This window comes from Nycticebus coucang, chromosome 3, assembly GCF_027406575.1.
Source record: "Nycticebus coucang isolate mNycCou1 chromosome 3, mNycCou1.pri, whole genome shotgun sequence".
Lineage (NCBI taxonomy): Eukaryota > Metazoa > Chordata > Mammalia > Primates > Lorisidae > Nycticebus > Nycticebus coucang.
The window spans coordinates 63,827,638-63,884,396 of NC_069782.1; the positions used below are offsets into that span (position 1 = coordinate 63,827,638).

Below are 56,759 nucleotides of genomic sequence, written 5' to 3' on the forward strand. Positions count from 1 at the left end.
AGACTCTGTCTCTACAAAAAAAAAAAAAAAGCTTTTTCTGCATCAATTGAGAGAATCATATGGTCTTTGTTTCTTAATTTGTTTATGTGCTGAATTATATTTATAGATTTACATATATTGAACCAGCCTTGAGACCCTGGGATAAAATCCACTTGGTCATGGTGTATAATTTGTTTGATGTGTTGCTGGATTCTGTTTGTTCTATTCTGGATATTTTATATAAGTGGAATCATACACTCTGTGGCCCTCTGTGTCTGGCATCTTTCACTGGGCATGATGGTTTGCAGGTTCATGATGAGTGCTTCTTTCCTGTTTGTTGTCAAATGCTCTTCCACTGAAGGCCACATTTTTTTTCTTTTCTTTTAGACAGAGCCTCAAGCTGTCACCTGGGTAGAGTGCTGTAGTGTCTCAGCTCGCAGCAACCTCCAACTCCTGGGCTCAAGCAATTCTCTTGCCTCAGCCTCCCGAGTAGCTGAGACTACAGGCGCCTGCCACAACACCCAGCTATTTTTGGTTGGAGTTGTCATTTTTTTTTTTTTTGCAGGCCCGGGCTGGATTCGAACCCACCAGCTCTGGTGTATATGGCTGGTCCCTTAGCCACTTGAGCTACAGGCGCCGAGCCTAACACATTTTCCTTATCCATCCGTCAGCTAATGAACATCATTGGGTTGAGTTTAGTTGAGAGTGATGGAGGACTGGTGTGAGGTGAGTTAGGTCAGGTGGGATTGGGTGGGTAGAGGTTGCCAGTTGGGGTGAGTTTCCTTCCAAAAACCCAGGGTTTGCTTGCCCTATTATTCCCATCACAGAGCCCTCTAAGGCCAGCTGTGTACTTGTCCTGGGTTTCCTCATTCATTCAATGTTGCTTAGGGTCTCAACCCTATGAAGAGTGTTGCTGCTCACAGGTTGATTGATTAGTTCATTCGTTCATTCACTCACTCATTCATTCAATTTTCTTGAATTCCAGGCACTGTTTGTAGATGCTGGGGATAGAAAAAAGATATCGTCTGCCCTCATGGTCTTAGCAATAGGTGCCTCAGATGACACAAGAGCCAGTTCCTAAGACAGATATGACCAGCATCAGATGAAAGACAGAGACCTACACAGTTCACCAGTTTATTCTCAAACTTGAGATGCCAATTTTGTGCTATGGCCTAGGGGTGGGAATGGTTGTGCTGGAATCTCTCTCATCATATCCCAGCCTTCCCCAAGGAGGAAGTGGATTAAATATACAACAGAGAGGATTTTTCCCTTTTAATACAGACCCAGGTATAAATAGAGCAGGCAGCACCATTAGGATCCTGATTTATCCCCACCACCTTGGTCCCCAAACCACCTGGCATGGCAAGATGAGCTTGGAGAAATAGGGGGGCAGGGGAGAGGAATACACAGAGCTGGGCTGAGGCAGTGGAAGGAACACATAGCTCCGTCAAGGGAAGTCCTGTTTCCCTCTGTCATCTGACATTACTCCCTTCACTGTTAACCCACCTGGGAGTAGCAAGGAGTAAAGGGGTCCCAGCCTGGGGCCAGCAGACATCCAGTGCTTAACTCTGGGAAAGGGCAACACCAATGGGTGTGGGGGGCACTGACTGAAGAATAGGGAGGCAAATATTGGGAGAGGGTTATTCATCAGCTACTGCATGGGTGTCCAGGGGTAAGGAGTGACCATTGAAGGGGTGGATAGAGGGGGAAAGAGCCAGACTATAGTATGCCACTTGGAGTGGGGTGGGAGGAGGCTGCACCCTTTGACCAATGGAGCTGAGCCCCCAGCCCCCTGGAAGGAAGAAGAAACACTGTTTGACCTTGATGAGCAGAGTCACATCCTGGCTTCAGAGTCATAGGAAATGATAAATATGGTGGCTTCAAAGCCTCAGCACCAAATGTGCCCCTTCTGGGGGCTTCTTTACTGTCCTCCCACCCCAAAGACTCTCAGCTGCTAAAGCAGATGGGGCCCAGTTCAAACCCAAACTTCTGGTTCGTCTGGCCAAAGTCAGAGGCCGCCACATCCCACAGGGGCAAAAAGCCCACTCGAGCAGAGCTGAATTCCAAGAGGGTCTTTGCCTGTCCCTTCCGGAGCTGACCATGGAGAAGATGGGGATAGTGAGTTGTAGAGGGAGCCGGTTAAGGCCTTGCCTCCCCTCCCCACTCTGGCCAGCCCTTGGTCTGTCCCCTTACCCGGCAGCCATCGTGAGGAACACTGATGGTGGCCGCTGCTGTCTGGTTGAAGGACAGCTCCTCCCCGTTGGTACCAAGGAAGCGGAGGGAGCGGCTGTGGTCACCTGCAGCTTCGTCCAGCCAGGCAGCTGAGTTCTGGCAGGAGTAAGTGAAGCGCTGGCGAGCCATGGCGCTTAGCAATTTCAGGAAGTTCAGCTGCACCACTTTCACTGGGGACCCGTCGGCATCCACGTAGGAGAACTGAGTGTGGGGCAGATCATGGGTAAGAGTGCTCTGTGAGCTCCTGTTCTGTCTGCAGAACCCACCTCCCAGAATCTCCATCCTCTGGCAGACCTACCACCTCTCCCATGTCCCTATCTCTGAGGAGGTCCCACCAACCACCTAAAGATCCAAGGCAGAATTCTTTTTTTTTTTTTTTTTGTAGGGACAGTCTCACTTTATTGCCCTGGTAGAGTGCCTTGGGGTCTCAGCTTACAGCAACCTCCAACTCCTGGGCTTAGGTGATTCTCTTGCCTCAGCCTCCTGAGTAGCTGGGACTACAGGTGCCTGCCACAACACCTGGCTATTTTTTGTTGCAATTTGGCTGGGCTGGGTTTGAACCTGCCACCCTCGGTATATGGGGCCGGCACCCTACCCACTGAGCCACAGGCACCGCCCACAAGGCAGAATTCTAAAAATCATCACCTGGCTGGTTCCATTTGACCTTCCATATTTTAATCGCTTCATCCACCAAATCCCAGATTTTAACATGCTCAGTTCCACCCAGCACTCACAACTCTACTTCTACTCTACAAAGCCGACTACATCTGCTCTGTCCAAGAGCCTTATGGTTTTTGTGCATTTAAAATATGGCCAATTCCACAGAAGGATTATTTTTTACTTTTTTTTTAATTTTTATTGTTTTGAGACAGTCTCAAGCTGTCACCCTGGGTAGAGTGCCATGGGATCATAGCTCACAGCAACTGCCAACACGGGCTCAAGCAATCCTCTTGCCTCAGTTTTTCTACTTTTAGTAGAGACAGGGTCTTGCTTTTGCTCAGGCTGGTCCTGAACTTGTGAGCTCAAGCAATCTACCCACCTCGGCCTCCCAAAGTGTTAGGATTACAGGTGTGAGCCACCGTACCCGGCCTATTTATTTTTTTACTTAAAAAATTCATAACTAATAACTAAGCCTCAATCCTGTTATCAGAAAGCTTATGTCTGCAACAACTTAGGTCTGTGAATCTGCTGTTTTAACTGTTATCTGATGGTTTTATAAAACTAAATGTAAGTCAAGTATTCCCAATAAAATTGAACATCCAAATTGTGATGTGCTATAAATGTGAAATATGTGCCTGATTTTGAAAAACTAATGTGAAAAAATAAATAAAATATCTTCATTCTTTATATTGATATAATTTTTTTTGTTTGTTTTTGGTTTTTTGTACACTATTCTGGTGAGGGGTGCAGTGCACTGAGAGCCCTGACTGCGGCACTATGCAATTTATCCATGGAACAAAAACATTTGTATCCCCTAAATCTATTGAAGTGAGAAAAAGGAAAAACAAAAAAAAATTTTTTTTTTAAATTTACCATTTAAAGTATGGAATTCTGACACATGGGACAACACAGATGAACCTGGAGGACATATGCTAACTAGAATAAGCCAGTCACAAAAGGACAAATAAGGTGTGATTCCATTGATAGGAGGCGCCTCAGAGTCACAGAGACAGAAAGTACAGGGATGTTTGTCAGGGGCCCAGGGAGAGGGACAAGAGTCTAATGGGTTTATAGTTTCAGTCTGGGAAGATGAAACTGTTCTGGAGTTGGATGGTGGCAACGGTTACACAACAATGGGATGCATTTTATGCCATGGAATTTTTTTTTTTTTTTTTTTAGAGACAGAGTCTCACTTTTTTGTCCTCGGTAGAGTGCCATTGCATCACAGTTCACAGCAACCTCCAGCTCTTGGGCTTAGGTGATTCTCTTGCCTCAGCTTCCCGAGTAGCTGGGACTACAGGCACCCACCACAACACCAGGCTATCTTTTTTTTTTCTTTTTTTTTTGTGTGTGTGTTTGGTTTTGTTTGTTTTTTTTATTGTTGGGGATTCATTGAGGGTACAATAAGCCAGAACACCAGGCTATCTTTTTGTTGCAGTTTGGCTAGGGCCAGGTTCGAACCCACTACCCTCAGTATATGGGGCTGGCACCCTACTCACCGAGCCAAAGGCACCGCCCAATATGATAACATTTTTGACATACTGGGTTAAATAAGATGTATTGTGAAAATAGAACTGAGCTGAGATAACTAGCCTGGTAACATCATTTTTGGCTTCCTTCTCTTCTCTGTATCATTTCCATATTCTCCAACTGATGTTTGCTAGAAGCAGCTCCCTGATAAACTACTTGCCATGAATTCTTGTCTTAGGGTCTGCTTTGGAGAAACCCAAACCAAAATGTGCCTTCAGATTATAATATAGCTTTGTTTCCTTGGTTGTTGTCTGCCTCTCCCACTTCATGAACTATGCTTCCAGAACTATGCTTTATGTCCTGCTATGTTCCTAGTACCCTGTTTCCCCAAAAATTAGACAGTGTCTTATTTTAAGGTGTGCTCCCAAAGATGCACTAGGTCTTATTTTCAGGGGACGTCTTATTTTTGGGGAAACAGGGTACTTAGCATGTACATATATTTTACATAGAAATATATTTTACATATATTTTACATAGACAAATTCCAAACTGAACCAAATACCTACCCCCATCTTTGAACATGCTCTTCCTCTCATTCACAGGTCTCAGAGAAGAGTCTCTCTCACCAGATATAAAACCTTCAAGCCAGCAACTTGGGCAGCATCCTCATCTCCTTCCTTCCCTCTAATAAATTAGGATCTCCTATTGACTTCCACTCTTAGATACTGTTCTAAACTCTGCCTTCTCCACCCCTTTAGCATCAGCTCCAGCCCAGATGCCGCCTCATTCTCCTGGACCAATACACCAGTCTCCTTCTGGGTCTCCCAGCTAGTTCACACCCAACACCACCCCCAGAGCCAATTTTCTAACACAGAGATTTGATCTGTGTTCCTCCCTCACTTATATACATTCCATGGCTCCCTACTGCCTACTCTTGGCCTACTCTCTCATCCATCTCCCCAGCCTCACTCCTTCCAGATTTCCTTTCACACTCTAGAGGAAATCAAGTGCCTTCAAATTCTATAGACTCTCTCTGGATTCTGAGCCTTTGCATATGGTGTTCCATCTGCCCATAACACTTGTCCTTATTCTCCCTAGCTTGCTAAACCAATGCATTCTTTAGGGTTCAACTGAACTGTGACCTCTACCAGGAAACCTTCGGGTCCTTTCAGCACTGTCTCTGAGTTTTTCACTATGCCCTGTGCTTCCCCAACCTGTGTATGGCACAGAATGATGGTGCCAAGGTTGATGGTATATGGCACATACACATCTTAGGCTTTCATCGCCCCACCTCCAGCCAAAGATAGCCACAAAGGCAGAGGAGAGTCTGTCCTGTTCATTTGCACCTCAGAATCACTCCCCCTAACTCCTCTAGCTGGTTTCCTCCAATTGTCATACTGCCCTCACCTGGGCCTCTGGTGACTCACCTTCTTCCCTCGCCGGAATGTGCTATACCAGCCACCAGGTTTTTCCTTGGACCAAGAGGCCAGTTTTACCTGGGAAAGAAGGGGAGGGGGGGTCATTGTAACAGACTCCCTTGGTGCTGCCTGCAAGCCTTACCTCCTGATATAGTTTAGACATTTGTCCCCTCCAAATATCATGTTGCAATTTGATCTCCAGTGTTGGAGTTGGGGCCAGCCAAGAGGGAGGCGTTTGCATCATAGGGATGGCTCTCTCATGAATATCTTAGTACCCTCTCTGGAGTGATGACTGATTTCTTAATCTAGTAGTTCATATGAGATTTAAAAGTGTTGGCACCCCCTCCTTTCTCTCTTACTCCCTGTCTCACCACATGACACTCCCACTCCCCTTTCATCTTCTGTCATGAATGGAGACTTTCTGAGGCCCTCATCAGAAGCAGATGCTGGCACCATGCTTCTTGGACAGCCTGCAGAACCATGAACTGAACAAACATCTTCCTTTGTAAAATACCCAGCCACAGGTTTTCTTTACAGCAACGCAAAAGGGACAGAGACGCCTCCTCACACTGAAGGCTGCTGACTGAATATCTCAGGCTACTCTCTGGCTGCAGGGCTGGGCACTGCCTGTGCACTTAGGGGCATGGTTGAGGCAGCCTTCAAACAATGGTTGATGGGAGTTGGTGGATAAATACTGACTGCAGCTCTTTCAGCTCCCAAGTTTCAGGTGTCTATGCTACAGTCTCCCATGGTCCCCAATGAGACTGAGCTGCCTTGCCTCGCCTCTCTCATTTCCCCTCTCCCTTCCTGGTGCTTCCTGGGATCACCCCCTGAATGATCAACTAGTCCTCATATCCTTGTCTCAAGTCTATGTTCAGGGAACCCCAGCCAAGAAAGCACCTCACTCCCTTTCCCAATTTGTCTTTAGTTAGGCCAGTAGAAGGTATGCAAGTGAACAAAGATGAGGCCCTCAGATGTTAGCAACTGTTGATGGATCAAATCCTGCATCCAGCCCCCATATGTGGAGAGTCTGAGCTTGTCTAAATTCCCCTCCACTGGGTATCTGAGCTACCACTAAACCAGAGGTCCAATACAGAGATTTGATCTGGGTTCCTCCCTCACTTGAATATATTCCATGGCTCCCTACTGCTTACTCTTGTTCTACCCTCAACCATCTCTGCAGCCTCCTCTCCTACCAGATTCCCCTTCACACTCTCTAGAGCAAGTGACTTTTTCTTGCTCAAATAACGATAAACATTATTGCACATTTATGCAGGCCCGATCCTCCAGGTAGAAGTATTTGCATAGTACCACACATAGTCAGGGCTTAGTAAATGTTTCCTGATATCTGCATCATACCTCAATTGCACAACCATGTTATAAGGTACTTTCTGTTCTTCTTTTTTTTTTTTTTTTTTTGAGACAGTCTGTCTCTGTTGCCTGGGCTAGAGTGCACTTGCATCATCATAGCATAGCTCACTGCAACCTCAAACTCCTGGGCTCAAGCGATTCTCCTGCCTCCAGACTCCCAAGTAGCTGGGATCACACAGGACAGTGCCACCATGCGTGGTTATTTTTTCTAGTTTTAGTAGAGACAGGGTCTCACTCTTGCTCAGGCTGGTCTCAAACTCCTGGCCTCAAGTGATCTTCCCACCTCAACCTCTCAGAGTGCTAGGATTATAGGCATGCACCACTAGGCCCAGCCCAGATACTTTCTTAAGCTCCACTTTATCAACTGAGGTGACAGATGTGAATTCCAACCTAGGCAGTCCAGGGTTCAGAGTATGTCCGGCTGGCTCACTGCCCTCAACTCCTAAGCCTGGCACTTTGGTGAGGGGAATCTGTTAGACTGAGGTTCCTTGATGAAGAAACCCAAAATTTCTGGGGAGCCAGGCCTCACCTTCTGGCCCCAGACAGAGAGCCCTTGGGGTCTATAAAAGAGGTCAGCAGGCAGTGTAACTGGGTGGTCTATGAACTGGGATTCTGAAACCAGACTGCTTTGTACAATCCATCACCTCTCTGTGCCTCAGTTTCCCCCTTTGGAAGATGATGATGGAACTGCCATCAGCGGGTGGTCAGAACTTAGTAAGTTAATATGACACAGTCTTTGGAATAGGCCTGGCACCCACATGGACTTTGTTTTTATTTTTTTGAGGCAGTCGTCCTGGTTATAGTGCCACAGCATCATAGCTCACAGCAACTGCCAACTCAGGCTCAAGCGATCCTGTTGCCTCAGTTTTTCTGTTTTTAGTAGAGACAGGGTCTCACTTGTTTTTTGCAGTTTTTGGCCGGGGCTGGGTTTGAACCCGCCACCTCCAGCATATAGGGCTGGCACCCTACTCCTTTGAGCCACAGGTGCCACCCGACAGGGTCTTACTTTTGCTTAGGCTGGTCTTGAACTTGTGAGCTCAAGCAATCCACCCACCTCAGCCTCCCAGAGTGCTAGGATTACAGGCATGAGCCACCATGCCCGGCCTCCATGTTCTTGTCACCATTATTGATGTCTTTTTTTTTTTTTTTTGAGATAAGAGCCTCAAGCTGTCGCCCTGGGTAGAGTGCTGTGGCATCACAGCTCACGGCAACCTCCAACTCCTGGGCTCAAGCGATTGTCTTGCCTCAGCCTCCCAAGTAGCTGGGACCCACTACAACACCCGGCTGTTTTTTGGTTGCAGCCGTCATTGTTGTTGGTGGGCCTGGGCTGGATTAGAACCCACCAGCTGAGGTGTATGTGGCTGGTGCCTTAGCCGCTTGAGCTACAGGCGCCAAGCCATTATTGATGTCTTTAGGAGTCCGTCTTTCCGTACAAAGTGAGCTCCATAAAAGCAAAGAAATTGTTTTCTTTTTGATAGAGAGGACTTGGCATATAGTAGACACTCAATAAATGTTGGTTGAAGGTAGGATAAGGTTCCAGACAAGGTCCAGTGTGGGGGAAGTAGGAGGGAGCAGGGGAGGGGATGAGATGGTTTGGGGCACTCACTATCTCAAACTTCTTGTCGGGATAGAGGCATGTTTCTCCTCCTGCTGTGAAGTTGCAGAAAACCCTGAGGGCATCCCTCGCACAGCCCTGGTTGGGGTCAATCCAGTATTCCCCTGCCATAGAGTCAGGCAGGGCAGATGAGGTGGGGGAGAGAGGCTGGATCGGGATGGATGTCCCACCCAGGGGAGGGACTGGAGACCTCACCATCCGGCAGGTGCGGGTGGTTGCGGTGCAGTTCATGGCACATGAGGCCCGGCCGCTCGGCTGTACCTGGAGGGCGTCGCATCTGTTCCAGCTCCAAGCTCAAGGACATGAGCGAGGCCAGCACCTCCTCCAGGCCGTGCTCTGGCACTGGGATGGAGCGCCGGCGCCTGCGCAGCCCATGAGGCTGGGCAGAGGGACCCTGGCGTGGGGGTGGGTCAGGCAAGGTGTAGGGAGCATTGGGAAAGGGGAAAGAGAAACAGATGAAATAGTGGGACAATCACTGAGATGGACAGAGACAAAGAGGAAGAAATGGGGTGGGGAGGGGGACACAGCTAAAGGAGATAAGACCCAAGCTATAGCTGCTACCAACGGAAAGACATCTCCCCTAAACTCCCTCCTAGCCCAGACCCTACCAGGGCTTTCCAGGAACTGCACTTCCCAGCTACATCCCCTGAACACCAGACTCAAAGGGGCCTCCCCAGACATAGTCCCTGCCCTCCCCTCACATCCTGGTGCTCAGGCCCCTCTAGTTGGGGAACTCACCGGGGGTCCTGGGGGACCTGGAGGGCCAGTGTCTCCACGGGGACCAAAGGATCCCTGCAGGAGAAGTCACTTGGGGATATACTCTGTCTATGGAAACCTCTTCCTGCTCTCATGCTCTCGCTCTCTATTTCTCTCTCTCTCTCTCTCACACACACACACACACAGAGCCCTGGGGGAGAGAAATGCAATGCTCAGCACTAAGCATAATATATGAGTTTTCTTTTCATATTTTAATGTCTCTGAAACCAGCATCTTCATGTCTTTGGCAAGTCATCATTTCCTTGGCACAACTGTTTTCTTTCACAGCAGTTTATAAAATAATGGTACATCTTACAATTGATAGCACTTTAGATTTGATGAAATACAACAGTAGGTGTTGAATAAATATTTGTTGAATGCACGATTGGGTGAATGAATAAATGAATAAATGCAGAGGCAATGATGGTTCTGGTGAGGTGTAGGAGTATGAGTTGGGATGAGGAAGCCCAAGGAAACAGTGTGTACTCACCAGAGACCCCTTTGAGCCCTTCTGTCCCAGAGGACCCTGTGGGGTAAAGACAGGGTAGCTGGGGTCCTGGTCTGGCCCGTCATGGTCACCCCATCCCACTACCTGCTTCCATACTCACCGCCACACCTGGGGATCCAGGGGGGCCCAGAGAGCCAATCGGACCAGGGGAACCCTGAGGAAAAACAATTACAATCAGTATTGTTAGGGTGCATCCTTATTACCCTGACACATTCCCCAAACCAGCCCCCAATGCCCTCAAACCCTAAACAAGCCTTATGATTAGCTTAAAGGAAGCGACCCCTAACCCCCAGACACATCTTCCAACATCCAAGTCCCCAGATACAGCCCCCCATTTTTTCCCAGACACACCCCCATCATTCCAGACCCCTGGGTTTCCCAGATCCCACAACCGCATTCTCCAAATGGGCTTCATTCTCTGCATCTCCACCCACCCTCTCCTTTGAACATACTCTTCACACTCAGGGCAGGACACATACTCACAGTGTCTCCCTTGGGTCCAGGGGGCCCCTGCACGCCAGGCAGACCCTGATCCCCTTTCTCACCAGCCTCCCCGGGGGGACCAATGAGACCGATTAATCCAATATGACCCTGGAGGATGAAAGAGGCATATGTAGGCAAGGAAGAGGGAGGATGCTGGGAGATTTTTCTCCAAGAGCCTTGGGGTGGTGAGTTTGGGGGCAGAAGGCACCCCAATCTCCCAGCCTTCCAGGAGGGAAAGGTGGGAGGAGAGTAATGGGATGGCATGTGCTTACCTTTTCCCCCTTGAGGCCAGCATCTCCCTTCAGCCCTGGGAGGCCAGAGGGGCCCTAGGGGGGAGAGCAAGGGTCAGTTGGGGATTTTCAAGTGTGAAATCTCAAGGTCTATGTAGGTGCTTAGGGGATGGCCAAGAAAAATAACCCCTATTTTAAATGGGAATTAGCAGGGATGTGGTCATGAACACAGTGAGAAAACAAGAGGGATGAGGGGAGCTAAGGAGGGGTGAGTAGGAGAATGGCCAGTAATAATGGTCAGTGGTCAAGATTGGTGTGGGAGGTTAGTGTAGGTCCTCAAGATTGGGCAGGTCAGTGTAGTGGTACAAACCATCAGGATGGAGTGCCAGTGTGGTCAGTGTACACCTTCAAGATAGAGGGCCAGTGCGGTCAGTGTAGACCTTCAAGATGGAGGGCCAGTGTGCTCAGTGTAGACCACCAAGATGGAGGGCCAGTGTGCTCAGTGTTGACCACCACGATGGAGGGCCAGTGTGCTCAGTGTAGACCACCCAGATGGAGGACCAGTGTGCTCAGTGTTGACCTTCAAGATGGAGGACCAGTGTGCTCAGTGTAGACCTTCAAGATGGAGGGCCAGTGTGCTCAGTGTTGACCACCAAGATGGAGGGCCAGTGTGCTCAGTGTTGACCACCAAGATGGAGGGCCAGTGTGCTCAGTGTAGACCACCAAGATGGAGGGCCAGTGTGCTCAGTGTTGACCACCACGATGGAGGGCCAGTGTGCTCAGTGTAGACCACCCAGATGGAGGACCAGTGTGCTCAGTGTTGACCTTCAAGATGGAGGACCAGTGTGCTCAGTGTAGACCTTCAAGATGGAGGGCCAGTGTGCTCAGTGTTGACCACCAAGATGGAGGGCCAGTGTGCTCAGTGTTGACCACCAAGATGGAAGGCCAGTGTGCTCAGTGTTGACCACCAAGATGGAGGGCCAGTGTGCTCAGTGTTGACCACCAAGATGGAGGGCCAGTGTGCTCAATGTTGACCACCAAGATGGAGAACCAGTGTGCTCAGTATAGACCTTCAAGATGGAGGGCCAGTGTGTTGATTGTAGACCTTCAAGATGGAAGGCCAGTGTGCTCAGTGTAGCCTATCAAGATGGAAGGCCAGTGTGCTCAGTGTAGACCTTCAAAATGGAGGGCCAGTGTGCTGATTGTAGACCTTCAAGATGGAGGGCCAGTGTGCTCAGTGTAGACCTTCAAGAGGGAAGGCCAGTGTGCTCAGTGTAGACCATCAAGATGGAGGGCCAGTGTGCTCAGTATAGACCTTCAATATGAAGGGCCAGTGTGCTCAGTGTAGACCTTCAAGATGGAGGGCCAGCGTGCTCAGTGTTGACCACCAAGATGAGGGGGCCAGTGTGCTCAGTGTAGACCTTCAAGATGAAGGGCCAATGTGTTCAATGTAGACCTTCAATATGAAGGACCAGTGTGCTCAGTGTAGACCTTCAAGAGGGAGGGCCAGTGTGTTCAGTGCAGACTGTCAAGATAAGGGGGCAAAGTGGTTGGTTAGTAAGGACAGTCCATGTGGACAGTCAGATGGATGGTCTGTGAGGACCCAGCCTGCACCATTAGCACCAATGGTCACTAGATGGTCACTGGATGCCCAAGGTGGCCCTCAGAGCTGAGACTTCAGAGATAAGTCTCTTACCAGGGGGCCAGGAGGACCAATCTGCCCAGGGGGTCCCAGAAGGCCTGGTTCACCCTGAGGATGAAAAAGAACATGGGGTTATCTGTACCCTGCCAGAACTCAGTGTGGATGCCCCACCCAGAACCAGAAGCAACACCTTGGACTGTGATGAGATCACAAATTGTACACCTGTAAGGAGGAGACTGATTCCCCCCACCCCCATCTGCCCAGGCCTAAGCCCTTTCCTCACCCTGACCTCGCCCCAGCCCCTCCCAGCACGGCAGTTGGCCCCACCCTATCCCTGTCACCATCCCTCATCTCTGCCACACCCATAGCTCCACTCACCACAGGACCTGGGATCCCTTGAAGGCCTTCAGGCCCCACGCGTCCAGGGGGTCCATGAGCCCCCACTGGGCCCGTCCTTCCCAGGGGCCCATCAGGACCTGGCTCCCCCTGAATAGGACAAGGACAAGGGAAGACACCAAGAGTCAGAGGGCTCCCTTGTCCTGATCCCACCCCCACCCCCAAAGAACCCATTAGGGATAGGGAAGGAATTGAGGCAACTGCAGTGGTCACAGGTCCATCCCCTCCTGCTGACCTAGGAGTCAGTACAGGGACCCTTCTTGGGGTGGCATGTGGACTCACCTTGGCACCTTTCTCTCCTTCTCTGCCTTCTCGACCCTCACGGCCAGGAGTACCCTGAGGAAGGAAAGACAGTGTGTGTGTGTGTGTGTGTGTGTGTGTTGGGGGAGTCTATGAGGGGATGTGGGCTCAGTGGGACAATGTTGGAGCCAGGGAAGCCAGGAGGTGGCTTGTCACTCACCCGCTTGCCAGGAGGCCCAGGGGCACCAGCTTCCCCAGAAGCTCCAGATGGACCCTATGAGGTAATAGAGCACCAGGAACAGCATTAGCTAAGTTTGATTGCATGTCACTGTCTCAGGACCCCTTTGATCCAATGACAGTCTTCCCCCAGACATCACCCAGCACCAGCCACTTCCCACTGCTCCCTCACCTTTTGGGGGGGGAGCAGAGAGGTGAGCAGGAGCATCTGCAGGGGCCCCGGTACCCCACTAGCCTATTCCTCTGGCCCCCAATTTATCCATCACCAGTCCCCTAATCCCCCCAAAAACACAGTTCCCCTACTCACCAGTGCCCCAACATCACCAGGGTCTCCCTTCTCTCCAGAGGGACCATCTGTACCCTGCATGGGTGGGAAGACAGAGTTGGGATAAGTCAGGAGGATACATGAGATTTCGGGTTGGGCTTGAAGGAAAGTGAGGGCTGTTGGCTCCACAGACCTTGCCCAGGTCTGTTTGTAGGGGTATGGGAAAATGGGGACAGAATTAGGAAACATGCTGGGCTTGGCAGAGGTGGGGCTTCGGGGAGGGTCACACTCACTGAAACTCCAGGATCTCCTGGAGGCCCTAGGTCTCCAGGGAGTCCTGTGGGGCCCTGGAACACAAAATGATCAATAATCATTAATCACTGTGTTCACCTAGTGACCATTCATTCAATACCTCTGAATTATTGAGCAGTCATCCACTGAATTGATCAACTGTGCCTAAGAACAGTCCTGGTTGCAGGGGACACATTATAGAACAAAACACAAAATCCCTGGCCTGGGAAGACAGAATATTCAACCAGGGTTTCATGGGTGCACACTCTGAGCTAAGAATTCTACATGTATCATCTCACTCCCTGCAGCCTCACAGAGAGAACTGATGCTCAGAGCAGGGACACTAAAAACAGTAGGGGTAACGAGATTCAAGTCAAGGCCCCACCAATGCTGAAGTTCCTCACACCTGTCCACCACCCAACACCCAAGCCCTCTCACAATGGCAGAAGGGCCTCCATCCATAACCCAGTGCCTAAGCTCAGATCAATCCCAACTCTGACTCAGCATCAACTTCAATCTTAGCCAAGTGTTAGAACAATTCAGTGTGAAATTAACTTTCACTCCATATAATGACATATAACCACTGTATTCATTCATTCAGCCAGTCAGTCAGTCATGTCCTGAGTTGCTCATGAGGTCTGTAAATTGCAAAATGCTGGCTAGAAACTTGAGAGAGACTCAAGTGTATTCAGTGCCCTCCCACCTCTGCCTCCACCTCCCCCCAGAACTCACCATGTTCCCTTTGGCACCATCCTCCCCGGGAGGGCCTTTCTTGCCTGGGGGTCCAGCAGCCCCAGATGGACCTGTGTCTCCCTTTTCACCAACTTCTCCCTTGGGCCCCTTTTCAGAAATAGAGGTCAGAGTAGCCTGGGCTCTTTGGGGATCAAAGATTAGCATACTTGGATTTAGGCATCAGTGTGCTCTGGGACTTTTCTGGGGTCAGGGGTCAGAATAGCCTAGGTTACCTAAAGGTCAGAAGTGAGAAGGACCTAAGATTTATGAGTGATAGGGAGTCAATGTGGTCCAGGTGCCTACTGGTAACACGCAAAGTTGGTCTAGCCCATGTGCTGCCCTCATGTGAACTAGAAAAGAGGTCCACTCTGCTCAACTCATCTCCAAGTCAGACCTCATGATTTGAATTTGAACCCCCAAACTGCCTCCTGGACCCCACAATCTTGTGCAGTGTGCAACCTGTGGAACTATACATAGAAGCCCTCTCTGAAACCTTCCAGGAGTCTTTATTTCCCATAGGTCCTGAGTGAATGGATAACCTAGGACTGCCCAGGGTTCAAGGGTTCCCTGAGATAGGTGCCAGGGGCTACCGTTCATAGTCACTCACTGGGATTCCTGGAGTTCCAGGAGGTCCTGGGTCTCCAGGTTCCCCTGGCTCACCCTGCAGGAGGCAAAGTGAGAGTGGGGAGAGGTCAGATAGGGAGGGGCTCCCAGAGACAGCCATACCCAAGCAAGAATGTATTTACCTCCCCTACCCTGGGCAGCAACTGCCTTCCCTTTCTCACCTTCTCACCCACAGCACCTGGCTGACCAACTCCTCCTGGCAGCCCTGGAGAGCCCTGGGGAGACATCAAGGGGAGAAGGGTGGGGTTGTGGAAACCCAACAGCCCTTTCTTGGGAAATAGGTGCCCCACCTCTGAGCTATCCTGCCTCCTTCTCAGAGTTCTTACCTCTGATCCACTGGGGCCATGGGGACCCCGAGGACCTGGAGCTCCGGGAGGACCCTGCAGAGGGCCAGAAGGATATCCAGTGATTCCATATCCCCTCAAAGGCTACAGTGACCACAGGCTCCATCCTTCATGCTTAAAAGGACAATGTACCTGTGGACTCCCCACCATAATGCCACATCCCGCCCCTGCCCACATTTCCTTGGGAGTCCATACCATGGACCCGACATCTCCAACCTCACCCTTCTCTCCGGGAGGGCCTGGCAGCCCCTGTGGAACAAAGAAACAAGATTGGGCACAGAGTGAGAGAACCAGAATTGCTACCACCAAATACAGACACCCACCTGCAAGCCAGGGGGACCAATCATCCCCACAAAGCCTCTGACTCCATCATCTCCTTTCTGTCCAAAGAGGCCTGGGAGTCCCCGGCGTCCCTGAGCCCCATCTGCTCCCTGGGGGGAAGGACAGAGGCAGGGGGCCCGGTTGGGGTCCAGGTCAAAGTTTAGAGATAGGGCCACAACTGAGTAAAGGGTTGGAGTCAGAGTTGAGATTAAGTTTGGGGAAGGTCAGGGTTGAATTTGGAGTTGGGGTATGAGTTAAGGGGCAGACAGAGTTTGGGAATTAAGTTAAGAATTGAATGAAAGTTTTAAGATGGGTGTTAAATGATGAGTTAGGTTTGAGGTTGAAGTTCAAGTCATGAGCCGGTTTCAGACAGGGTTGGGATAGGGTTCAAGATTGGGGATGAGGTTGAGATTGAATCAAATTCTGGAGTTGAGTTCATATAGGATGTCAGTGTTTATGGGCAGATAGAAGCTGGGTTTGGGGTTGAGTCAGATTCTGGAGTTGAGCTCATATTTGGTGGCAGCATCAAGAGGCAGACTGAAGTTGGATTTGAAGTTGAGATTGCATTCGAGTGGAAGAAGACAGTGGCCATTCCCAACAGGGATCTGGAAGAGGGTCACAAAGATGGAAGAGCACTCACTGGGGGTCCTGGGGGTCCCACAGGACCCCGTATCCCTGTTGGTCCAGGTGGGCCCTGCAGTAGGGACAGAATAAAAAAATCCTTCAGGCTTAAGATTAGAGGGGGCATGAGAGATGAGAGATGTCAATCACTGGCTCCATGCCCACACCCCTTCTTAGAACAACTCACCCCTTACCAGGAAACAACAGTTTCATCCCCACTCTCCTACCAAATCCTGTCTTCCTAGCACCAATTTATGGGATCAGAGACAGAAGTCTGCCCTATCCCTGGACAACTGAGACCTGTCCCTACGAATCCCCCCAAGACCCAGGGATAGAGGTGGTTCACTGACACTGGGAACTGCAGCTAAAGTTCTTGGTGGTGGGGTGATGCTGCGGACAGAGAGCCTCAGTGCCATGTAGTCACAGGCAGGGGCATGCACATACCACCCAGGAAAGGAGAGGGGAGGGTAGTCCCCTCAGTGTTCTTTTGGGGCCCCAGCTACCATGTTTGCAATGAGGTTCTGTAGCCTTTTTGTTCCAGGTACCTTGAGTAGCTTCTGTTGCATGCAGGTGTTGCCTCAGGAAGGCAGGAAACTCTGTGCCCTCCCCCTATCCACCCATTCTTCACATCCTTGACCTCCTCTGCCCTCCCCTGAAGACCTCTCCTTGCTGGTGCCCCCACTCACCCCATCTCCCTTATCGCCTTTGCTCCCTTTGTGACCGGGGGCTCCCACCTCCCCCTGTAGAGAGAAAACAGGATGAAGGAAGACCAGTTTCCCTTCAACCTCACCCCATCCTCCCCCACACCCTCCCTCTCTGTGAACCACTTACCTTGTCCCCTTCCTCTCCAGAAGGCCCAGCAGGTCCAGAGGGTCCTAGAGGACCCAAGGGCCCTAGGATCCCATCTTTGCCAGTAGGGCCAGGAGGACCACGTTCTCCCTGATTAGGGCAGTAGAAGAGATGTCAGGAGAGAAATGATGTGCAGGTGCCAGGCCCTGAGGGATGGCATGGGCAGCTCACTCACCGGAGACCCTTTCTCGCCTGCAGGGCCGACAGGCCCCTGGCCACCACTCTGGCCAGGAAGTCCAATGCCTCCTGCTGGGCCCACAGGACCCCGCTCACCAGGGGGGCCCTGAAAATAGGGTGAAGTGTCAAGAATGACAACAAGAGTAGTAGCACTCTTTATAGAGGGTTTTTAAGCCACCTGACACTGAGTTAGGTGATAAACAGTTTGGCATCTAATCTGTTCTCTACAGCAGCCCAGAGGCAACCAAGAACACCCTCCTCTGCCCACATCCCACCACGGCTCTCACCTCCCTCAGAATGAAAGCCAAAGTCCTCCTAGAGGCCCATAAGACCCTGCACGAACTGCCCCTGTCACCTCCCTGCCTTCATGTCCTTCCACTGTCTTTCTCACTCCCTCAGCTCTAGCCACACAAAGCTCTTCCCTGCTGTCCCTCAAATGTGTCAGGCATGGTCCTGTCTCAGGGCCTTAGCACATGCTATTTCCCAGACACTCACATGTCTCCTCCCTCACCTACTGCAGGTCTCAGGTCAGATGTTACCTTCTCAGATAGGCCTTCCCAATCAGTCTATTTAAGGTGTTTTTCCCCAGGCTCTGGCTCCCCTGATCTGTCTTGTTTCATGGTAGTCATCACTGGCTAACTCCTTCACCTCTACTAAAATATAAGCTCCAGCAGAAAAGAGGTTTTTCTGGGCTGGTGTCTAGCACACAGGAAAAGTATTTGTTGGATGGATTGCCCAACACTGAGGTTTATGTTAATGTATAAGATGAGGCTTTTCATCACAGCTATTTTAACCGACAAGGAAATTGAGTCTCACCAAGTAATACAACTGCCTAGACAGTGAGTGGCAAAGCTAGGTACCACCCAAGCCTGTTTAACTCCCAAGACAGGTGTCATCATAGCAATGCTAAGCTTCCAAGACACGGTGAGTCCACCCCATGCCCTACCCCCCCAACCCAGATGAGATTGCACTTACATTGGCCCCAGTGGGCCCCGGGAGGCCTTTGTCACCCTTCAAACCAGGAGGTCCCTGTAGGAGGAGACAATTCACTGTCAAGAGACCTGAGGAGCGGGCAGCACCTGTGGCTCAATGAGTAGGGCGCTGGCCCTATATACCAAGGGTGGTTGGTTTGAACCGGCCCCAGCCAAAGTGCAACAAAAAATAGCCGGACATTGTGGTGGGAGCCTGTAGTCCCAGCTACTTGAGAGGCTGAGGCAAGAAAATTGCCTAAGCCCAAGAGCTAGAGATTGCTGTGAGCTGTTATGCCCTAGCACTCTACCAAGGGCGATAAAATAAGACTCAGTCTCTGAAAAAAAAAAAAGAGAGAGAGAGAGAGAGATTTGAGGAGAGACTCATTGCCCATAGCTCAGTGAGTAGGGCACCGGCCATATACACCAAGGCTGGTGGGTCCAGCCGGGCCCAGGCCTGCTAAATAACAATGACAACTGCAAACAAAAATAGCTGGGCGTTGTGGCGGGCACCTGTAGTCCCAGCTACTTGGTAGGCTGAGGCAAGAGAATCACTTAAGCCCAAGAGTTTGAGGTTGCTGTGAGCTGTGATGCCATAGCACTCTAGCAAAGGTGACATAGTGAGACTCTGTCTCAAAAAAAGAGACCTGAGGGGAACCCCCAAACCATGTCTTCCTCTGGGGGGCTCACGATCTCCACCCCTTTCCTGGGACTGGGCCCCGAGCTTCAGGAATCTGTTTTCCATAGGTCCCTATAGCTGCTATTCCAAGATATCGTGCTAATGTCCTCTTTCCTCCTCTGCTTCACAGCCCAGCCAGGCTCGTGCAGGAGGGGCTCCAAAAGATACTCACCAGATCCCCCGGGTGTCCTTGAGGACCAGGGAAGCCCCTGGGTCCAGCTGGCCCTTCCTTCCCAAGGGGTCCTGGTGGGCCCAGTTCCCCCTGTGGAGGAGGAAAGTCAGGCTCCAAGAAGGGGGTGCCTTCCCTCAGTATGTGCAACTCTGGGCCCCCTACCCCATGGGGCTGCTTCTGAGCCCTGAGATGGTATGAGGGCTACTCAACCATGATCTCCTACAGGGTGGGGTCTCACCTTGGCCCCTTCTCTGCCTTCCAGGCCTGGAAGACCTTGTTCACCAGGAGGTCCAGGGGAACCTGGGGGTCCCCTTTCACCCAGGGACCCCACTTCTCCTGTCTTTCCCTGGAGAGGAAGAATAGTCATCTTGAATGGGGGTAGCCTGAGGAAATCTGTCAGAGATCCAGCCTCACCCTCCCAAATACCCTGTAACTAGTTCAAAATGGAGGATAATTGTTGGGTCCACTCTGACCTGAGGACCCAGGATGCCAGCTGGTCCAGGTGGGCCTGTCTGACCTTGGAAGCCCTAAGGAGAAAAATAAAATGGGGTGGGGGTGTCACATAAAGAGAAGAAAGTGAGGATTTAATGAGGTTAGGGGTCAGAGTCAAGGGGTCACTCACCAATTCTCCTCTCTGTCCTGGGTGCCCCGGTCTCCCATCTTTCCCCTGGGGACCCTGGGGATAAGAGTTGGGGGTATAGTTGGAGCCTCCTTTATCCCCAGACCTTCCTCCCACCTCAGTCTCCATCAGGGTGACCTCACTCACAGGGGGGCCCTTTAGCCCAGGGAATCCTGGAGGACCTTGCAGACCAAGGAGGCCCTGAAATGAAATCAGAAGTCATTATCTCAGCCCTCCTGCCTGCCCTCTTCCTGAGCCCCAAATAATGACAAGAGCTAGTGTATATTGAGAGCTTACTGCATGCCAAGCATGGGGTAGGGCACTCTTCAAACAGCAAAGTCATTTCATTCTCTACTGCAGTCCACTGGGGTAGGGACTGAGGATATTCCCATTGTATAGAGCAAAAAACTAAGGCACAGATAGGTTAAGAGATTTTCCCAAGATCACACAGCAGGCAGAGTTGAAACTTGAACCCATGGCTCCTTGACTTCAGAGACTGTGCTCTTTCTACCACATTACTATGTCTCTCCACCTCTTAGACTTATTCTCCACCAGAATCTCACGCACACATGTACACTCTCACACTCACCTTTTCTCCAGGGATCCCAGGGGGCCCATCCTGCCCCACATCACCCTAGGACAGAGTGAATGAGACTCAGGCCCCAGAATAAACTCAACTAGGAAGAATCAGGAGGGAATGGCTGGGCCTGAGGCATGAGGGGGCCGTGACTGCCCACCCATCCCATACCTTGGGGCCTGGTTGGGAAGGATCAGGAGCATGAGGGACTGTGACTGTCCACCCATCCTATACCTTGGGGCCTGGTTGCCCTGTGGCACCTGGTTGTCCCCTCTCTCCACGAGAGCCCTGAACAGAAAAAAGGCAAAGATGAGATTTGAGAGGGTGAGAGAGCCTGGGAGATGAGACCAAACCCTCCAGGGACCCCTCTGCTGTGACTCCCCCTCCAGCCCTACCAGGGACACCCAAACCCTTTCCTTGTCTACCCACAGCCTCTCCACCACCTCTTCTTCCCATCCCTTCCCCATATGGTGCAGCAGGGTGGGGGGCACTCCCCATTTTCTTACTGGTGGTCCTCGCTCTCCTTCCAGCCCTGGCTGCCCCATCTTCCCCTAGAAAAATAAATTGGATAAGGGTAAACAGAAAAGAGTTAGGGTGCAAAGGCATGGCACAAGCACAAAACTGTACTCAGCCACAGGTCCAGAAAGATGTCTGCCACACATTTATTCACAGCCTTTCATTCATATACATATATACAAATACAGCTTATACTCACACACATGCAAAGATCACAGATATCCAATGACACATACAATTGTACCCACAATGTCCAAACACACAAGTATGTGTGCCCACACAGACACACATTTAGCACCACTGTGCAGTCTGCACACCTGACTGCATGCCCTCAAGGCATTTGGCAATCCACACCCTGAGTGTGGCACACAGAGCTCATTGTGCAATATATCCTTGCACACACGTGCACCCACTGAAAACACATGCATGCCTGGATCTACCTGAAGACACAGGCCTGGTGAGCACAGCACTTTACATACACTTATGTGTCTATACACAGTATCTGTTTATACTGTTGTAACACACACACAGCAATACAAATACAACCCATGCATGTCAGTATACATATCCAGCAGGGGTGGGGAGCCTGCAGCTTTCTTTTTTAAACACCAGAGAAGGTGAGAAAGCCTTCATCTTTCTCTGCTGTACCCCTTTTAGTAAAAGGATTTGTCCTGTGAAATTTGGATTCAGTCAAAAGGCTGCACTTAAGGAATTAGAAGGCAGGCGGCGCCTGTGGCTCAAAGGAGTAGGGCACTGGCCCCATATGCCGAAGGTGGTGGGTTCAAACCCAGCCCCATCCAAAAACTGCAAAAAAAAAAACTAAAAGGACTTAGAAGGCCACGGTTTGCCATAAGCCTGGAATTTCCTTTATACACATGTGCATGCTTCTTCCACACATTTATACCCAGTCACACAATGCACATGCTCCTGTTCACCGAGGCACAGACCCACTGGCTACAGCACTCAGACCCTGCCTGGTGTATACAGAGAGGCCTATGAAACATACATGCTCCTGTGACTCACAGGCACATGTGTGGTAATTCCACATGTGATCACCCACATGTATCCTGTACTGAACACAGGAACACACATGCTTCCAGATGTAGACATGGCCACTAGGGTTTGCTCATTGTCACGCACAACCACACGTGCCATAACCGCTTACCAGCTGCATCAAAACTCACCCGCTTCCCTTTCTCTCCTATTGGTCCAAGAGGCCCAGGAAATCCAATAGATCCCTGAATTGAGAGAATTAGAGAAAAGTGATGAGGGTGAAGAGTGGGTGGTAGACAAAGCTGGCCCCTCATCCCATCCTTTGAGGCCTTTCCAAGTCACCAATTCCAGAACCTTCTTTGGTTCCTCCAGCCACAGCCTCCTCCGAGTCATCCCTCTGTCCCCTTCTCTGCCCTCTCCAATTCACTCCAACATACTGATCTCCTCAGTGTTCCTTGGGCACATCAGTAGGTTTCTGCCACAGGGCCTTCGCACTGCCTGCTCCCTTGGCCTACCTCCCCCAAACACAAAGCCACTCCTCACCATTTAGATCTCATTCAGGTGTCACCTCCTCAGAGAGCCCTTCTGCTGCTATCCTGGCCTCCACAAACTTCAAGTCACCCTCTGTGTGTTGTTCTGTTTTGTTTTTCCCTTAGACTATTGAAATGACCTCATTCACTTTCTCACTCATTCGACTGCTTTCCCCAACTAGGACATAGCTCACTCATCCTCTCCCCACTGCCTGGCACATTGTGAATGCTTATTCAATATTAGCTAACTGACTTTAGTCCATGCTAGAGTCAAGTCCATGCTTCCTCCAGCTGGAGGAAGATGTCATAAGTTGAGATATATCCCTCGTACTTCTCACTATGTAGACTGAATACAGATCACAAAAGACACTTGCTCAGGTTACCCAGCCAGTCTGTGGTGGCGGCCAGCACCAAATCCCATTCCAAGCCCTCTCCCTTCCCTTCACCTGTGGGGGCCCCCTGGTCCCTATGTTCTTCAAGAGTCCTGTAATTGGGCACACAAGGACTTGCTAAAATCTTATATTATTCTTGATGAATCAATTTCTTACCAACCACACTGAAAATGCAACTATTTCGATTTTTTTTTTTTTTAATTTTAGACATAAGGTCTTGCTCTGTCACCCGGCTAGAGTATAGTACCATCATCACAGTTCACTACAGCCTCAAATTCCTGGGCCCAAGTAATCCTCCTCCTTCAGCATCCCGAGTAGGTGGGACTACAGAAGCACACCACCATGCCTGGCTAATTTATTTTACTTTACTTTATGTAGATATTGGGTCTGGCTATATTGCCCAGGCTGGTCTAGAACTCCTGGCCTCAACTTGCCAAAGCACTGGGATTATAGGAACAGGCCCCTGCACTCACCCTGTTGTTGTTTGTGATCATCGTGACTGACCTTGACTTAACCAATATGTCATGACTCTTGTAAATTGCACTAATCAATGTCCAACACACTCTGATCGGTCTCAGCTAGGAAGCTTCTCTCTCAAACTACCATTAACTTCTGGCCCTATAGCTTGAGTTCTATACTTAGCTGTGGTATCTTGAGTTTATTCCTAAACCTATTTTATGTCAGTTGCACTTATTATTGGAGATGTGCAACTCAACAAAAACTTACAAGTGATGAGATGTGGAAAAGAAAAGAAAGATTATCAAAACTAAGTTAAATGGGGGTGGTGCCTGTGGCTCAGTGGGTAGGGCGCTAGCCCCATATACCAAGGGTGGCAGGTTCAAACCCAGCCCCAGCCAAACCACAACAAAAAAATAGCCAGGCACTGTGGCGGGCACCTGTAGTCCCAGCTACTTGGGAAGCTGAGGCAAGAGAATCGCCTAAGCCCAGGAGTTGGAGGTTGCTGTGAGCAGTGTGATGCCACGGCAATCTACCAAGGGCGATAAATGTGAGATTCTGTCTCTACGAAAAAAAAAAAAAAGAAACTAAGTTAAATGGAAAAGATTCAACATTAAGAGAAGTCACTAAAACAAAATGCTGTCAAACTAGGTGTAGGCAAGATAACTGTATCAGCTCAAGAGGGTGAAAATATGGAACTCTGGAAGGATTCTGCGCTCAAATTTCTTCCCAAGTGTCTTTAAGTTCCTGCTTTATTTTATATAAACAGAAATCATTGGTGATGTAATATGGGTGTGGTTTAGGCAGAAAGAGGAATCTTACCGGTATTTTCATCCATCAAAACATTGGGAAACAGCCAGGATGCAATGGCTCATGCCTGTAATCCTAGCACTCTGGGAGGCCGAGGCAAGAAGATCATTTGAGCTTAAGAGTTCAAGACCAAACTGGGCAAGAGCAAGAACCCCCTCTGCTAAAAATAGAAAAACTAGCCAGGCATCATGAAGCATGCCTATAGTCCCAGCTACTTGGGAGGCTGAGGCAGGAGGATTACTCAACCCAGGAGTCTGAGGTTGCTGTGAGCTAGGCTGATGCCACAGCACTGTAGCCTGGGCAACAGAGTGAGATTCTGTCTCAAAAAAGAAAAAAAGGCAAACAAATGTATATTTATATAGAAGTACATTTTTGTATAAGTGCTTTTGATTCACACCAAATAAGGATTATAAAGTCTTATCATCATTATCATTCAGCAGCACCATCAACATTATTATAATCAAATTCATAAGGTTGTTATCATTGGTATCTCCATTTTGTACCTAAGAAAAACAGGCTCAAGGGACTTGCCCAAGGTCAAGTAAAAGATGAGTATTTGAGCCTAAGTCTGTCTAATGCCAAGGCCCACATTTTGCAATTTTCAGTGACCTGTGAGGAAGACAGCTCATCCCCCAGACCACAGCTTGGACCCACAGATGTTAGTCTCTGAACACTGCCCCTACTCACACCCAATCCTGTAGCTTCTTACCTTAGGTCCTGGACGTCCTGGGTAACCTGGGAGACCTGGCACCCCGAGCTTGCCCTGCAGAGAGATTATGGGACAAAAGTCAGAAATCGCAAACTGGAAGTGAGAGGGGAAAGAGCATGGTTGGAGCATGGTGAAAGAGGCAAAATGATGTGAGTCAGGGAAATGGGGCTCAAGTCATGGTTCCTGCCTGTGTTTGAGCAGGTCATTCAACCTCAGTTTTCTCATTTACAAAATGGGGGTTAAAATGCCTATTGTGTGCAGTGATTGTGGTGATAAAAATATAAGCCATGTGTATGGAATTGCTCTGTGATGATCAGCTGGGGGATCCAGGAGATAAGAAGAGTGTTAGCAGTCTCCTAAGGTTGGAGATAAAAGGTCAAAGGGCAGAGAGCAGAGGCAAAGAGCCAGGTCATTCACCTTCTCCCCAGCTAAGCCTGAGGGACCCTCTTCACCGGCCAGCCCCTCCTGCCCTTTTAGCCCCTCAAGGCCATCTTCTCCTCGGGGACCTGGGGGACCAGGGTGCCCCTGAAATAGAAATGAGTATCCTTTATATTAGTCCTCTGTCCCTCTAGCTCCCCCAAGCCCTGTCTTAGCCCAAACTCACCTCTCCCTTTCTTCCCTGAGCCCCAAAGACCCACATGACCCTGCATCTGGAGGTCATCTTACCCGATCGCCTTTGAGACCCATATCACCCTTGAAGCCTGGAAAGCCATCCTCTCCCTGATTGGGAAAGACAGAGGTCAGAAGTGAGGGCCTCAGGGAAGGAACACAACCAGAGTCCCATTATTGGAGCTCCCTGTCACCAGTGAATCCCCTCACCTTCTCGCCTTTCTCCCCTTGGAGGCCCCGGTTGCCTGAGGAGCCCTAGAAAATTAAAAAAAAGAAAAAGCCCTTAGGCCCCTTCCCTGCCTAGGAAGGACCCCAAACTTGGTCCCCTGCCCAACAATAGCCAGGAGAGTCCCAGAAGGATACTGGGCCAGAGTAGGGGCAGCCTCAGAGGAAATGAACTTTCCCCAGAACCTTCTCCCTTCCCACTGGCAGCCACCCTAGGTCATCTGTGTGGGAATGTACAGGGAAGGCCAAATTTCCAAGTCATCCATTCCCATCTCCCAGAGAGACACTATGTCCACAGTTCCTTCTGGCAGGAGAAGAAGGATGAACATTCCAGGCCTGGGTCTCATTCTAAAGGCAGAGGAATGTTCCCCATTGTGCTGGCTACAAGGGGACTCTGTGCTTGGCAACAAGGAGACCTCTGTGCGTGGGCTACAGGGAGGCTACTCCACACAAGCCTGGATGCCGCTCACACCAAACTCTGTGAGCTGCACTTGGCTACAGTGTAACTGAGCTTAGCAGATAAGACAAAGCTGTACTTAGATTCAATAGACTATGTATTTGGGCAATAGCATAGCTCTCTCCAGTCACAGAGAATGTCCCTAAATGAACAGCGTAATTGAACTTGGCTACAATGTAACTAAACTCAACTACAGTATAGACTTCAACTATGTAACCATGCCTGGCTACAGTGTAACTCTGAATTTGGACACTGGCAGGACTCTGTGGACCGTGGCAGTTCTAGCTGCCTCTTTGATGATGGTTTGAGCTTGTCTGCAATGCAAAAACACCAAGAGTTGGCTCCTGGCTACCACCAAACTCTGTACTAAGATTGCAGGTAAAATGGTACCTGTGCAACTAGACTCCATTCACATATGGACATGAATTCCAATGTCCCTACACTCAGTCGACATTATACCTCATTTAGCCCTAGTGTGGCTCTCGGTTCATCCCATCTACCCCTTGACTACGATGTGCTGATGGAGACTGCAACACATGCTTACAGTCTCTAACAGGCTTAACTGTTATCAATGAACAGGTGACAACTACACTGTGATACCATCCTTTGGCCATGCAGCATCAAAGTAATACACACACCTCTATACATTGTTGCTCAGATCCAAACCTCACTCCCACTGTGCTGTGCCTGGCTTACTGATTCCTCTCTCCAAACATCCCTGTTTCTGATGGGGATGGGAACAGCGGCTGAGGATTGGGGCAGCTGGAGATGTGGGCTGGGCCAAAGAGACCCTCTTGAAAAGCTCCTTGACTGAAATGACAACAATCCTAAAAGCCTGGCAATTTTTGTCAGAAAATCAACTGCAGACCGTGAATTTCCAGGAGAGAAAGTAATCTATTGTTCAGCACTTCATTCTGCTGTGTGAGGAAAAGCATGCAAGTCTCAATGATGTGACCCTTTTAGACATCATTTATACTCAAGTTCATCAGCATCAGAAAATTTGTAATGGCTTTTTTTTTGGGGGGGGGACAGAGTCTCACTATGTTGCCCTTGGCAGAATGCCGTGGCATCACAACAACCTCAAACTCTTGAGCTTAAGCGATTCTCTTGCCTCAGCCTCCCAAGTAGGGAGCTATTTTTTTTTTTTTTGGTTGCATTTGTCATTGTTGTTTAGCAGACCCGGTCCGGGTTTGAACCTGCCAGCCCTGGTATATGTGGCTGACACCCTAGTCACTGAGCTACAGGCACCAAGTCAAATTTGTGATGTTTTTCAGATGAGTAAAGGATCAGATAAAGATGTTGAACTTTTTGATATGAAACAATTCAGAAGTTCATTTAAGAAAATTCTGCAGGCTCGGCTCCTGTGGCTCAAGCGGCTAAGGCACCAGCCACATACACCTGAGTGGGTCGAACCCAGCCTGGTCCTGCCAAACAACAATGATGGCTGCAACCAAAAAATAGCCAGGCATTGTGGCGGGCGCCTATAGTCCTAGCTACTTGGGAGGTGGAGGCAGGAGAATTGCTTGAGCCCAGGAGTTGGAGGTTGCTGTGAACTGTGATGCCACAGCACTCTACCCAGGGCGACAGCTTGAGGCTCGGTCTCAAAAAAAAGAAAAGAAAAGAAAAGAAAATTCTGCAGAGAGGCTCAGTGCCCATAGCTCAGTATTTAGGGTGCCAGCCACATACACTGCAGCTGGTGGGTTCAAACCCAGCTGGGGTCTGCTAAACAATAATGACAACTACAACAAAAAAATAACTGGGTATGTGGTGGGCATCTGTAGTCCCAGCTACTTAGGAGGCTGAGGCTAGAAAATAGCTTGAGCCCAAGGGTTTGAGGTTGCTGTGAGCTGTGACACCATGGCAGTCTACTGAGGGTGACATAGTGAGACTCTATCTCAAAAAAGAAAGAAGGAAAGGAAGGAAGGAAGGAAGGAAGGAAGGAAGGAAGGAAGGAAGGAAGGAAGGAAGGAAGGAAGGAAGGAAGGAAGGAAGGAAGGAAGGAAGGAAGGAAGGAAGGAAAGGGAAGGGAAGGGAAAATTCTGCAGAGAGCATTAAAAAATGTGAAAGTCACCTTCAGAGACACTGAGGACAATGCAGTCTGGATTCGAATCTCCTGAGGAATGCAGTATTTACAAAGCCAAACCCGTACAGACCCACTTACATGGTGAATTATTCTCAGACTCCTTATGCCTTTGCTTCTTTCTCCACTTTAAGGTGCAATGTACCCCTTCTGGGTCAGGCAACACTGATGATTGCCAGCAAACCATCAGATTGTGAAAATGGACCTGAGAAGTTGATATCTGGACTCTCTTAAGGCTATTTTTTTTTTAAGCAGTATAATCAGAACTTTTTTTTTTTTTTACATCAAGCTGTCACCCTGGGTAGAGTGCCATGGCATCACAGCTCACAGCAACCTCCAACTCTTGGGCTCAAGCGATTCTCCTGCCTCCACCTCCCAAGCATCTGGGACTACAGGCGCCCACCACAGCACCTGGTTTTTTTTGTTTTGTTTTTTTGGTTGCAACTGTCATTGTTGTTTGGCAGCCTGGGCTGGATTTGAACCTGCCAGCTCAGGTATACATGGCTGGTGCCTTAGCTGCTTGAACTACAGGCACCAAGCCTATAATCAGAACTTTGAAACTCACTACTCTGTGACACCTCTACAAGAAAGAAGTCTTGGGCTAGATATAAACATGGATTCAAGGGCCATTCATGAAAACACAGAAGAAAAAGAGAGAGTCTAAAGAATAACCCTACAAACTTTTGGAGACTATCCTCAACCACAACTAGAATTTGCACAATATAAGCTTGAAACGAAGTTCAAAAGTGACTTACATGAAGGCATCTTGGATGAGAGGGAAGAACCCCTCCAGTGCCTAACAAAGTTCTCTAGCCCACATCTTTTGGAAGCACTGAAATCCTTAGCACCAGCTGGGATTGCAAATGTACCACTTTCTCCACTGCTCACTTGCATACCCAATAAGAGAATGAATTACTTTAAAATTAGAGATAAACAAGATGAGATGTATTTTGTAAGCAGAGTAGTTCCTTGACTATACTGCACACACATTTCAGTTCAGTGCTCATTCTATAGCTTCTGTCTATACACTTGCATTTTGGAAGTTAATCCTTGAGGCCAGGCGTCGTGGCTCACACCTGTAAACCTTGAGGTGTTCACTCTTGAGAGGCCAAGGTGGGAGCATTACACTGAGCTCACAGGTTCCAGACCTGCCTGAGCCAGCGCAAGACCCCATCTCTAAAAATAGTCAGGCATTGTGGCAGGCACCTGTACTCCCAGCTACTCAGGAGGCCGAAGCAAGAGAATCACTTGAGCCCAAAAGTCTAACGTTGCTGTGAGCTATGAGGCCACAGTACTCCTCCGAGGGCAACAAAGTGAGATTCTGTCTCAAAAAAAAGTTAATCCTTGGTATTGGAAACTTAGAAATATTCATGTAGTTTAATTCTCGGGACTGACTCTTCCCTCCTCTACAGCATGCCCCCTTGACCTGATATCCTGCTCAGTGTAGGAGTTGTGGGCATTTGAGACGTGACAGGATATAGATACATATGGCTCCACACGTGACTTAGAGTGCCTGCTGCTCTGAAGTCAAGCACACAGAAGGCACAGTGGCTGAGACTGCTGTGTGCCATGTCTACTGTCCTTTTTACCATTCCTGCCTCTCGTTAATCCTGGTGAGGCCTGATTCTAATTGCTGGTTTCCAGATTCCAGATTTTTTATTTTTATTTATTTATTTATTTTTGCAGTTTTGGCCAGGGCCGGCTTGAACCAGACACCCCCAGAATATGGAGCCAGCACCCTACTCCTTGAGCCATAGGCGCTGCTGGTTTTTTTGTTTGTTTATTTGTTTTTTGAGACAGAGCCTCAAGCGGTCACCCTGGGTAAAGTGCTGTGGTATCACAGCTCACAGCAACCTCCAACTTCTGGGCTCAAGCAATTCTCCTGCCTCCACCTGGGACTATAGGTGCCTGCCACAACGCCCAGCTATTTTTTTGGTTGCAGCCAGGATTGTTGTTTGGCGGGCCCAGGCTGGATTCAAACCCACCAGTTCAGGTGTATGTGGCCGGCGCCTTAGCCGCTGGAGCCACAGGAGCAGCCGAGCCTTTTTTTTTTTTTTCCTAAACCTTGGATTACAGAACAAGGCAACAAGAAACTATACCCAAGTCAATACATTTTAAGAGAATGGTGTAAAACTTGTCCATTCAAAGGGTAGAGTGGATCCACTGAACTATTATTGCAGGAGTTGCATATTCAATGATTCATTTATACAAAATAACTTTCTTATAGTAAATATGATACTTTTTATAATCTGTCTTATCATACAGGTTAACAGTCAAACTAACTAATATTATACTGATTTGTAAATAAAGACATTGAAAAACAAATTTTCTGATGGAGCTGGGTCCCTGAAACCACCTACAAGGCCCAAGCATCACCTACCTTCACACCCCGAGGTCCAGGATAGCCCAGAGGGCCTGATGATCCTGGCAGACCCTGAGAGGAAGACAATATCAGTGCCATACTGGCCTTCCCCACCATGTCTCAATGTCCTCATCCCTCTTTTGACTGGGTCCTGACTCCTGGCCCTGCCTGCTGACCCACATCCCCAACCCAGCTTCCCTCCTGATCACTCACCTGGGCACCTTTCTCTCCTGTGGAGCCCTCATGACCTGGGTGACCCTAGAGAAGAAACATCCTAAAGTGTCAGAGACCAAAATTTGCCATTCAAATTCCCAAGCCTTCCCCTTCTCTTTCCTCTATTTCCCAACTCCTGGTTCTCACCGGAGGGCCATCAGCTCCTGGGAGGCCTGGAATTCCTGGGTTTCCAGGGGGACCCTGAAAGTAGGGGAGGAGGGAATAGAGGGTCTCAGATGCCCAGAGCTTCACCAAGAGGATCTCTACTCCAACAGGCAGCCACTTCAATAGATTCTACTGGCCAGGAAATCCCAGACTCTACCCAGACTTCCTGTGTGCCCTGGGCAAGCCCTCCTTCCCTCTCTGAGCCTTAGAAATCTTCCACCTCAGGTGGCGCCTATGGCTCAACGGGTAGGGCGCCAGCCCCATATACCAAGGGTGGCGGGTTCGAACCCGGCCCTGGCCAAACTGCAACAAAAAAATAGCTGGGCGTTGTGGCAGGAGCCTGTTGTCCCAGCTACTTGGGAGGCTGAGGCAAGAGAATCGCCTAAGCCCAGGAGTCAGAGGTTGCTGTGAGCTGTGTGATGCCTCTCCCGAGGGCAATAAAGTGAGACTGTCTCTACAAAAACAAAAAAGAAATCTTCCACCTCTGGGAGGGTTGAGAGAAGGGATGGAAAAACAGTGCAAGAGTTGCATTGGGGTGGGAGCTTCCCAGCCAACATCATTTTCTTTTAAAATGCCTCCCAAAGTGGGCTAGGCAAGCATGTGGTAACCCCTTTATGTCCTGCAAACAATTGACAGGTCCAGAGGTAGATATTTTGGCCCAGCTAAGTCAAGCAGATTCTTTCCTAGAATTTTGGAGGTAAGAGATATAGAAAGTCTGATTAGACGGCTATGGGTAATGCAACTATAAGGTCACGAGAAGCTGGGACCTGAATAATGACTAAGCAGCACAGAATTACAAAGTTGGACAATTAAGTTTGTGAACTCATCCTAGAAAAGGTGTCTTTTTTTTTTTTTTTTTCAGCCTCCTGAGCAGCTGGGACTACAGGTGCCTCTAGAAAAGGTGTCTTGAAGAGTGGACAAGGTGCTGGTGCTGGTGTCGGTGCATAGCTTCCCAAGGGGAGGCCTTTGAAAGTGACTATAGTGATATTCAGCAATGAGGTGTGTAGCACTTTTTCTAGGACTAGTTCAAGAACTTAACTGTCTGACCTTGTATGTTAAAACTGAAATTAAAAAGGGAGACGCAGGGAAGACAAACTAAAATATGTGAAGAAAGGAGTCTGTCTGCCAGGGGAGAGAGAAACAGATATGCAGAGAAACCAAGACAAGACCACAAGTTCCCCAGGGAAGTGGCTTTTCTGGCCCCTAAGTCTACCTTCTGTGACAAGCTTCTGTGGGCTTCTCTGAATACTGACAATTTCCCTTATACAGCAAGCTATCATGGTGGGTTTCTGCTTCTTGCAACCCATTCTTGTCTTCCCCAGTAATGGCACTTTGTGACTCTGGGCTGGTTTAGGTAACATTGCAATTTATCACAGTCCTGGGCTAACAAAAAAAGGATGATTTTCCTGAGAGTTGAAAGGAGACATGAGGAGGTGGTAGTACATGGAGCTGTCACTCACCTTCTCCCCAGGAGGGCCAATGGGTCCCTGGGGGCCGGGGAGTCCCTGGGGACATAAAATGGGGGTGGAGGGCAGGCATGAGAAAGCAGTAGTGAGCACAGAGTTGGGGGGGCTGGGAGTGGTCTCAGATCTTGACTGAAAGGTGCCTTTTACCCATTATAAGGAAAAATAGTTCAAACCTGAGACCCATGATTTCCCTGCTGTCCCAAAGGGCCTGGTTCTCCTGGAGGACCCTGGGGAGAAAGTGGGGTTCAGTGAAGCTGGATGGGATCATGATGTTCAGGTTTCAGTGAAATTAGCCTGGGAGGGTTGTGAGTAGACAGGGATGGGGGATCATGGGGTCAGAGGGTAAGGGGTCAAAGGGTGGGGCACATACCACATTGCCTTTGGCACCTGGAGCACCATCAATTCCAACAACACCCTGGTGGGAGAGAGGATGTGAGACCAGAACAGGTGAACAAGCTCAGAAGCTGAGTCTGATTCATGGAGAGGCACAGGTGGCAACATGAGGCGGCACAGAAATCAGGCAACATAAATGGACATGCACAGGGACAGAAAGGTGAGGGAAAAAGACAGAGAGATGCAGAGAGCCAGCGGCATTCTCACCGGGCGACCTGGGGAGCCAGGGGAGCCTCTGGAGCCAATCAGTCCTCGGGGGCCCTGTGAAGAAAGAGGAGCATTATTCTAGCAGGGCCTCTAAGCAGCCCTGTAGGTTCCAGGCATCTTAGTGGCCTGGGATCCTCCTCTGTACCTGGCAAGGGCTGCAGGGATTCCTGATACTTACCGGCTCCCCAGCCTGTCCAGTGGGTCCTGGAGGTCCCTCTGGTCCCTGTGGGAAAGCATCGTTACCCACAGGGGACCACCTTCCCTCATCTGGGCAGCCAATTCCAGGAGATCTGAGAGTCAGACTGAGACTGCCAGGATCCCACAGCCTGAGTACACAGGACTCCATGCAGGCCGACTCCAGAGCTGCACCTGCAATCCTGGCTCTTACCTCCTAACCCCACAAGAGCCCCCAGATCTGAAGCTGCCTTTAAAAAACCCCAGTCGAGCCACCTAACCGTCCTCTCTGACTCTCATTTGGGCTTCCTTGCCTCCAAACCATGCTCTGACTCTCTTCCAAACTTACCCTCTCACCATCTTCTCCAGGGGGACCAGGTTGCCCCACATGGCCAAAATTACCCTGCAATAAGGAACAGAGGAAATTCAGGGTGGGATGGTGCAAGTGGAAGCCAGCCCCTCCCCAGGAAAGGAGATAGGACATGCAGAGGGAGGGCTCAGACACAGGAATACATACAGGCTGTGGGTCTGAGGACGAGAAAGGGGGCATGAATGGGGGGGAGGAACCTCACACACTCACCTTTTGGCCCTTCTCACCAGGCAGCCCTGGAAGGCCATCAAAGCCTCGATCACCCTGTCCAAAGAGACTCCCTCTGAGCCTTGAACCCTCAATGTTAACAGCTCCCCCACCAAGCCCTAGTCCAGGCCCCATCACCTACCTTCGGACCAGTATCCCCCGGGAGGCCTCGAGCCCCATCTGCTCCAGGGCGGCCCTATGGGGAAAGTGAGCCCAGAAGTCAAGGTTAAACCTTCCCTGTAGCCCTCCCCCAAGTTGGGAACTCAATATAATCAACATTGTCACAATATTACTATAATATTATGATCATTTATTAAGCACCTTCCTCATGCAGAAGCCTTTACTGGGGGCTTCTTTGTGCACCAATTTAACCTTCCAAATATATCCCAAGTTCACCCACTATTGTTTATCCCCAGGACCCTCAGCCTAGTCGAAACTACCTTTATTCCCTAAATTAAGAACCTCATCTTCAGCTCCCATCAATTGCCCTGCTGTGTGTTCCTCATTGTATTTATAACAAGTTACACATCGCTTAGTGATAGGGATGTGTTCTGAGAAATATGTTATCTGGAGATTTTTGGCATTGTGCAAATATCACAGAGTGCTCTTACACGATCCTAAATGGCACAGCCAGCTACATACCAAGGCCGTGTGATACGGCCTCTTGCTTGTAGGCTACAAAGCTGTACAGCATGTTCCTATACTGAATACCATGGGCAGTTGTTACACGATGGCAAACATTTGTGTGTCTAACCTAACCATATCTAAACATAGAAAAGGCAGCCAGGTATAGTGGCACATGCCTGTAGTATCAGCCACTTGGAAGGCCAAGGTAAGAGGATCACTTGAAGCCCAGAGTTCAAGACCAGGCTGGGTAACATAGCCAGATTCTATCTCAAAACAAACAAATAAATAAATAAGCTTAGAAAAGTAAAAATAAAATATAGTATAAGCAGTATACAAGTGACAAACACCTGACTTAAGCACAATTCGCACTTACAAACAGGGGCTAGCTATTATAGTAAGTCCCCAAGTTAAAAATATCTGACTGGGGCGGCGCCTGTGGCTCAGTCGGTAAGGTGCCGGCCCCATATACCGAGGGTGGCGGGTTCAAACCTGGCCCCGGCCAAACTGCAACCAAAAAATAGCCAGGCGTTGTGGCGGGTGCCTGTAGTCCCAGCTACTCGGGAGGCTGAGGCAAGAGAATCGCCTTAAGCCCAGGAGTTGGAGGTTGCTGTGAACTGTGTGAGGCCACGGCACTCTACCCAGGGCCATAAAGTGAGACTCTGTCTCTACAAAAAAAAAAAAAAAAAGACATCTGACTGCCTCAGCGCCTGTAGCTTAGCAGCTAAGGCGCCAGCCACATACACCGGAGCTGGCGGATTCGAATCCAGCCTGTGCCCACCAAACAACAATGACAACTACAACCAAAAAATAGCTGGGCGTTGTGGTAGGCACCTGTAGTCCCAGCTACTACTTGGGAGCTGAGGCAAGAGAATCGCTTAAGCCCAGAGTTTGAGGTTGCTGTGAGCTGTGACGCCATAGTACTCTACCCACGGTGACAGCTTGAGACTCTGTCTCAAAAAAAAAAAAAAAAAATATTGGGGCGGCGCCTATGGCTCAAAGGAGTAGGGCACCGGCCGCATACACTAGAGGTGGCGGGTTCAGACCCAGCCCCAGCCAAAAAAAAAAGAAGAAGAAGAAGATAACATTGGCTTGGTGCTGTGGCTCAAGTGGTTAAGGTGCCAGCCATATACACCTGAGCTGGCAGGTTGGAATCCAGCCTGGGCCTACCAAACAACAATGACAGCTGCAACCAAAAAAATAGCCAGGCATTGTGGCAGGCACCTGTAGTCCCAGCTACTTGGGAGGCGTAGGCAAGAGAATCACTTGAACCCAGGAGTTGGAGGCTGCTATGAGCTGTGATGCCATGGCACTCTACCCAGGGCGACAGCTTGAGGCTCTATCTCAAGAAAAAAAAAATTTTTTTTGACTGATGTTTGGCTTACACTTACAAATAAAGGCTATTATAGGTAACAAGTAAATATACCTATTCCAACATACAGACAAGTTCAACTTAAGAACAAACCTACAGAACCTATCTCATTTGTACCCTGGGAGTTGCCTGTATACCTTATGCTATCTGTCATTAAATTTAATGTTCTTATGTGGTGTATAACTGTATCTGTAATTATCTTGTTTGTCATTTCCATCGATGTTTTAGGCTCCTCTTTTGCAGAAGCTGTTCCTTCTGCTTGGAATGGTGTTCCTTATCTGTTCACCTGGTTATACTTCAGATCTCAGGGCAAACATCCCTCCTTTCGGCAAGTCCTTCCTGACTCTCTGACCTGGACAGATTCCTTTGCCATATGCTCAGTAGAGCTGCCATTACTGCCCTCAGAGCTCCTGTCCCACTAATGACACCAACAGAGCCTGGGGCTGTAGAGCCAGTGATCATGCTCAGTGCTAAGAGGTGGATAAGAAGTGGTCTAGGGACCTATGGGTCACTCACCATCTTGCCCACTCGGCCAGGGGGCCCATGAGGTCCCTCCAGGCCTCGGGGACCCTAGGGGGGAAAAAAAAAAAACAATAGAAAAAGCAAAAGAAAAGAAGAATAAGAAGGGATAAAGACTTACTTTAAATTATCGTCTAAGAAAGGCAGTAACTGCAAGGGTTTCCCTAGCCCCTTGACATTTTCCCATCCAGCCAGTCCCACCCCCACCAGTCTCACCTGAGGCCCCATCACTCCTCCCTCTCCTTTTGAACCTGGCTGCCCAGGGAGACCCTTGAAGGAGAAAGAGATGGAGAAATGCATCAGAGGAAGGTGCTTCTTCTCTGCTGACACCCATGCCCCTCCTCCATGCCAATCCTTTACTCACCACAGGACCCGGGCGCCCAGTGAGCCCCACTGGGCCAGGGGGACCTTTCATGGACAGCTAGAAAAACAGAGGGAAACAGATCCTGGGGTCTCCCAGGAGCCCCACATTATGCCCCATCTCTGTCATTCTCTCCGGTTCTCCCTGAGACACCCATCTGCCACTCACCTGGGCCTGCTGCAGTACTGCCTGGGCCTGGGCTTGCTGGAAGGGCACTGGGGGTCCTTTGTGGGAGCTGCTTGCAAACTGGAACTGGGGGGCAACTAGTGGTGAGGTACATTCCAAGGAGAAGCCCCTCCTTGGTCAGGACCCCACCTCTGGACAAGGCTGTGCCACTCCGTCTCCTTCTTACCGGCATCATGATCACAGTGCCTGGTTGGCCCCGGATCCCATCAATGCCGGGGATTCCTGGGAGGCCAGCAGGGCCCTGAGAGGAGGTATGAGACAGAGAGGGAAGGAGGGAGAGAGATGGGGAGAAATAGAGACCAAGGGAGAGACAAAGACGGAGATGGAGAAGATAAAAAAGAACAGAGGTAGAGAGATAGGCAGAGAGAGACAGAGAGAGGCACAGATAGCCAGAAGATGGATGTGGGGAAAGAGAGAGAAATAGAGGGGGCATGATGGGAAAGATAGAGAGATGGAGGGAGAAAGATAGAGTCATAGAGAGTGGCAGAGACGGAAAGACAAAGACAGAAGAATCAAGGCAAGAAGAGAGATAAAGAGACAGAGAGACAGAAGCATAAGGAGGAAGATCCAGATGAAAGCCACACAGAAACAGAGACAGAGAAGGAGAAGCAGAGGGTCAACCCCCAGAGACACAGAGGGACAGGAGAGATAGTTCACAGGTGAGGAGAGAGGTGGGCAAAAGGAGTCAGGCCCAGCCTCAGGACAGTGTCCCCAGTTTTAGCCCCTTCATCCTCCCAACCGAAACCTCACTCCACACGCCCAGAAGAACACACCCAAGGAGGAGTCTCTTACCGGTGGACCAGGGTCTCCAGGGAAACCTGTGGGACCAGGAGGCCCTGAGGGGCCAACCAACCCCTGTTGGGGACAGAGAAAGAGAAGTCAAAGGAAGTGCAAAATTTGAGCCAAGCTGATTTCTGACCTACCACTGACTTTGACCCCAGGCTGACCGCCAACCCCACCACTGAGCCGTTCCCACTTCCCAATGCTATACAGACCCACGTTGACCCCCAACTTTACACCTGACCCCTATTTTGACTCATCCTTTAAGTCCTAAGTGGCCAATACACTGAACAGGCAGTGTTATACACCAACCCCTCACTCCCCCAAGCTGGAAGGGAACACAGGAAAGAGAAAACACATTTGTGACTCACTCGGGGTCCAGAGGCTCCTGGAGGTCCCTCAAACTGCTGACCCTGAAGAGACAAAAGAGTGTGACCCCTATTCTTACAAGTCTTCTCAATGCCCTCACAGCCCAGGCTCCTCACCTGCTCAATCACTGCAGGCTCTCCTTTTGCCCCCTTTTCTCCAGTGCCCTGGGGCAGGGGAGTGGAAAGAAAAGAGATGTGAACTTGGACATAAACCCCTCAGCTCACCAATCTCACAACCATCTCCTACCTACCCACCATGGCTTACACAGGCTCCACCCTCAGAGCGCCCTCTGCTGTCCTTTGAATAAAGGACCAACATGCACTGAGAAACTCAGCCTCCCTGGCAATGACAAGTCCAGGTGAAAAGAGGAACTTCAGAGCTTGCTGCTGAGTCCTAATCCTGGATCTGCTTCTTACTGAGTGATGTTGGGAAACTTAGTCAACCCTTACAACTAGTTATCTGTACTGTAAAGTCGGCAGGTGAATGATGAGTGCATGAATTATAACCCATGTGAAGACAAATGAATGAAAGTGATGCTGAGCACATCCCAGAGTAATTGAGTTACAGCTGTTCATCAATTCCCATGTGCAACACCAAAGCTAGAACCTGGGCTCCCTTCTCTGTCGGCAATTTTTTTTTTTGAAATAAGGTCTCGCTCTGCCACCCAGGCTGGAGTGCCATGGGTCATTTAAGCTCACTGGATCCTTGAACTCCTGGGTTCAAGCAATCCTCATGTCTCAGTCTCCCAAGTAGCCGGGACGATAGGCATGTGCCAGCATTCCTGGCTAATTTTTAAATTTTTTTTTTTAGCCCTGAGTAGAGTGCCATGGCATCACAGCTCACGGCAACCTCCAACTCCTGGGCTTAAGCAATTCTCTTGCCTCAGCCTCCCAAGTAGCTGGGATTACAGGTGCCCGCCCCAAAGCCTGGCTATTTTTTGGTTATAATTGTCGTTATTTGGCAGGCCAGGGCTGGATTCAAACCTGCCAGCTCTGGTGTATGTGGCTGGTGCCTTAGACACTTAATCTACAGGTGCTGAGCCTAATTTTTAATATTTTTGTAGTCACAGGGCCTCTCCTGTGTTGCCCAAGTTGATCAGTAACTCCTGGACTCAAGTGATCCTCCCACCTCAGCCTGCTGACTTGCTGGATTATAGTTGTGCACCACCACACCCTGCTAATTTTTAATTTTTTTTTTTTTTGTAGAGATAAAGGTCTTGATATATTCCCCAGGCTGGTCTTGAACTACTGGCCTAAAATTCTGGGATTAGATGGCAGGTATGAACCACTTTCCACCAGTTCCTCTATCTGGAGTCTGCATCTTACTCAATGGTCCCAACAGACCTCTACCTTTCTCCACCTCCAGCAGCAAGAACAAAATGGAGCATGTTCTCAGGGGTCCACTTCGCTCCATCCCCAGGGCTACTACCCTCCCCCAGGCCCCTCTGGCTCTCCCTAGCATCCATGTGCTGTTCAGCAAGCAGAGGAAGCTGTCAAAATCCTGCTTCTTTTTCAGCAGCTTATCCTGGTGCTTAGACCAAAAGCCAAATGTGTCCCCCTACCCGCACGCCCATCCATTAGCAGAGTGCCTGTCACACCGTAGGCACGCAACAAATTTTTGCTGACTGCACTGGGGTTGTGGGAAGACATTCTAGGCAAGATTAGCAGAAGTCAAGAGAGAGAATAACAGCTCCTTGCAGCTTCAGGCAGGAATCCCTTCTCTTGCTCATAACCCCATCCACCAAGACTCACCAGAAAGATCTGGAAGTGAATCCGAGATGGCTGTTCTGCTGCCCAGAAGTCGGGGCCCATGGTGGAGTCACCTCCTTCTTCGTCCTCCCTGGCTGCTTCAGTCTCCAGGGTCCCCAGCTCAGTTCCATTGTCAGGGTCCAGGTCCTCCTGAGGACATTGGGACAGACTAAAGTTTGCCGCTGACTTCCTGCCTGCCTATCATCACCACCATCACAACCCCTGGGCCTCCACCTTCCAGCCCTGTACCTTTCCCACAAACCTCTAGGATCATGACATTGTGGCCAGTAGTGGAGGTGATGACCAAAGGTATGGGAGTCAAAGGCAAATTTGAAGCTGGTACCTCTGTCTTTGGGATATCAGTGGAGGGCTGTAGGAGAGATGGAAGGAACATTATCTCTGGGTTCAGGCCAACCAAGACAAAAGGCAAAAGATCTTGCCCCCACCACTGCTCCCAGTCTGGGAAAGACAGAGGAAGATTCCCAAAGAGCTTCAGAAACCAACAGAGGCAAAGAGAGTAGGGCTGGCTGGATGAGGGAGGCCAGCAGGGGGGCCGATCCTCCACAGAGGAGGGGTCTGGTGGGGCTGAGCACCAGAGAAGGCCAGGAAGGCCAGGAAGGCAGAGCCTGGCTGGCTCCAGAGCCTCAGCATTCAAGGTCAAGCTCCAGCACTCAAGGGCCAGACTCCCGGAAGCCTATCCCACATGTCCTCTCCCAAGGCAGAGTCCAGTGGTCAGCCAGCCAGGCCACAGTAGGAGGTAGAGCAGCAGCTCCTTCTGGACTGTACAGCTGCAGAGGAACTGGGTCAAGGCAATGGGGGCCCAGGTGAGGGACCGGGCTGAGAAAGGGGCAGGGAACCAGAACGTTATTGGTGTCAATGTGCTGGGCCAGAAAGATCTGGAACTGAGATGTAGTGCAACCAGTGACCTCCCCCAAGGACCCCAACCAAAAACCCACCAACTAATGACATCAATAAACCTCAATTATTCCTACAACCAGTGACCCATAAGTGACCCTCCCTAATTAATGACTTCCATCAATGGCCCCAACCCAATACTTTCCTATCCAGTGATTTTCCCAACCAATAATTTTCCCACCTTCATGACAATAAGCATTAACCACTGAGATCACCACAACTAATAAACGCCACCAGGGCCCCCTATGATCAATTGTACCCCAACCAGTGATGCTCCAATAATTAATACCCATAAGGGAGCCCAAATAATGCTCCTCAAGCAATGACACAGAAATGGTAATCCCAATAACCAATGACATACACACATCAATGACTTCCTAATCAACACCCCCTCAGGATCTCCCAAAATAATGACCTCTCTTCGATCTCCATGAAAATCACTCTTCCAACTACTGGCCCCTATGGATGAGTCCTCTAGACCCTCCAATCAGTGATCCCCTACCAACAACCCCTCATACTAATAGATTCCAACCATTAACTTCAAACTATCAACATTGGTAATACCATTAAGAGCTTCTATCAGTGACCTTCGACAGTGACCCCAAGGGAGGAACACCCCAAATCGGAGAGTAAGGTCTGAATCAGTGACCAGTAGGAATCAGAGACCAGAAGGCAGGTTGTCAAGACCCAAAGTGAGAAGTGGCAAGGTCCCTTACTTGGTTCTCCAAGAAGCCAGAAGGGAGGCTCGGGGTTGAAGTTCCTTTGTTCTTCTTCCTGCCTTTACCCTTCCGACCCCGTCCTTTTTTCTTTCCTTTTCCTTTACCCTTGCGCCGAGGAGGACGGGTTTCTGGCTCACCCTGCAGGGCCTGAAAGAGGGCCCCAGACAGCTCTACAGCATTTCACCTCCCCAACCCTGGTTGGAGTTCCCATCCCTTGGGGTGACCTGGGACCACACGTTTCTAAGGTATATGACCTGAGGTCAAAGTCTTCATGCTTGGGATCTGTGTGACTCAGGGGTCACTCAGCCTGGTATTTGGAGTTAGAGGTTGCTCACCCCCATAGTTGGGAGTCAGAATTCACTTATTCCTGAGCAGGGGCCAGGTAAGGCTCAGCCTATGCCCTCAGGTTAGGAGTAATGTGGCCCCTCACTCACCCCTGAGGTTGCAGGATCCAGGTTGTCACAGCCAGGGAGGTACCTCTCGCAGGCATGGAAGGCATCCTGAGGATCTGGGCTTAGCAGAAGCTCCTGAATATCTCCCTGGAAGAGGGAGTTGGGGAAGGGGCCTAGGCTGACCCTGAGCCTCATTTGCCTGGCAGGTATCTACCCACCTCCTGGCACCAAGGTCTGGTGATTCCCCCTCCAAGACCACCTAAGTATAAGAGGGAGGTGGCCCTGCCATGGGCCGAGGATCCTTCTACTCCCTGTAATTAAGAGAAGGAGAGATTCTATCAGGGCCCCACCAAACCACAAACCACCCCCCATATCTGCCCAACAGAAGGTGAATTTGTTTGTTTGCTTTCAGGCACAAGTGAACAACTTTTCTTTCATGTACTGTGAATAAAGAAGAGCATGAGATAGACAAGGCCTGTAGGTGACACACAGCACAGTCACCAATTATGGTCATCATACCACCAAAAAGCATATTGCCACACAGGCGCACACACACACAAATGTCACAACTGCTCAGCGCACAAGTGCACACCATCACAGAAACCATCTCAGGTCACAGGTCACAGTCACACAACTGGATCCTCCCCCAACCAGCCAAGGGGGCACCATCACAATCCAGGGTCTCATGGCAATACAATCTCACAATCTCACACTACAGCGACACACACAAGCACATGTCCTCTTCCCTTTGACTCCTGGGGCTCAGTAGACACTTGACATCTTCCTTTTCCAAGCTCTTCTCCAGATTCAGGCTGTGAACAAAATGTCCCAGTGCCTGCCTCAATTTCTCCCATCACTATACTCCTACCTCAAAAGTCTCCTCTGCAAGGTCCTGGGTCCCCAGCACAGTGAGTCCAGCTGTACTGATGAATCGAGGCCCCTGGCCCAACACTGAGGGCTGAGGTTCACAGTCGGTGACCAAGGTCACCATCTCTCCATCTACGCTGACTGCCACATGGTGCCACCTGCAAGAGGGCAGCCTCAGTGGTGGTGCTTCTCACCTGACCCCTCCCCAGGCTCCCACCCCTTTCTATACTCACCTGCCATCCGTGAGGTTGAATTTCTGGGGGAGGGGACTAAAGGAACTACCCAGGAGGGTTACAGCTGGCCCCAGTGCCAGGCCCAGCTGCAGGGCACCCTTCTCATCATAAATGGAGAGCAAAACAGAATGATTGGCCTCTTGGCCTCGCAGAGTCATCAGCACAGAGAAGTTCTCAGGAAAGTGCTCATCTGGGTGAGAAGGAACAGGGCTGCTCAGATAGCCAGGAGATGGCCCTAGCTCCTGCCAGGTTGAACCCCAGGGCTTCCTGCCATGGCTTACCTGGAAAGAGCTCCCATGTGGGGATGCTGAGGATGTTGGCCTTGCCTACCCTGAATGCCCGGTCACCTTCTGGAGCCCTCTCGGGACAGAAGCCAGGCCCCTCGTGGACCCCAGCCTGGCCCCACTTCATACCCAGGGCCTTCAGCACGTCCACAGGCTCTGCAGCAGAAAGAAAGCAGTTAGAACAAGCCCAGGACTCCAGGTCAAAGGCTCAGATTTGGGGTGAGGGGTGTTCAGCCTCTACCCACTTACATTGTATTTGTGGCTCAGGACAAAAGCACAGGCCTGGGCCCAGCACACCCTCCCCTTCCTCATCACCCCACAGATGTTCCGGCCTCATCAGCCTGTTGATTTGTTGTTTTTTTTTTTTTTCCTCTTGTTTTTTGGTGAGAAAAAAAAAGTTGACCTAGTTCTGGGATGAATCAAAGCTTCCTGGCCTAAGCCCCAGAGCTGGACTGTCCCCCTCTCCCCACAGCTCCCCCACACTTGTTCCCTAGGGCTGCTTCCCAAGCCTGGAGCCCCCTTGCCACGGGAAACACATGTGGAGAGCTCCTGGTGTGTGTTCTTTCCCTACCTCCTCCCTCCGGCCTACACTGACCTCCTCCTTGGACCACCAGTTCCTCTGGTCTCTTCCATATGACTAGCCCCCGACCCCAACCTCCTGCCTGTCCTCATCCCAACTTCTCCATCTGACCTGGAACTTCCCTATCTCACCCTCTCTGACCTCCCTCGTCTGATTGCCTCTCTCTGATAACCTCCTGACCTTCCCTCTCTGACCCTCTACCTCTCTCACGCCAGCTAAAAAAAGGGACTGATCTGGTCCAGCTAAATCCTAATCTAGGCCATCCTACTAGCCCCACCCAGACAGACCAGCCAGGACTAAGTGGAAACACATGGCTTGGCCAGGGGTGGGTGGGGGCTTCCCCTGAGCCCCTGCCTACTCTCCCCTCCCCCTGCTTTCTGCAAACTGTCCCACTGACCCTGCCCCAGCCTCTTGGCAGGAGCCAGATTCTGCGAATATGCCATGACTTCACCCCAGGGGTGGCTGTGCTGAGCTCGCCATTGGGTGCTGAGATGGGGGGCCCTGACTTGGGAGAGGTAGAGGCTTGGAAGAGAGATATCCTGCCCTGTCCACATTTTTCCTGGGTCAGAACCCTTGCTTCCCAGACTCCTCAGATGCCTGTTCCAGTCTCTGTTTCCTCCTGTCCCCAACTTCCCTCTCCTTTCTGTCCCACTTTTTGTGCTGATCTTTCCAGGTCTTTCTCTGTATCCAGCTCAGAATCAATCTCTCTCTCTCCCAATCACTCTTATTCTCCAGCTCTGTCTCTCTGTTTCTCTCTCTCTCTCTTTCGTCCCTCTTCCTCTCTCTACTAGCAGCCCACATCTCTAATTACTTGTGCTGTGGCTAGGCTGTTATTAAGAGGAATTTGGGTTGCAGCCCCCTGGGGCTGAAATCTGGACTCCCAGGCTCTGCTGACCACAAGAGTCACTCCCCCGTGGAACAATTATCCCCCAGTTTCCCAGTCTCCAGGCGGGAGCCCTGGAGGAGGACTGAGACCCATGACCTCACCCAGCCTGGAGGCTCCCTGCCAACCCAGACCCCAGCCTCATGGCAGGGGGAAGTGACCTCCCCTCAAGGACCACTCATTCACATGGAGAAAGTCTGGTCCAGCTTCTAAGCCAAAGGCTCCTGCTTGCAACTTGCACCCTTTCTGGAATGACCTTTCTGAAACTGTCTGCCCTTTCTTTCCATGGCTGACTGTGTGACAAGGAGATACACAAGAGGCATTGAGTTCTGCACTAAGGCCAGGAGGTAGGGGTCTCTCAGGGCCCCCAGGAAGATGTCGGTGGGGTCTAAAACGTGAAGGCATGCAGGCAGAGTAGGTTGGGACATGCCTGGGATATCCCAGGTTTTTGGAGAATGTAGGTGTGGTGAGTGTGTGTGTGCAGTTATGTGTATGTGCATAACATCATGCAAGTGTGGGTGAGTCTGAATGAACTAGGGAATGGCCGCGCATGCCATTTCTTGAGGTATCAATGTGTCCAAACATTTGGCCTACAATGAAGGGATTAAATACAGTTGTTTGACATGTGGCTGTGTGACGCTGGCATAAGTTTGTCATCATGCAGTTCCTGCAGGTGCATCTGTGACTGTAACAGCTCAAACTCCTGATGGGAGAGGCTGTGGTGTGAAGTGTGGGCCGAGTCTGTGAATGGGTGATGGGCTGTGAATGTTGCCCCAATTTGAATGGATGCCAGGGGCAGCATTTGTGTGAATTTGAACCTGTAGGAAGGTGACAGAAGCTGAGACTGTGTGGCAATGTCTGAAGGGGGGAGTTCCCTGGGCACTGGTGTTTCACACTCCTGGAGTCTCATGGGGCTTTTATTCAGAATGGATGCCTGGGATTGCATGATGATGTGAATGTGTGAAGGTGGGAATGGGATTACCCACATAGGCTCCTCTTCCGACTCAGGAGAAAGTGAAAAAATGGTGTGTGTGTGTGTGTGTGTGTTGGGGCCAAGCTCACCTTAGACAGGGATTCCAGGGAAGGCCTAATCTGGGGTCTCTCAGATCAGAGAAGCTCCATAGCCCACCGCTTGGGAAACCACAACGTCCCCTCTGGTCCCTGGGGCGCCCCTTACTCCAAACCCTGCGGGGTGGGGCAGGGCACCCAGCCAGATGCGCGCAGCTGGGCGTGCGTCAGCGCTGACTCACCCATCCGGTGGCCCCCGGGACCCCTGTGGGGCCCGAGAAATTCCTCGGGAAAAACACCCAAGGCTCTCGCAGCTGGGGGAGGGGGAAGCAACTTCTGTTCCGGCCCCGCCCAGCGCCCCGCCCCGGCTCGCCCCTTGCCGGGGACCTCCCCGAGGATCTGTCCGTGGTGCTGATCATGGCTCTGGGGAGCGCAGGGTGGGGGGAGGGGCGGGCGGGAGAGAAGGAGGGGTGGGCCTGCACCAATTTGGGACAAAGGAAGAGGGAGAATGGGATGAAGCCATTTGGGGAGAGGCAAAGGGAACTGGATGCACGAAGAGCCCCCCATATTTGCCAACACTCACCATCACCCTCAGAATCAGCGGCTCATGTCCTCATGGGCAATTATTTACCTCACAAAATCACAACTACACCCCTCGCAGGGTCACCCAGTGACATACAATCAACGTTCTTAACACACTCATAACGCATGTGTAATTCTTAAAATCAGCTCCAGACACAGACACGTACATGCACTACTCACATCTCACAACACACGCTCTCCCAGGGACCTCCCTGTCACCCATATTCATACAATCACAGTCAACCCCCACACCCAAGTACACACACAATTTCACTCCAAATGACTGCACGCACAGACTGCACGCACACTGCTCCACATACACGCCTATATAAATCGCATTTATTCTATGCCCCCGCCTGTAAACAATGTCACACATTTTCCCAGCCCCCCATGTCACACCCACAAATCAGAGTCGGACCGTCACGACCCCTCATTACATAGTGGCCGAACACAGTGGGCACCCCCTATAGTGCTCCCCTAATCCAAATTTCATTTTGCTTTTGGGATCTTGCAGAGTCCTGCACCCTGAATCTCCTCCCTCCCTGCTCACCGGCCTGTGTCCCGGACAGAAGTTGCAGGGCGGCCAGGAGCAGGCAGAAACCAGCCCGCGGCTGGCCCAGGCCCCAGCAGCGGCTCTCCATCCCCGCGGGGCTCAGCCAGGCTCAAGGCGAGGGACGAGATTGGGCGGCTGCAGGGCGCGGCGACTCCACGGACTCGGTGCAGTCACCCGCAGCAGCCGGTTCCACTCGGGATCTGCAGGAGACTGCTTGAGACCCCGCCCCGGACTCGCCCAGCGCTGGGGAGTCGGCGCCAGGCGGGGCTGGATGGGGAGGGTGACAGCTGGTGGGGGAAGTTGGGAAAGTTTGCACTGCGCCCTGATTGGCCAGCTGGGGGCGCAGCCCTGGGCCGGGAGCTGGGCGGTTCTCGCCCCACCTCACACTGGAGGAAAAGGGTCACTCCCGGCCAGCCCTAGAATTCGAGGGTCTCAGCCTTCCCCCAAACCCTCTCCTCCTAGCAGTCCTCTTCAAAGGCGATATTAGCCTCCTTCAAACCTCCAGCCTTCATGCAGGCCCTGGAATTCGAGGGAGACACAGCTTAGTACCAAATCCTTTCTGCCTTACGTGGGGAAAAGGAGGGGCGGGTGTCTCATCTCAACTCCCACCCACCTGCCTCATTTTGTCCTTTCGCCTCACCCCCAAGGCCTTCCCTCAAATCCCTAAGTAAAAGGCCCCCATCTCACCACAAACCTCACCCCAAATCCCCAAACAGGGTTCCCAGCCTTAACCCCAACCTTCAACTCCCCACCCAAATCCCAGCACTGGGTGTTCTCCACCTACACCAGACTCTCATCACAGACTCCAAAGCACAGTTTCCCCCTAAACTGTTGATCCTCAAATAAAGGATCCCACCTCCACCATAACCCTCATCTCTGCCCCTTCCCCCAGGTCTCCAAATAGATGTCTCAGCCCCAATCCCAAATCCCAACAAATGTGGGGGTCTGTCCCTACCCTAAAGCAGGGCACCGCTGCCAAGAGGGGAAAGGGGGATTCTTACCATTCCTGGAGTAAGGGAGAGGTCCCCCCAGTCTCACTGCACTGGACCCCCCCCCCACAGCATGAAGAGGCCCCCAGGGCAGTAGGCAGAGCCTCTGTGCAATTGGACAAGTGCAAACAAGCAGGATATGAGAAAGCTTCCCCAGGGAGGAGCAAAAGGGGTGTATCCAGGGCCCTAAAATGCCCCCACCCATTTTAAGGGAGAGATGGGCAGTGCCTCCCTCCGAGCCTCTGGGTCCTCAGACAAAGAGTCTCTGTGTCCCTGGAGAAGAGAGGGTGGGGCCCCACCAAGCCTGAGGGAGAGACGGAGCCCCCTGAGAGAGAATCTCCCTAAGCCGCTCCTCCTCCCTCCCCAGGGACACCCATGCCTGAGATTTCTCTTACTAAAAGGCTCTCATGAAGTTCCTGCCTTTGCCCTTGTTGGGAAGTTCTTCCTATAGTCCAACTGCATCCTCTGACAGTTCTACTCCCATTTTCTTTTTGAAAGGGCCCTTTCTGGACCCTCACTCTCTTGCTTTCTCTTACTCTTTCCCTCCAATCAGATATTCTTCCATCCAGAAACTCTCTGCAAAGCTGAATAATTTACAATCACAATAAAAATAAAAATTGTAAAAGCCAGTTATGAGTGTAGCAGGTGTGGAGAGGAAATATATGAGAGGGTGAAAGAAATGGGGTACAGACCATTTAAGGTATTACCCCCAGCTGCTCAGTTCAGAATCATGCAGGTCTCCCAGGCCTCTTTTTCCCTGCAGGGGATCTGTTGAAATGTGCTTAGGAAGGCTGGTGGGAGTAAGGTGTTACCCAGCGGAAGTCACACATCCAGGGAGGGGATCAACATGGCTGCTGCACCCCGGACTGTGCTGATCTCGGGTTGCTCATCAGGAATTGGCTTGGAGCTTGCAGTGCAGCTAGCTCATGATTCCAGGCAGCGCTACCAGGGTAAGAGGACCCAGTGTGGAGCCAGGAGACAGCATGGGTGGGCATGACTTCCAAGTACCTACAGCCCCAGCACAATTAACACCACCCTGTTCCTTCCTGCTGTACTTGTGGGCTCTGGGAGGAAGCAGGATGCCTGGTGTACATCCAGGAATCAGCTTGTCACCCAAATATTTCTTGAGCATCTACTGGGTGCTAGGCACTATTCTACATACTGAGAACACCAGCTGGGAACAAAAAAGACAAAAATCTGAGCCCTGGGTACTGGTGTAGTAGGGGAAGGCAAAGAGGAAAGACAATAAACCGATACAAAGAAATTGTAATATGTCTTGTGAGAATAACTGTCAAGAAAAAAAATAAAGTAGGAAGGAGAGTGGTTCCGGGTGGGTGGGAGATATTTTTAGAAGGGCTGGCCCAGAAATACTTTTCTGAGAAAGTTTTCACTTGGGCATTCCCTTGGATGGAATAATTATTACCCTGACATATGCTCCCCCACCTTGCCCCAGATTGCTGCTCTGAGATAAGCCTCTTAAGTGCTCCTGACCTTGGAAGTTAAAAGGGGGCCCTCAATTTCTAGGGACTTGCCCTCCTGCAGTTCTGAAGTAATTGCTCAGACCTCACCAACCATGAGAACCCCTGCCCCAGAGCAGGAGTGAGTCAAAGTGGGCAAAGGGTAATTAGTTAAGAGGAGGCTTCTGGGGGTGAGGGCCTTGCCCCAGTTGGCAGGGCTGATTCTCACTGTTTTTGAGACACACAGAGCTTGCTTAAGGTCACCCAACTAGAAAGTGGCAGAGCTGGGATTTGAATGAAGGCAGCTGAGGCCCTGGGTCCATGTTTGCCTCTACACTGCATGCAGATGCCAGGCCATCTGCATGGTCCCTGTGAATCTCACAGGCCCATGGGCAATATGCAAATGCCCTTAGGAATGTGCATGGGTGCTTTGGATGCACACATGAGGGGATATGCAAACATGCGTGCTTCTGTGCATGCAGACATAGCGCATATAGTGAGGCTGTGCTAAAGAACATGAGCTTAGCACTCCCACAAACCCAGGTTCAAATCTCAGCAGTAGGGGTGGCGCCTGTGGCTCAAGGAGTAGGGCGCCAGCCCCGTATACCGGAGGTGGTGGGTTAAAATCCGGCCCCGGCCAAAAACCACGCAAAAAAAAAAAATCTCAGCAGTAGGCCAGGCGAGGTGGGAGGATCACTAGGGACCAGGAGTTCAAGACCAGCCCGAACAAGAGTGAGACCCTATCTCTAGAAAAACTAGAAAAATTAGCTGGGTGTGATGGTGGGTGCCTATAGTCCCACTTACTCAGGATGCTGAGGTAAGAGGATCACTTGAGGCCAGCAGTTTGAGGTTGCTGTGAGCTATATGATGCTGTTGCTGCACTGTAACCTGGGGAGCAGAGTGAAAAAAAATTCAGCTTGCTAGGGGTGGGACAGGAAAGGAACTTCACCTTGCTGAGTCTCAGTTTGTTCATCTGTATAAAAGGGTAATAACCTCCCCTACCTGTTCTGGTTATTGTTGCTAAATAACAAATCACCCCCCAAATTTATGGCGTACAACAATCACGATAATGTTTTTGTTTTTTTGGCCAGGGCTGGGTTTGAACCCGCCACCTCTGGCATATGGGGCCAGCACCCTACTCCTTTGAGCCGCAGGCGCTGCCCTTGTTTTTTGTTTTTTGAGACAGAGTCTCACTATGTCGCTCTGAGTAGAGTGCTGTGGCATCACAGCTCACAGCAACCTCAACTCTTGGGCTTAAGTGATTCTCTTCCCTCAGCCTCCCAAGTAGCTGGGACTACAAGTGCCCACAACGCCTGACTATTTTTTGGTTGCAGTTGTCGTTGTTTGGCAGGCCCGGGCTAAATTTGAACCCACCAGCACCAATGTATGTGGCTGGCTCCCTAGCTGCTGAGCTACAGGCATCATGCCAACAATACAATAATTTTTTAATGGTTTACATAGGTCATGAATTCAGGAGGAGTTCAGCTAGGTGTTTCTGGTTCAGGATTTAAAGTTGCAACTAGAAGAGTGAGGGCCAGAAAACATGTGGAGGTTGGGCAGGCATCTCTCTTCCTCTCAATACTTGAAAGGCTTCTTGACGTGGTCTCTCTCTTTGGGCTAGCTTGGGCTTCCTTATAGCACAGAAGGACAACTGGGGTGCTTCACGGTGGCCGGCAAGAGTGGCTGTTCTAGTGGGGTTCAGTGGCTCACGCCTGTAATGCTAACACTTTTGGGAGGCTGAGGTGAGTATATCACTTGAGCTTGGAGTTCAAGACTAATCTGAGCAAGAGTGAGCCCCCCATTGCTACTAAAAGTAGAAAAATTAGCCAGGCGTTGTGGCGGGTGCCTATAGTCCCAGCTACTTGGGAGGCTGAGGCAAGAGGATCACTTGAGCCCAGAAGTTTGAGGTTGCTGTGAGCTATGACGCCATGGTACTCTACCCAGGGTGACAGAGTGAGATGCTGTCTCAAAAAATAAAAAAAGGGGCTCACTGCCTGTGGCTCAAGCGGCTAAGGTGCCAGCCACATACACCTGAGCTGACAGGTTCGAATCCAGCCCAGGCCCGCCAAACACCAATGACGGCTGCAGTCAAAAAATAGTCAGGCATTGTGGCGGGCACCTGTAATCCCAGCTACTTGGGAGGCAGAGGCAGGAGAATCACTTGAGCCTAGGAGTTGGAGGTTGCTGTGAGCTGTGATGCCACGACACTCTACCCAGGTGACAGCTTGAGGCTCCTTCTCGAAAAAAAAAAAAGGTCAGGCCAGCCAGGTGGCTCATGCCTGTAATCCTAGCACTTTCTGAGGTAGATGGATCGCCTGAGCTCAGGAATTTGAGACCAGCCTGAGCCAGAGCAAGACCTCATCTCTAAAAATAGCTGGGCGTTGTGGTGGGCACCTGTAGTCCCAGCTTCTTAGGAGACTGAGGCAAGAGAATCGTTTAAGGCCAAGAGTTGGAGGTTTCTGTGAGCTGTGACACCATGGCACTCTACCGAGGGCAACAAAGGAAGACTGTCTCAAAAAAAAAAAAAAGAGAATTGATTGAGCCCAAGAGTTTGAGGTTGCTCTGATTGTGACACCACAGCATTCCACCGAGGGGGACAAAATGAGACTCTGTCTCAAAAAAAAAAAAGGCCAGGTGCAGCAGTGGCTCCCGCCTGAAATCCTAGCACTCTGGGAGGCCAAAGTGGGCACATAGCATCACTACCAATGGTTCCCAGGTAGTCATAAGATTCAAGCAGAAGGGAATTAAACGCCATGTCTTGAGTTGGGAGTGGCAAGATTTTAGCAGGGCATGTGGGATGGGATATATTGTTGTGGCCATCTTTGGAAAATAAATCAGTGATGTAATTCATAGGGTTCTTGTGAGTTTGAGATGGTGCTTATAAAAGTGCTTAGCACGGGCAGTGCCAAGCTCAGTGGGTAGGGTGCCGGCCACATACACCAAGGCTGGCAGTTTGAATCTGGCCCGGACCAGCTAAAAAACAACAATGACAGCTGCAACAACAAAAAAAATAGCCGAGCATTGTGGCAGGCGCCTGTAGTCCCTACTTAGGAGACTAAGGCAAAAGAATCGCTTAAGCCCAAGAGTTTGAGGTTGCTGTGAGCTGTGATGCCACAGCACTCTACTCAGGGTGACAGCTTGAGATTCTGTCTCAAATTAAAAAAAAAAAGTGCTTAGCACAAGGTCTAACACTTGGTAAATGTTCAATAAATTGGAACTCATTATCTTAATGATGTAAATGTGGCTATTGATACTATTGATAATTCATTGTGCATATATGCATGCATGTTGGCTATTGCATTTAATATATATATATATTTTTTTTTTTTTTTGCACTTTTTGGCCGAAGCTGGGTTTGAACCCGCCACCTCAGGCATATGAGGCCAGCGCCCTACTCCTTTGAGCCACAGGAACTGCCCTGCATTTAATAATTTTTTTTTTTTAGAGACAGAGTTTCCCTTTATCACCCTCGGTAAAGTGCCATGGCATCACAGCTCACAGCAACTTCCAACTCCTGGGTTTAGGCGCTTCTCTTGCCTCAGCCTCCCAAGTAGCTGGGACTACAGGCACCTGCCACAATGCCCGGCTATTTTTTTGTTGCAATTTGGCCGGGGCTGTGTTCAAACCCACCACCCTCCGTATATGGGGCTGGCGCCCTACCCTCTGAGCCACAGGAGCCGCCCAATATTTTTGATGTTTTATAGAGATAGTCTCATTATGTTGCTGAGGCTGGTCTCAAACTCCTGAACTCAAGCAATTCTCCCACTTTGGCCTCCCAAAGCACTGGGATTACAGTCATGAGCTAAATCTGAGTAGAGGTTGAACTCTGTTATACTTCTATATTTATTATCTAACCTAGTAGGCTATGAACTCCATGATGGTGGGAACTTTGTCTGATTTTGTGCTGTAGTCTCAGCTTATAGAATAGGACATAGCATATAGTAGATGCTCAATAAGTGTCTATAGCATTGATGAATGGAAGAATGGATGTGGGTACATATCAACATGTGTACACAAGTTTGCATTTGTTAGCTGAGCAGTAAATGAAGGTGTGTAAACTCCTATGTCTGGATCCCTCTGTGACTGAAATCTAATGCAAGATCACAGAAACATGAAAGCCCCCAAACAGGGGAAACAAGCCTAGGGCCTGTCCCAGCTCTACTCTCTTTCTCCAGTGATAGCTACCATGAGGGACCTGGGAAAGAAGGAGACACTGGAGGCAGCCGCGAGGGAGGCTCTGGGGCAGACGCTCACTGTGGCCCAATTGGACGTGTGCAGTGATGAGTCAGTGGCCCAGTGTCTCAGCTGCATCCCAGGAGGAGAAGTGGACGTGCTGGGTGAGACTTTGTGGCTCAACACTAGAAATAAACTGAGGCCTAGGGGTGGGGTGGATTTTATGGAATAAAAAATTCTCACATATGGGGAAAACCATATGTGGTCAGGAAAATTACTTTGCTGAGTCACAAAGTAACTCAGGAAGTTAAGTGGGGAAGGGGGCATGATGAAGAAAAAATTTATGGGCCCTAAAGCTCTGAAGGAGGGTGGGCGTGAGTGAGATGCAGTTTGGGATCAATCCTGAGTTGCTCATGCATCACCAAGGATACAATCCCCAATGGCCCTTCCTTCCATTCAGGGCTCAGGGTCCACTATGACAAATGTTGAATTGTGTTTAAAGATCATCAGATGTTCACATTTGTCTGCCCAAGATACCCTAGACTTGGAGTGATTCAGAGAGTGTCCCAAAGTGACACTAAGAAGGGCTGAGGGACTTCAAGGTAACCCTCAGAATCCGTTCCTTAGTGAATAACGCTGGAATGGGCATAGTGGGGCCCCTGGAGGGGCTCAGCATAGCTGCCATGCAGAACGTCTTTGATACCAACTTTTTTGGGGCTGTCCGCCTGGTCAAAGCTGTGCTTCCAGGCATGAAGAGGAGGCGGCAGGGCCACATCGTTGTGGTCAGCAGTGTCATGGGACTGCAAGGTGAGCTATGGGGGCCCACCCCTGAAAATTCCCCCTACTCCCTGCCACCCGTGTCTGACTCTCCCCAGACTGGAAGGATGACAAATAGGTTGTAGATCATATTCCAAATGAGTCTGGAGAACTGTGTTAAGAAAGATTGTGAAGCTCAGGGGGAAAGGTTCTGGGGTAGATTAAGCATATCTGCCATGAGATAAGAGCAGGCAAGTGGTAATATATATGCCATCAACAGCCATCTCTATCTCAGCATCAACCCCATTTCTGCACACCTCCAAATATCTCTCTCAAACATCCCTCCAAACCCAAAGGAACCATCAGACCTCTTGGGGCTCCTCCTTGCCAAACGCCTTCCACTAGGCCTCAGAGATGCCTGGGTTTATAAGGAGATCCATGGTTGATTAGTGGCCTGCTATAGGCCAACTCTGGAGGCAACATACTCTACATCCATGCTCCTGGTCACTCCTTGAACCCTCTGACTCCCTTTCCCTGGAAATTTCCTGGGATCTGTCCCCCTCCTCTGCATTCCCCTAAGGAATCCACCCTACTTGTCGCTCTACCATGGAGAAGCTGCATCTACAAGGAATGCTATGGGCAGTGCCTGTGGCTCAAAGGAGTAGGGCGCCGGCCCCATATACCAGAGGTAGCAGGTCAATCCCGGCCCAGGCCAACAACTGCAAAAAAAAAAAAAGAAAAAAATACAAATACAAGGAATGATAAGGGCCCTGTTGAATAAAGAATCTCATGCCCAAGTGACCATGGGGATGTAGAGGCTGGAAGAAAATAAGGGAGTTTCCTGGGAGTAGGTAGAGCTGAGAAGAGATGGCACCTAGCATTCCAGGACACCCCCATCCTGACCCCATATGATCCCATCAGCCGGTGCCATACATCCATCACCTTGGCATGAGATATCTCCCTCACTAGGATCCCTAAATCTTCCTTGCTTTCTCTCCCAAAGACCCCATCAGTCTGGGACCTACAAAGCCCATTCCCCAGGCCCCAAAGAGCCCTCCTTCCTCCCACTGTCTCAGGTGTCATGTTCAATGATGTCTATGCAGCCTCTAAGTTCGCCCTGGAGGGATTCTTCGAAAGTCTGGCTATCCAGCTACTGCAATTCAACATCTTGTAAGACGGGTAGCAGGGGTGTTGTAGGGGGCAAGAGAAGGGGATGGCAGGGATGGGGAGGAAAGTTTGGCAAAATGGGCCAGGTATGGTAGCTAGTTCCTGTAATTTCAGTGCTTCGGGGGCTGAGGTGGGAGGATCAATTGAGGCCAATAGTAGGAGACCAGCCTAGACCCCTTCTCTACAAAAACATAGAAAAATTAGCCCTACAAGGTAGCATACACCTATAGTCCAGCTACTCAGGAAGCTGAGGCAGAAGGATTGCTTGAGACCAGGAGCTCAAGGCTGCAGTGAGCTATGATTGGGCCACTGCACTCCAGCCTGGGGAGCAGAGTGAGACTCTGTCTCAATCAGTCAATCAATAAATAAACAAGCAAAATGGGGCAGCTGGTCTGTTGGGGCACAAGACTCATAACCCCTGCCCTGTACCCAGCATCTCCCTGGTGGAGCCAGGCCCAGTGGCCACTGAGTTTGAGGGGAAACTCCTGGCACAGGTTTCCACAGCTGAATTCCCAGGCACTGACCCTGAGACTCTGCACTACTTCCAAGACTTCTATCTGCCAGCCTCGAGGGAGCTCTTTCACTCTGTGGGACAGAGACCACAGGATGTGGCCCAGGTGAGTGATGGGCCCAGGGCCCCAAAACTTGACTCAGGTATATTGTGGGAAAGGGCTCCCCCTGGGTCCTAGAGCTCAGGGTTGCACCTCACAGGCCATCGTCCAGATCATCAGCATGGCCCGGCCACCCCTGCGTCAACAGACCAACTCCTGCTACTCCCCACTAACACTGCTCAAGGCTGTGGACCCCTCTGGCCACCTGTACGTGCGAACCACACACAGCCTCCTCTTCCGCTGGCCACGCCTCCTCAGCCTTGGCCTTAGTTGCCTAGGCTGCCTCCCAACCCGGGTGTGGCCTCGATGAGCAAAACAGAGCCCCACCCTTCCCACTTGTGAACAACCAGGCCACTGAGATCCACATCCAACTCAGAGAGCCATAGAGACTCACGGGGACTTTCCTTTCACACCCCCACCAATAAAATGTGTTCGTACTCACCAGCAATGCATGTACAGTTTTTCCATTAAATATATATATTTATAAACATAAGCTATAATTACATTAGATATTTAAGAAAGTTCAATTTCTTGAATTTATGTATTTATTTTTCTTTGTGTGTGTAGGCAGGACAGGGTCTCCATCAGTGGTGCAGACTAGAGTGCAGTGGCATGATCACAACTCACTGCAATCTTCAGTTTGGGGGCTTAAGTGATTTTCCTGTCTCAGTCTCCTGAGTAGCTGGGATTACAGACATATACAACCATGCCTGGCTAATTTTTTTTTTTTTTTTGTAGAGACAGAGCTGTCTATGTTGCCAAGGCTGGTCTCAAACTCCTGGCTTCCAGCAATCCTTCTGCTTTGTCCTCTCAACTGCTAG

The 56,759-nt window shown here is 50.2% G+C and overlaps 2 protein-coding genes across 5 annotated transcripts; one reads left to right on the forward strand and one right to left on the reverse strand.

The window, feature by feature from the left end:
• Positions 1–1,099: 1,099 nt before the first annotated feature.
• COL5A3 (collagen type V alpha 3 chain) lies at positions 1,100–47,882 on the reverse strand. 4 transcript variants are annotated; one of them, XM_053582255.1, is made up of 68 exons: positions 47,787–47,882; positions 46,783–47,304; positions 43,177–43,335; positions 42,896–43,085; positions 42,664–42,820; positions 41,838–41,942; positions 41,401–41,550; positions 40,032–40,139; positions 39,773–39,919; positions 38,138–38,185; positions 38,024–38,065; positions 37,665–37,727; positions 37,039–37,113; positions 36,855–36,938; positions 36,690–36,746; positions 36,542–36,595; positions 36,323–36,376; positions 33,953–34,006; positions 33,814–33,867; positions 33,583–33,636; positions 33,238–33,282; positions 33,060–33,113; positions 32,830–32,874; positions 32,633–32,686; positions 32,454–32,498; positions 30,976–31,029; positions 30,829–30,873; positions 30,634–30,687; positions 25,702–25,746; positions 25,549–25,602; positions 25,300–25,407; positions 24,883–24,936; positions 22,177–22,230; positions 20,983–21,027; positions 20,711–20,764; positions 20,489–20,533; positions 20,047–20,100; positions 19,903–19,956; positions 19,754–19,807; positions 19,519–19,626; positions 19,281–19,370; positions 18,437–18,490; positions 17,460–17,567; positions 17,267–17,374; positions 17,122–17,175; positions 16,455–16,508; positions 15,817–15,924; positions 15,689–15,742; positions 15,476–15,529; positions 15,311–15,364; positions 15,133–15,186; positions 14,526–14,633; positions 13,796–13,849; positions 13,545–13,598; positions 13,221–13,274; positions 13,043–13,096; positions 12,743–12,850; positions 12,419–12,472; positions 10,765–10,818; positions 10,493–10,600; positions 10,110–10,163; positions 9,992–10,027; positions 9,484–9,537; positions 8,941–9,139; positions 8,737–8,849; positions 5,769–5,837; positions 2,173–2,412; positions 1,100–2,073 (listed from the first exon to the last, which is right to left on the reverse strand). In XM_053582255.1, the coding sequence occupies exons 2-68, from the start codon at positions 46,871–46,873 to the stop codon at positions 1,927–1,929; spliced, it is 5,223 nt and encodes a 1,740-aa protein (XP_053438230.1). In that variant the 5' UTR covers positions 46,874–47,304; positions 47,787–47,882; the 3' UTR covers positions 1,100–1,926. The 4 variants fall into 4 exon arrangements, with proteins under 4 accessions (XP_053438230.1, XP_053438232.1, XP_053438231.1 ...); XM_053582257.1 differs by lacking the exon at positions 40,032–40,139; XM_053582256.1 differs by lacking the exon at positions 30,976–31,029.
• Positions 47,883–48,606: 724 nt separating this feature from the next.
• RDH8 (retinol dehydrogenase 8) lies at positions 48,607–56,313 on the forward strand. Its single transcript, XM_053585544.1, has 6 exons — positions 48,607–48,724; positions 53,407–53,568; positions 54,032–54,211; positions 55,237–55,330; positions 55,761–55,944; positions 56,039–56,313. Exons 1-6 carry the CDS (start codon positions 48,622–48,624, stop codon positions 56,246–56,248), a joined length of 933 nt encoding a protein of 310 aa, XP_053441519.1. The 5' UTR covers positions 48,607–48,621; the 3' UTR covers positions 56,249–56,313.
• Positions 56,314–56,759: the final 446 nt, after the last annotated feature.

Coding starts and splice junctions, on each gene's coding strand:
- COL5A3 (XM_053582255.1), bottom strand. CDS start 46,873: ATGGAGAGCCGCTGCTGGGGCCTGGGCCAGCCGCGGGCTGGTTTCTGC. Junction 36,377..36,541: donor GAGGAGTGATGGGGCCTCAG/GTGAGACTGGTG, acceptor TTTCCCCCCTAG/GGTCCCCGAGGCCTGGAGGG. Junction 9,538..9,991: donor AGGGCTCAAAGGGGTCTCTG/GTGAGTACACAC, acceptor CTTCTCCTGCAG/GGATCCTTTGGTCCCCGTGG.
- RDH8 (XM_053585544.1), top strand. CDS start 48,622: ATGGCTGCTGCACCCCGGACTGTGCTGATCTCGGGTTGCTCATCAGGA. Junction 53,569..54,031: donor AGGAGAAGTGGACGTGCTGG/GTGAGACTTTGT, acceptor TCCGTTCCTTAG/TGAATAACGCTGGAATGGGC. Junction 55,331..55,760: donor CTACTGCAATTCAACATCTT/GTAAGACGGGTA, acceptor CCCTGTACCCAG/CATCTCCCTGGTGGAGCCAG.